General features: G+C 42.6%; 1 protein-coding gene across 1 annotated transcript; it reads right to left on the reverse strand.

Moving 5' to 3' along the window:
• Positions 1 to 1,855: 1,855 nt before the first annotated feature.
• Positions 1,856 to 50,040, reverse strand: GUCY1A1 (guanylate cyclase 1 soluble subunit alpha 1). The gene is made up of 9 exons (XM_074991887.1): positions 49,939 to 50,040; positions 20,925 to 21,346; positions 17,084 to 17,145; positions 15,195 to 15,253; positions 12,152 to 12,861; positions 9,145 to 9,630; positions 8,432 to 8,575; positions 6,111 to 6,265; positions 1,856 to 2,821 (listed from the first exon to the last, which is right to left on the reverse strand). The coding sequence occupies exons 2-9, from the start codon at positions 21,177 to 21,179 to the stop codon at positions 2,620 to 2,622; spliced, it is 2,073 nt and encodes a 690-aa protein (XP_074847988.1). The 5' UTR covers positions 21,180 to 21,346; positions 49,939 to 50,040; the 3' UTR covers positions 1,856 to 2,619.
• Positions 50,041 to 72,089: the final 22,049 nt, after the last annotated feature.

Consider the following 72,089-nt stretch of genomic DNA (forward strand, 5'->3'; position numbering starts at 1 on the left):
AAAAAAAACAGAAAACTTACATGCTGAGGTTCCCTCTATGGGATCAGAGACCTCAGCCCAAATCAGGGTTGGTTGTTACAGAGCAAAAACTGAGCTTGATTCTACCTGGCTGACATCATGGTCTTGAGTTCTAAACAGATCCTGGCTTTCTGGGGAGAAGTCTTTACTGGTCCCCTCATGTTCCTCCCTGAATGAGTTTTACTGGTCATCCTGGGGCTGTGGAGCAGCCAATAGGCTTCACAAGCTGCCTAGGTTGGATGGTCTTGTAGTTAAAATAAAATCCTTCTCAGGTCCTCAAAAGGTTACATGCCATTTGCTGGAGTTTCTCAGTTCTCCCTCATTTCAGCAGAGGAGCTCCCAAGTGATTTGCTTTATATCTGATACCATTCCACATCCTGGTCAAAGACCATCATGGAGAGCTGCCTAGTAAGGTCCATGCAAAGGTCGTTATCCTAGCAGCTGTCAGAAGAACTCCCCGCTCTGATACCTCCCCAAACAGAGATGAGAGACTGAATATTGGTGCAGCTCCTCAAAACATAGTACAGGCTTTTGATGGTAAACTGGAATCCAGGAATGAATGGACAAATTTTAGCTATGTACCACTTTATAAATGGGAGAGAGGACATCTAGTTAACTTGACCTCAGAGCAGTAGAGATTACAAAGGTAAACAGGTCAGTAATGGTGACCCACCAAAGAGTGTGAGATAGCTTTTGTAAGCTGCCAAAATAGTTTGCAGGAGCAGCATTGTGTGTACATAAACCTATACGCCAGACTAACTTGCTTCAGAGCACAACTAGTTCACTTTGAATGAGGATTCCAAAGTTTGCAATGAATTCAGAGTTGATGTGCTAAAATGATTTACATCATGCATACGCAGGCATTTTCAAAGCAAAGTAGCTCAAAAATTTGTGGCTTAAACTTTCTCCTTTCCTCCCCCATGTGATCATATTCTTAATATTACTTTTAAAACCAGCAGGACAGTACAGCTGCAGAATCTTAACAGTGTTCCTTAGTATACACATATGGCCCCAGAGATACCAACACACAACTCCTTCAAAAAATGAGAAGGGAAGTTTGGAAAGTAGGATATCTACTAACACCCTGGATAGCTCTGCAATGATTAACCATGCCTTTTTCTTTTAATGGGTTTCAGTGGCAAGATTTCTAGGGTGCAGGCTGCCTAGGTATTTTCTGTTAGATCAGTCCTAGAGGAGAACTGAAATGCTTTTAAATCAATAAGTAAATACAAATGCATGTTTGAGAGTTCAGATATCAACGTCTCTCTTGCCAGGAACTGATGTTATCGCAAATACCCTCAGTCAGTGTAAAGCATGCAAGTCACAATCTTCTATAGGGGCCAAGTTGTGTGTCTCAGGAGGTGACTGTGCAGGTTATTAACTTGCAGTAGCAATGGAATCCTGAACTCAAGTCTCAAAAGTTAAAGAACCTTCTGGTTTACCTGTAAAATGCGTGTGTTAGCAATATTAAGGCAGCAGGTTTCTACTCATAGATTTTACAGCAGTTGTCTTCTACCTTTAGCTATCAGTATTACATTTTATAGTGAGTGACCTGTACATATTTCAGATTCCATCCAGCCTATACATCATTTCTAACTGAAGTCTAAGCTCATGTGTTCAAAGTGCTATGTTTTTGTCTTACATACTATATACTCTGGTTGGAATTTCCTTTCTGTGTAAACACTCTATATTATGTACTGCTGCTACACCTCTTTTAAAACAGTTTAAAATTAAATGCCAACTAAAAGAACATATTTATTGCTATGATACACAGTATCAGGGGAAAAAATTTAAAATACCATTTAAAAACTCCAAGAACTCAAATCTTGTTTGATTACAGAGGCTTTAGTGTGTGCTTATAAAATATTTGAATATCATATAAATATTATTTTCTGAACAAAGAAAACAAAGTGCAGGCAACAGTAAGCAGCATACTCTGCTTACATAATATATATATATATATATATATAAGGTGGTTGTAGTTAATGCCAGTATGTGTACACACACACACACACACACACACACACACACACACAGAGGCATTAACTACAACAACCTGATCCATCCAGGTGCTGTGTGCCTTCAACTCCCACTAGGAGGTGGGCAAAGCCTTATTGGACTGGGCCCAAAGATGCACTGAAACAATGGAAGGAGTTGTTATAGTAATGTCTATTTACTTTTTCTTATTGAGCGACTAAGAAAACTGCATTTTAATACCCATTGGTATGCACCAGCACACCACACTGTATGTGAGAGCATCACTGATACACAACATTTTTGATACATTTTCACATACAACATGTTTAGAATTTTCAGTAAGAGAGAGTTGAAATGGTTATGTAGCACAGATTACCACAGGGGAAAAATACTCAAACAGCCTTTTAAACAGTAAAGTTGAAATATAACTTTAGTGACTATATATCTTGCGGAAAGTAAAAATAAAAAACAGTATCTGACATACTTCCTGAAATTATAATACTGGCTTTCAGATATTAACAATCTAAAGTGCTTTCATCTTTCATACATGTTTAAACAACTCTCAATTTGTACAAAAATTAAAATATTTATAAAAATTATTTTGTAAATGTACAACTGTACATTTTAGTCTACTCCTGTTGCCTTGCCCAAGAAATTTGCATTTCCATCTTCAAAATCTCTCTTTTGAAACCAGGGCTTTGACTTCATTCCTTGAAGATAAGCATCGAGGAAGTAACAAATACCAGGAATGTCACTGGGAAAGTTGGGAGGAAGTTCTTCCCTTGAACGAGGGGTGAACACAAAATCTGGATATTCTTTTAGCAGCCTACAAGACAATTAAAATGATTTGGTTAAATATGAAATCAAACAGTACTACTGCTAGTGACAGCATTCTAGCACTTTTACATGTCTTGTAAATTAGAGCAGAATTTATTCCAGTATTTATCTATTATTTTAAAACAGGATAGATTGTCTTGCATATTTGGCATCCTCTTTGCTCACTGACTGACATACTGGTACCTGAGATGCTCAGGGACATAGTTTCTCCCTTTTTCAGCCATACAGGGTGTGTTTGTATTTCTCCTTGTTCTGAATGTACATGACAGATTTCTTATTAACATTTCAAGATAATATTTAGCATTAAGTAATACATGAAATTATTGCATATACCTGACACTAGATATTGAAGGGTTTGTCAAGTGAAATATGTAGATCTAATACTAAATAAAATCTTTACCTTATTTACACAAACTTCCCCTATGACACCTGAATTACAAACTGAAAGTGTATTTTGACATTTTAGAGATAATTGCTGACAGTGAATATGTGAAATTCAAAACACTTAATAGCAATCCCATTACAAGGGATATGTAGATATGGGGCTGCTCTGGTGCACTGGCCACACATGGTTTGTCAGAGTCAGCCACTGGCAGGTCTCCAGATAGGATGTTTACCTGAGCACCCACTGGAAAAGTCCCTGCAGCTCCCAGTGGTCACAGTTCACTGTTCCTGACCAATGAGAGATGCAGGAAGTGGTGGCCTAGCCTATGCCAGGAACAGCGAACTGCAGCCTCTGGGAGCTACAGGGAGTGTCAGTGGATGTGCTGGTAAACAAACCATGTGGTGGCCTGCCAGTAGCTAACCCTGATGAATTTCATGCAGCCTGTAAACCAGAGTTCCCTCAGCCCTGAGATACAAGTTTATGTTGCTTTAATGCCATAAATGCATCCTTAAAACAGCTTTCATGGGAAAAACTCACTTCAGAATCTGAAGAAGTGGGTCTTTCCCATGAAAGCTCATTAACTAATAAATAAAATTGTTAGTTTTTAAGGTGTTACTGGACTGCTTGCTTTGTTTTGTGAAGATACAGGCTGACACAACTACACGTCTGAGATCCCTCAAAACAGACATGTCATATTTCCATATGAAACATCTTGAAATACTGTTGAGCAAGCAACTCCTAACACGTCAGGAAGAAACGCAACTGATAGTAGTAGTAGTAATACTTAGATTCAACAACACTACATACTTCTCTGTGAGGTATAAATCAAGGAACTATCAGCTTAAACATTCTAGCTGATCTCAACTACCAGATAAAAACATGACAAAAAATGTAGATTTGGTTTCCCAGGGTCCACCTCATAAAGGAATCTATAGATCAAAACAGGCACTTTGAATTGAACACAGAAATGAAATGGAAGCGAAGCACAGGCTCCAAAGCACAAGTGAAATACAGTCTGTGTATAAAAGCCACTGCTAGGAAAGCAAGAAGATGTAATCTGCACGACCAAAGTTTCCAGTGGTCTTCAGGTTTCAGACTATGTCAAGTATATAATGCAATACTCTGACCTACTAGTGACAAAGACATGAATAATGGTATTGAGGACTACGTCTGCTATGTAACTACATCCTCACAACTTCTATACCATATATTTACAGGGAGAAAAAAGCATTCTTGGTCACCAAAGTTATGCTGACACTGAAGAAACTGTGGATTGAATAGATCTCTACAGGAGAAAAACAAGGCAGGATATCACCCTCATAGAAGGAATAAATATCACTTCTCACCAGGCTCTGATTTCCTCCCCACCCAACAACATCCCCTCCATTTTCATCTGAGTTAATTTTTTCAACCAGCACACTCTTATCCAAGCCACGATCTTGGCCAGATTCCGGAGAAGCCAAGAGATTATATCAACCGGAGGATGTGCAAAAGAGACACAGCTGTGTATCACCAACAAATTCAAACAAATCTTATCATCTCCCCTCATGGCCTCACACATACATTCAATGGGAAGGGTGACAGAATAGAACTCTCCTGTATCTCACAAGGGAAAACCCTCTATCTGGCTGACTGAACAATCTCCTATAACCCTTCTCCTGGGTCCTCTCTGGCAGAAAACAGCAGAGCAACATTAAGTGCAACTTGGTGTTTCGTCAGCAACGCCCACTGAACTGTCAACAATACTTAGGGGTCAATGGTATCAAGGACTACTGGCAGACCTAAATTAGTATGGGCACCTCATATTTGTCCATTACTAGAAGATCACTAAGAGGAATTGAATAGTCTAGGTTTCATACTAAGGTCGAAAATTAGATTGAACTGGGGCCAAGAATATTTGAATATACCACATCACTAGAATTCCTTTGCTACAATCTTCTGTTATCTGCCTTAATAAAGGAAATTTCAAGACTTGATACCCTACCAAATGTTCACTTGTTATTTTCAAAGGCGCCTATATGAGTTAGGTTCTTAGCTCCACTGAAAATCACAGGGGGTCCCCATGTACGGCTGTTGTGGATCACAGTGGCATGCTTCCTGGTGCTAGCACTTTGGGCAATCGGGAAGAAGGGCCAGGACATGAGGGTCCAGGAGTAGGGCCCCAGGCACATGCATGTGGGGCAATGCAGTTGCTGGGAGGGTGACAGTGGGGCAGTGAATGCAAGAACCCATTTGCCTGCTGTTGGCTGGGGGCCCACACAGCAGGGCAGTCTCCTCAGTGTGTCCAGAGCTGGCACAGCTCCCAGGAGCATGGACCAGCAGCAGCTGCAGGAAGGGACAGGCTGCCTCAGCCATCCCCATGCCCTCTGTGGCAGCCCAGCATATCTGAGCAGCCCTGAATGCAGGCCCCACAACTCAGAGGTGCGTGGTTCCCTTGGAGGAGCCACTCGTATTTGCTCTCCTGGCTGCCGCTTGCCTGAGACCTGCCCTTCTGCCCCAGCGGCCCCCAAGGCTGACAGATACAAACTCTTTCTGTGTCCCTGTGTCCCTTCACGCTGTGCATGGGTGCAGCCAGCAGGCTCCTCTGCGCTCCCACCCAGCGTGAGTCCTCTCGATTATCCAGAATATCTGCTTATCCAGCAACCTCCTGGTCCCGTATATGCCAGAGACCAAAGAGTTTACTGTAGGTACTCAGCCTCACTCCAAGACTTGCTGCTGTCCAGCTGTTGACTACCAATAATCAAGGTACAATTGTGAGGAGTAAGGTCAATGGATAAAATAGGAAAGCAAGTAATATGTTGGGAAAAAATGAAAGAAACTATTATGAAATTATTAAAGAAACAGTCACTGGTTTTAGATTTTTTTTTAAAGTATAAGTTGTAAATTACTGTACCTGTAAGTTGTTGGACTGACGTTTATTTTCCTAGGTATGCTGCAAGACTCAAACTTGTTGGCAAGGGTTACATTGTTTCCAAAGAGACAATAACGTGGCATTTTAACCCCAACAACTCCAGCAAAGACAGACCCAGAATGGAGGCCAATACGCATCTTTAAATAAAATATACAAGAGTAATTGTTAGCTAAAATAGTTTAATGTACTAAATTAATTCACTTTATTGGCTCATCCTTAATTTGAATGAATGATTAGAAGGTATGAATTTGGTGGTGGTCATTTCTTTTAGATACGTGCATTCAATTTTCATTAGTGAGAAGTAAATCTGCTAAGGGTCAGATTAAACTGCTTAATTTTACTGCCCATAAATATTACACAGACATTCATAACTGTGATTCAGTTGGTCTCTACTACCCTAAGTTAATCTGGAAAGGACAAAAGGAGTCACCATAGCTCTGTTTACCTTCTAGGGTGTTTGCAGGGAAGGGGAGTTATATAGCGGAAAGATGGACTAGTGACATGATTAAATAAATGTCAGAAGCATTGGAGTTTGTCTTGAGGTTAGAGGCGGAGCTCTAAAGAAGGAAACAACACATGCATGACATCATTCCAGGGGTAGAGATGGGCTTACCTAGAACAGAGGCTGGTTCTAAAGTATGGTTGTTGAATAAATGATTAAACAAGCAGGCTATTGAGTGCAAAGATTTTCTGGAGTATGAAGGAGTCTCTTCTGTGATTAGGATTAGGGTTTGTATATTTTGCTTATCTGATGTTGCTTATTGTGTTCCTTCTGTTTTATTTGTTCTCCCTTTAAAGCACTCGTGTGAACTATTCTCTCACACTAAAGATAAGATCTCTCCAAAACAGTGATGTTTGCCTCTGTTTGAGGGCATGGGAGCAAATGCAGTTGTATCTTTGGGTTTGGCTGTATCGTGGCTGTCATAGGGTCTCTCATCCTAAACTCTGACAGCAGCAATTGTGAAGAGAATTTAACACTTCTTCATGAGATATTGTCAAGTTGCCAGCATCTTCCTAATTATGTTTTAATTTCTTTATATATTGTGACTATAAGAAACAATGGGTTATGTTTCTAATAACACAGCATTCTCTCCGATAAAATGTGCAGCATGTAACCATCTCAAAATACTGACTGAATTTGAAAACAAACAAATAAGAAGCAAGGAAATATATTCAAAAAAATTGATAGAGGTCTTGGAGGCTTATAGGCATCATAAAAACAGGATCCAATCCAAAGCCCATAGAATTCAACAGAAAGACTTCCACTGACATATCTATTTTGGATTACTGCTACATTAAGTGCGTCTTGATGAAACCAGTAAAATATTTACTTGACAGGACCGTTTAATGCAAACATGAGCAGGAGTAAATTTGTTCACATGCTTGCCATTTTAAAAAAGATATAAACCCACTCCTAAAATTAAGTACATGCTTTGTTGCATCAGGGCCTCATGTTGTAAACACACCATAAATCAGGGATGTGCGAAGTGGTTGGGGGCAGGCTCTCTCAGGTGGAGCAGCATGAGTGGCTGCTGGGTCTCAGGCTCATCCACCTCATTAAAATGTTGAAATATGTTGCTGTTTTTACATCTGCATACTCACATTTATATACTGATTAATTAAGTTTTTACATTCTACAGGCATATTTTCTTACACGTGCCAAAAGGCTTGGTTTTTTTTTCCACGTGAACATAACTGAAATTTCCATTAGTTTGGGTTGCACTGGACAGGTTGCATGAGCCCACCTAATTGGGAGGACAAAAAGTGGGGCCTGATTTTGCTCACTCATGCTATAGATGACTGAAGTTTGGCTCAAGCAGATTTTAATGGTTTAACAGAAAACCAGGATGGAAAAATCTATCACATTTTATATATTCTTGTGATCAGAATTACTGCTGTCCAGACCATTCCAAAAGTAATTTTTTCTGCCTCCATTTGAAAGAAAGAGAGGCTTAGTGCCCTAACTAAAGTAACACAGCAGAATATTGCACATCCCTGGCAGCTACGTTGATGCTGAAATACTGAAAAACAAGATAGTAAAGTTCTGCAACTGATTTCAGGAAAGTTCAATACTCCTAACGGAGTTTTAGCTTTTTGGTTTCCTCTTTCTTCCTTACAGAACCCTAATGCCCAGAAGCATGAAACACCAGTCCTCTTGCCAGATCATTCTCACAGTCTTCTTGTTTACTCCTGATTATTAAACATTATGCACACAGTGCAGTTCATCCATAAAAAACAATACACCTTTCCACCCCAGAAATAAAAATCTATACATGAGTATATTTCTAATATATTTGCCTGACCTTGATAGGCTCTCCATGGGGAGACATCACCTCATCTGACAGTTCCATCATCTTCAGGGCCATCAGTGCTATTTGAACAGCATGTGTCTCACTTTCTTTGTGTAAACCCCCAGCCACGCAATAAGCATCTCCAATTGTCTCCACCTAAACATACACATCAGTCTCTCTTACTGTCTATGCAGTCTGAGATTAAAAACAAACAAGCAAACAAATGTGGCATGGTTTTAACTGCTCTCAGTGGGCCCTGTCCTGCAGTTCTTACTCAGAAAAAACTCCCACTGGATGCAAATGGAATTGTATCTGAGGAAAGACTGAGTCCTGAAAAGGTAATTGGGTCAAGTCCTGAAAAGAGCAATTGCAAAGACTGCCTTGCACTGGTGATGGCAATTGCTTTTATGATGCCACAGTACTTCTCTCTTCCTGTGGGGCTCAGGCACAGACTTTGATCAAACGCTTGCCTCAGATTCACACCAGTGTACCTGAGAGCAGAAATGTAGCCTATCGCCTCAAACTTTCAGCAAGTTTCCCACATGGTTGCACAATCAGCTGACGGTTTCATTCGGTGACCTGTCAAACTATTGTAGTTAAGGTCTGTGTCAAAATAATTTTTTCAACTCCTATTATTCTCTAAGCCAGGTTAGTCTCCTTTTCCCTTACACCTCCCTCCTCCTCCGACCCCCAAGACTGCCACAGAAATGCAATAAATTCTCTACCTTGTAGACATCTAGCTCTCCGCACTGGTAATCAAAGCGAGTATAGAGCTCATTAAGCATGGTGATAACCTGCATAGGTGAACACTGGGCACAGATGGCAGTGAATCCTACAATGTCAGAGAAAAGCATTGTGACATTACTAAATTTCTTGGCTTGAACAACTTGTCCCTGCCACAGCTGCTGAGCAACCTCACCAGGAAAAATTGAGCACAAAAGATCTACTGTCTTCTTCTTCTCCTCTTCCAGAGCTTGGTGGGCTTGCTCAAGGGTAGCTTTAAGCTTTCCTAATCTCTTCTTTAGTCCATCTTGAGCTCTGGCTTGTTCTCCTATCAAAACAACATCCCTCAGTGCATTATGAATTGGAATATCAGAAAGATATAATCCACGTCCTGTAAAATCTTCTAATCGATCCACACAAGGAGATCCCAGGAACAAGACAGCACCAGATTCTAAAATATAGATCATTTGGCCTTTAAGATCCATTACCTGAAACAATAAAAGACAGACGAGTCATCCATAGCTTTGACAATATTTAAAGAAAAGGAAGAATCAGAGCAGACGTGCTGTATCACACAAGAAACAGTTTTGTCCTGTGGCCTTGCATTTTTTAAAACTAATTAAAAGGGAAACATAGGATGCTGTGCTATAGCCCCCTTAAAGCCATACAGTGGACCCAATCAATTACCAAACCTACTGTTGGACTCCTAGTTGCCAGAGTAAAACCAATACCTGTGGGATCAATGCCTATTTGTTATGTGGTATCAAGTTATACTGGGGAGAAAACAATAGCCAACAGCATAATTCTGTGCATTTTTTGGTCTGCATTTGTTGATCAGTAATCTATAAATTTGCGACAACAACTATATTATCTGTTTCAATGCACCAACTTATTTATGTTTGTCTGAAGGAAGATGAGAGGGAATTCACTGCTCTTTCAACAGCAGAACTTCACAAACTAGCACAGTTTTAAAATAAATAGGCATAAGTAACACGTGCATTATGTTTTAATTATCCACTAAAGAAAGGAAAATGTTTTGCATTAATTATTTATTTTGTTTACTTTCTCACTTAATATGCAAAGATACTGCATAGCTCTCATTAACGTTGTTTTTATAGGCCAAATTTTCAAGGAGCAGTCAACCTATGCTCCTTGTAAATGGATGCTTGCACGTGTATGACCTGCAAAGGCAAATGTAACTTTTTTCAGGCACAAATGAATACACACACTTGAAATCTGTCATCTCTTAAAAACTTCTCGATTGGAGTGCCCAATACATTCACCACTCACCAGACGTGGAGAATAGGACACTGCACTGTGGCGAATATGGGGGTGGTCAATCAATGGCTCTCAAGCTGGATGAATTTCTTGGAGCCTTTAAATGTGGCTCCTCCTGAGAGCGGCTCACAGGGACTGCTGTCTGCCTGCTCTGCACACATGACACATCGCTTGGAAGGAAAAGCATGTGGCGGCAGTCCTGGTGAGTTGCCAGCATTGAATTAGAATGGCAGGGGAGCCAGGCTTGGTGGGAGGAGAAGGGCATTTATTTAGAGCAGAGGAGTGGGTTAAAACATTTACAAACATTCACAGAACTGGAGAGACCCTGGGAGGTCAGCAAGTCCAGTCCCCTGCCCTCTTGGCAAGACTAAGCACCCTCCCTGATGGATTTTTTTAAAACCTATTTGCCCCAGAACCCTAAATGCGCCCCTCAAGGATTAGGCTCACAACCCTAGGTTTAGCAGGCCAATGCTCAAACCACTGAGCCATCCCTCCCCTCTCAGTGTTGGGAGTGCCTAGCTCTATAAAATTATGTACAATATAATGTGGCAAATATGGGAAGATGACAACCACAAAGCTGTGGCCACACTAGCCCGTCCTTTTGGAAGTGCTATGGTAATGTGGCAGGTTGGAATATGCTAATGAGGTGCTGTCATGAATGGGAAGAAGTGGCTTTCAAAATCATGGGGCTGTTTTGAAAGGCCCCTGACTACAGGGGAGGCGTGCATTTCGAAACCGGCAGTTTTGAAGCGTGCGCAGCTGCCATTATGTTAATGAAGCATTGCATATTCATGGCAGTGCCACATTAGCATAGCCCTTATGAAAGGAGAGGCTATGTGGCCATGGCCAAGTGTGGCAATCTTAGAAAGCCTATTGGACATCACTGTTTAAGATTCTCTCTATTGCTGCACTTCAGCAATCAGTAAGAGAAATGGAATTTAGACTAACTAAAGCAGCACTCTCATCTTCCCCATTTTAAGATAAGCATTGACTAAAACATTTAATATAAGCTTCTTGGAGGGTGAGGCTGAATGATTAATGGGGTTTGAACTGAGCAGAAGCCAATGATGATCAAAAGCTACTATCTGAGTAACAGTGCCTCAGCCTGTTTGCCGGCAACCCATTGTCCATGGAACTAAAAAAATCAATTAATCAACAGATGGAACTAACTGGCATCCATGACGGCACTGTCAGAAGCTGACTGAATCTGAAGAGCAAACTATTCTCTCATACCCTCCAGATCAGGGATCAGGCAGATTTGCAGAGCACTATGGTAAAGTCTGCACTGTCACTGCCTCTGTTCTGCAGATGCGCTGTCACTAAGCTAATGTGTCTGTCTCCAAAGGGACAGTGCTTCCTTGGCTTTACTCTTCATCTCAACAAGCAACCGATACATTTTCTTAACAAAAACAGAGAACCGACTGTTTCAGCCCTTACTCAGATGACACGCCCAGGGAAGTCAAAGAGTTTTGAACAAATAAAAGCTCTGGGATTCAGCACACATTTTGTTACACAACCTTCTGCATGTAAGTAGAGGTGAAAGTCTAGTTCCCTGTTTTGTGGAGAAAATCAAGGCTAGAAAACCATTATTTTGTTGTATTTGCATTGGAAGGTAGAAAAATCTAAGATTACAGGCGATATCTTCATTATAGTGGCTATTAATTTATAACCTTACCCCTTATAATGAAAAGCAAATCAAATAAATGCTTCACAGAAATAATCAGTTCTTACCCTTGATGACTTCTTAACAGCATTGTCCCACCTCCTCACTCGTACAGTAAACTGCATATTGAGCATTGTCATGATTCCACTAAATGTGCTGTTTATTCTAGGCCTAAGAATTTCAAAGTACTCCTCAAAGTTAGGATTTGCTAGAAAGTCTCTCCTGTTCAAAAGTCTCCTTATCCCATTGCCAACTTGAAGAACGGCCATCTCCTTGTCGAACATGACGTGAAATGGGAAAGTCTTACAGAACAGATTGGCAGAAATCACAACAGAGGACTGTGGTTTACATGGAGATAAGCAAGGTCTTGTGCTTTTGACTAGTACGGAGTACAACAAATATGGCTGGTTAATAAATTCTGTGCAGTCATTACGAAAGCAGGGGGGCATCAGCATCACTTCCACTTCAGTATCATACAAAACATGAGCTGCTGCTTTAATAATGCCAGGCAGAATGAAACTAGTTATTTTCTTGGGAAAGAAATAATACACGTTTAAGTAGTCTTGATCTTTTTCCAGGCATAATATGGAGGCTTCCTCAAGTCTGCCCTTTTTGTCTGCTTCTTGGCAATGGCCACTCTGTTTCAGAAGGGTACTGAAACTGTTCAAGAAGTCCTTAAGGGTTCCTCCAACAACTCGCAAGATGTGTTCATCCTCTTCATAACATATTTTGAATAGCTCTTCACCAAGAGATTCCTTTACAGTATCAACTGGAACACCTACAAATGTAGAACCATATTTCAATCAAATGACTAAGTTTCTACCCAATTTTCCCCACAACACTAACCCACACACCTCTAGCATTCCAGCCAATGCAGCCCTCAAAAGCCATTCTAGGTTAGAAGTAACTTAATTAAGTCATAATGTTCTGTGACTGGCAAGCAGAGTGGGGATAAAACTTTCAAAGCAACTTCTTGTTTTCTCTTGGTATAACTTCCATTGCTGAACAAGGGTTTGGTCTTAAAACATCTTCTGTCCAAAGGCTGTGGTGGTATAAACAAAGGCTCCTCAAAACTTTGCCAATGTAATTCCTAATAAATTAGTAGGGCTTGCTATTGAAAGATACAAGACACCATCTTCCCTCCAGAGATGTAGGAAGAGACAATTTTGACTGGTGCATTCTTGGCTTGAAGAACTAAAACATATTTTGGCACAGGACTTTCCTCTAGGTCAAAATGCTAGTGCCATATGACACAGCTTAAAATAAGACATGGACTGTTCAAGTTAGCAAAGAGATGAGAAAAGGGAATATGGCAGAGATCTATATAATCAGGAATGGTGTAGACAAAGTAAATATGGGAGTGTTATTTACCACTCAACATAACACAAGTAACAGAGGTCACCCAATGAAATTAACACTCTGGCAAATAAACAGAAGTACTTCTTCACACAACCCATAGTCAAGCTGCAGACCTCATTGCCAAGAGATGCCAAAAGTACATCTGGGTTAAAAAAAGAATTAGATAAGTTCAGGGCGGATAGGTCCACTAATGGCCATTAGCCAAGATGGTCAGAGAAGCAAACCAATGCTCTGAGTATTCATAAATCTGTGACTGCTAGAAGCTGGAATGGGATGACAGGAGACAGATCACTTGACTGAATTACCCTGTTTTGTTTGCTCCCTCAGAAGCATCTGACACTGGCCAGTATTGAAGGATTAGTCTGAGGCAATATACCAGGAAGGTCACCTCATTCTGGTAAAACAGGGGTTAAACCTAGCCCTGGGAGAGGGCCAGTCAAGTTTGGGCAGGTAGCAGCCAATCAGGGCCCAGATGCACTGATATAAAGGGCTGCTAAATTCAGGGAGGCACTTATGTTCCAGCTGTGGAGCAGGAAGAATCTGGCTGCCTGGGAAGCTAGAGAAGGTACCAGAGACAGAGCAGTGCTGGAGAAGGGCAGGCAGAGCTGGGGAGCTCTGGCCAGGCAAACTCCCAGTCTGAGGCCTTGCTTCCAAGGCCTAAGGAGTACTAGGGCTGCAGAGAGACTGCCAGGACAAAAGAAGACTGCAGGTCCACACCACCTTGCCAACAATGGGTGGCTATTTCATGTTGTATGTTGCCCCTGAGGCAAGGACTCGATGATGATGATTGGCAATGGGCCACTCAGGAAAGGCAGCTATAAAAGGATGGGGTTTCCTGGGAAGGGAAGACCTGAGACTGTGTGGGAACTGTCATGGGCCAGTACCACGAAGAAGAGGCACCGAGGGTTGGGAGGGCCAATGGGCTTGAAATGGTGGCGAAGACAAGTAACTGAGGGTGAGACGCTGGCCTAAATGGGGACCTAAAGGGCTGGAAGAGCTAATTCCTGGATAGACCAGCAAGGGACACCATGCCAGTGAGTACTCAAACAGCTGCACGCAATATAACCACTCTTATGAGTTTCATATTTTAGAACAAACTTGATCCGTTCTCCCCAAACTACAGCAGGCTGGTAGTTTGTTAGAGCAGAGGCGAAAACAAATCTGGATTTCATATCTGTAACCCATGAGTGAGTATGTGTAACATGTTCCACTCTATATAGTCTGTAACAGCACTACACACAGAGCTCCCTCTCTCTTATCTCAAGTTGCACCTGCTCATGCTTTTAGATTTTTAGCACCACGACGTCTGATACTCTCTCCATTTGCCACATGTGGTGAACTGGACAGCACAGTGTGGTGAAGTGGCTTGTCAGAGCCGAACACGTGGAGCACTCTCTGCCCCTCCATGCATGTGACCCACCATTTGATGGGACAAGTGCATGTCAGAAGTGCTGGAAGTGGATCTTCCTGTGGCTTGAAGCAGCACAGCTCAGGGCAGTGTGGCTTGTGGGAGCTCAGGGCGGCAGGGTTCACGACTCCAGTGAGTCACCAGCAGTCTGTACAGGAGAGAGATGCCTGGCTAGGCGTGCGGGAGAGGTAGGGTGCCTGGCTCGCTAGCTGGGGTGGGGGTGCTGTGGTAATTGCTAAATTTTGTTTTGGACACCACTGTTTTAGCATTTAGTCCCCAGTTCAAGCCTTGGTGTGTAAGCCAATACTAGTGAATACTCTGCTATTTAATGGCGTTCATATTACCTGTTGCGTTTGCGTGATCGGTGACTATTTTTTCAAAATCTTCTCTCTCCCCATATTTCCTACAAAGTGCATAAAAATGCATGTTTTAAAAAAAATCTGTAAAATCAACAGTAATACTTAATGACGATCACATTTTAAGGAAAAAAATACTAGGAAACTAACATAAAATATGTTTCCCATGCTTGCTGTGCAATGATTGGCTCTGTTGAGAAATATGCACTTTTTCACTTAATAAGAATTGGGCCTTGGTACAATATGGCATTACCCTGTAAACTTGTGATAAATTACCATTGTAGGTGGTCTCATAAAAATATAGGTCAAATGCTATGGATTGACATTTTCATTGGCCAAGTATACATGGCGTGCTGCTGCCAGCAGGGTCATTTTTATCAGGAATAAGAGGCTGTCACCAAGGGGGGTTTTGGTTGACAGAACCCCATCTACATGTTTTGGGGTGACCAAAGCCTCTGCTGGGACAGCAATCACATGCAAGTATGCAAATGAGACACATGACTTGTAAATCAGTGCCTCATTTGGATTGTCGATTGCCCTCATTTGCATGACCCTGCCAGCAACAGCCTGCCATGTAGACGTGGCCATTGACTTCAGCATCTGCGCTTATATTTGACTTACTTGTATTCCATACTTCATAACATAATCAGGCATTTATTGAAATTATGCAGTTCTCTGAATTAATTTAGATTACAAATGCTTGTCAGAAAATTTTACTGGTAAATACCAGGAGTAATGCTGCGGATCTCAAAATTAGTTGGTTCATTCAAATCACTCCAGATTTGCAGAAGATGCGAGAATTAGACTCAATGAATTCTCCTAAAGTAATTATGATTCACCGACTAGAGAGGTAAATAATTACAAACTTTGGGATAAACTAAGGAATATCCTTACCTTGACATAACCAATACTTCTTGAAAACACTGTATATATACTGTTCCTTATTCTGATTTTTTTTACCTGAAATGTCTGCAAATATGTATCACTCTAGTAACGGTGTCTACATTTTTTAATCATCATCTGGATTATGAATAATTTTTATTTTCTTCTTTCCAACAAATATTCTAAATGGAATATAGAGTTAAAGATAAAAAAAACAACCAATGCCCATTGATGACCCTGGGAGCAGCAGCAACTAACTTATACTATCCGATGAGTTAAGTTTGGACCAGACAATATTTGCAAAGCTTTTACATTTTAAAATATTACTTATGTGCTACATAATAATTGTATATTATTGGCAGTAACATTTTTTGCCTAACTCAGTATTGTTTTCCCCTGCACATACAAACAGCACATAGCTAGGCTAACATTTTCAAAAATATCCACTGCTTCAGGGGTCTTCGCGTTTTGAATACTCAACTTGAGATACGTTGAGGTGCTTCATCTTTCAGAGATGCTGAGCATGGTTAGGTCCCATCGACTAACGAAACGCGTATCTACTCTGCAGTTAAACTGACTTGTGCCAGCTGAGCTGAACTAGGGGCTGTTTAACTGCAGTATAGACATTTAGGCTCAAGCTAGAGCCCAAGTTCTGCTACCCTCTGACTTCAGCCAGAACCCAAACATCTGCACCCCACTGACATTACATATCTTCTGCAGTCTTTGCTAGTTGGGCTCCTATAAAAACTCCTCCATACCCTACTTGTCTCTGAACCAATGATAAATTATCTCATTAGCTAATTAAATCACAACACTTCTGCAAGTATTTGTAAATTGCTGCACAGAGAAATTAAGTGACATGAAGAAGGCCAGACATCTAGTCAGTAGTGGAACTAAAAAACAGATCTCAGGAATCCTCATTCCCAGCCACCTTCACTAACCACTCCTTTCTGCTGTCCTTTACCAAGCATCATTTTCACACACATTAATCATACCTGCTTTCTTTTATGTTGTTGTTTGCTAATATTCTCTGAAGTGCAAGATGTAACTTTTCAAACTGAAAATGAAAAAAAGATAAGTTAATGAAAATATCAGTTGCTTAAAACTGTAGCTGTGGCCTGGCCTGAGTAATTAACGCCTTGGGTGAGGTTTCATTTCTTGGATGCCAGAATAAGGGAGATAAACAAATCATAATGTTAAAAACAGAATGTCTGAGGTAGCTAAGACAAGAGGGAGAATGCCCAGGGAACTATTCACTAGGAATGTAGACACAAGGTAAAGAATAAGTTGAACATGTACAAGGGCAGGGACAGAACATTATTCATTGGTAATGCTTCCTGCAAAATAATCAAGCCATTCCAAAACTGTGTCATGTGATCCATAGTAAACTTAATGACGTGTATGTGAAGGGACAGTGTTTTTGTGCAACTTTGGTGTTGTGATTTACCCTGCATACGCTCCTCATACCCCATGTTTGAGTCAGATCAACTCTGCATATTGTTCCTATACTTGCTATTATGCCAAATATAGGAACCTCAGCGACAAAATCTGGAGCTGAACTGAGTATTTTGGGTCCCAGAGCAATGGATTAAGTGTACTGGATAGGCTGAGAAGAGAAGGTCTCGTCTCATAGGGGATCCCAACAAAAATGTAATGAAAAGAATTATGTCATAAAGAGGGCTTCATTTGTTTTTAAGAATTAATAACCTCCTTTCAAAGAATGCAAATAATTAGAAAAGCATAAAATATAAATCTTCTGAACTTAGTTTATGTTGGTATGTTGAGTTTCAATAACTCTAACTAAATTCTCTGCAAGTGTGACCCTATGGTCCTGTATTCTAAATATGTTGATGTGCCTTTATTTCCATGTTGCTAGATGCTAATAAGGAAAACACTGCTTCTAAAATGTAGTTTTTGACATAATCAGCTCAATTTTCTATTGCTGTAAATTAAAAATGAACAGACTAAACACCACAGATCAAAACTGCTCTAACAAGTGAGGCTATCCTTACAAGAAAATAATGCTTTCATATTGCATTAAACTTCTCCTAAAAACCTGATTATACACCCCACACGGGACAAAAAAATAATGCTTTTTGTAAAGCAGTGGCATTTCCACGGCTGTCAGGTGCTGTGGTGGTTTTCCTGGCAATTTTAGGATGCAACTCTGATGGGGTCAAGGTGAAAAAAATATAGTTTCCAAAATAACCACCAACCAGTGCCTCAAATAACCTCTCCACCCATTTTTGTGATGATAAAAATATGTTCCTGAGGAAACAATAGTTTTGAATACAGGAATTCCCATAAACCCAACATGACTGCCCATTTACAAAAAAAAAAAGAAAAAAAGCATCCTAAAAGTGACAGGCTGGTTACTTAAAGTGCCAGGTAAAAAGACTTGGTGAAATAGCCAGATAGGGTGCCCAGAGGAGAGAGTCTCTCCAGTCCACACATGCATATCCACTCTTCAGTTCCTACTCCAGCCTGGAACACAGGCCACAGCTCTCGCACACATGCATTTTATATGGCGCTGGACCAGCGAATCTGCCTTGTGACTGGATCTATTGGCCATGCCTGAGCACTGCTCAGAACCCACACACCTCTGTGGTCCAGCACCAAAAATTGTCAGGGAGAATGCTATACTCTCACGGTCCCTGTGACCAGACTCTCTGTGGTCTAGCCTGTCCAGCCCCTTGGAAAATGTATTAGTTACACTGTAGTTTCCATGTTGTTTGCGTCCAGGAAAGAAGGATACGCTGCCAGAAAAAACAAATATAAAGAAAACAGTTTGGTTTTCAAATAAAACCAGAAGTGAACAACAGTTCTACCTCACTTAATCAAGATGTAATTCACATGAGTGTATCACCAGGAAGAGGCCCACTGACAGGGAGCAAAGGGAGCAACTGCCCTAAGGCTGACAACTCAAAAGGGCAGCAGCAGTGGTGGTAGCCAGAGCCTCAGGCCTTTCGCTGCTAGAGCACAGCGCTGCACCCTCCAGACAACACTAATGGCTGAGGTGGGCTGACTTGGTGTGCTCCAGGTGGCACTGAGAGCTGGCTGCCTTTGGCCCCTCCCCTTCCAGGAACAAGGAGCCACCCCCTTCCTTCATCTTGTCCAGGGACGTGGAGAAGCTGTCAGCTCTCCTGAGCATGAACAGATTGAGGAGGGCCATCCAACTCCACACTCAACTCCAAGCAATGTGTTCCATCACCCAAAAATCCAAACAAGGAAGCAAACAGAAAACCCACCCACATGCCCTTGTACCTTGCACCTAATGAAAAGTTACTTGGGGCCACATTGTGCCCTGGATTCCTACTCATAAATGTCACTGACCTCAATGGAAGTGACATGCTCTGATCAGGGACACAATCTGGCATTTCGTTTTGATGTTTTCAATTTGGAAAAGGGTGACCTACGTCAGGGTCAGGCAGGGCAGCACAAGGTAATCTAATAAAAAAATATGCTTTCAAGCAAACTGATCCATAGGTTGGGAATCCCTGCTCCACATACATATACTACATACTATTTCTTGTGCCAAACTATTCAAATACATCAGAAAAGTACCTAAACTTAACTGGTTTATGTCAAGTTACAAGCACTTGGAACGAACTGGAGACTTTTACATGTATTTTAATGGGAATTTAGTGTCACTCATGAGTTTTTGCCTATGAGCAGAAATTTGGGAACCAATTGTGCTTGTACAGTGAGTGATAAGTGTAAAATTAGCCAAGCAAAAAGTGCTTGGGTCAGACAATATTTCAGCATATGGGTGTCGAGGGACCACTGGGAGAAGGCACCATGGCCAATGTATTTGCCTGCAAGTATTTAACGTCCTCTGAATTTACAATCGACTTTTACATGATGGATGTCTGTCTTATTACTGTAGCTGGCAGAAACTGAAAGAGAACCTATTGAAATTGACAGGCAGAGTACAAGAATGGGAAGAGCTGTGAAAACAGACATGCAAGTAGAATGAACACCACTCCATCATGTGCAGCAATGTGCGCTGATGTCACCAGTCAAGTTAACACAAATACTCTGCACATTAACAATTGAAAACTTACTTCTTCCCACTTAGATTTCATGACAGCAAACTTGATGACTGACCATTCATCCCCATCCAGGACCAAGTCCCAACAAGCACTATGCTCATGACATCACCTTTACCATGGAACGCAGCTGAAGCCAGATACTCGGACTATGTTTTCACTGCAGTGAGAAGCATGCCTCCCAGCTTGCGTAAACAGGTATGTGCTAGCTCTGCTTCAGCTAGCATGCCAATTACAGCACTATGAGGACTGCAGAATGTGGGTGGTGATTCAGTCTAGCCACTTGAGTCCATGCCTACCCATCCTCTGAATCCAAAGTCAGGTGACTAGTCCAAGCTTCCACCTATGGTGCAAGACTCACACTGCTAGTTTCAACAAGCTAGCATGAGTGTCTGTGTGGGCTGGCAGTCTCACTCCCACCTGCAGTGCACCTATCGGCTTGCAGGTCAAGGAAGTGCGTTCTAACGTTTGTTTGGTGCTGGTTCACATAGCTTATTCTGGCTTTAGAAGAGTACTGCGTATCACTGAAGAAGGGATGAGGTGAAAAAGGCACAAAGGTTCAAAATGGATTGTGGCACAATTGCATCCAGCAACCATGGGAAAATAAAGAAATGAGAGCAGAGATGTAGGCAAAGACAGAGCCAGGCAAGGCACTAGCATGAACAAGAAGCTCAAATTTGATTCAAAGACTTACATATACTTGAGTGTTTATTTAAAATGCACTCCTTGAATGTTTGTCTCCAATGCATTAGTAAACTATCATTATTGGTACCCGGTCATCATTTACCTCAGGAAAGAGCAGTTTGCAGATGCTTTCAGCTAACGTGTGCAGATACACTCTGCTTCTGCTGGTTTTCCTCTGTGGAAGGTCCCCACGAGTGTCTTTTTCATGAACTTCTTTGCAGATGGGTAAAGCTGCTGTAGAACTATTTGGCTGTTCTGCACATTCCTCCTCATGTTCATCAGAAACATGACTTTGGGTTAGCAAAGAAAAAGGACATTCCCCAGTGATCTTCAGATCTTTTAGTTTGGTACAGAACATGCTGTACACTGTCTCTGTCTATGGAGATTAAGAGTACTTTGCTTTGTGTTTAATTCTCTTCTGCTGACTAACAGTAGAAGAAGCTGGAACAGTAGATGAAGGCAATTGCTTGTGGAATATTATTTGTCGTTATAACTCACTGCAGGAACTGATGCAGCTTTATAGCCCTACGAAACAAAAGTGGAAAAAAAATACATTCAAACTATGAATGGTTGTGTATGCTAATTTATTTTTCCTTACGGTGAGGAGAATGTCAAGTTACAGTAATGTTGGTCTTACGATAACACATAGGCTATGACCCAAAAGACAGACTTCAGTACATTCATAACTATAGGTGCATGATTAGTCTTATTATCTTCAATTGTTTAAACAGTGCTTAAAGTTATGCACATGTTGTATTGGGACCCTGGTAGCTAATGCAGAAACGTGTTTTGTCTGAACTAAACCCATGATCATGTTGAAGGCTCAGGCCTCTGTTGAAATAAAACAAAGACACACTGACAACTGCCATCAGAAAGCATTGCACTCTTATTCCAGAAAGCTACCTCAAACGGTACAGCGGAATTTGTTTCTACTAACATTGGAATTTATCCCTCAGTGCTCTTGACACCCACAGTACCACATTCACAACCTATGCAGAAACAACTGGGTTGGTTGCACTTGCCCTTCTGGGATGTAAAACCATGGATGCCAAGATCCAGCCCCTCACCTCAGTGCTGCTGTCCTGGCCATGAAGAAAGAAAGATGTGGTTTAATTAGGCTGCAAATATATTCACTTAACACATCTGGGGATATGAAACAATAAATTATACATAGCTAGTCACCTTCCTGTCCTTGATGATGAGTCAGAATAATATAACAACTTAAGCATTTTATCTAGACACCGTATCAAATAGATTAGGATTTAAGAAAGAAAAACATTTTTTGAAAGTTTTTTGAAAACAATGTAGCATTGAAACAGAGGGACCCCTTGGAAAGTAGCTCGAATGAAATTCTTCAGTTACAAGCCATGCCTCTTATTAGAAATTAACAGTATGAAAATGTCAGATTCTCAGCTGTGAAGAATTAATGGTTCATCTGATCCTAGTAGCATTTGAACCAATGGATTCAGTAAATTCTATTTAGTCCAATCATCATCTTGATCTTCTTACAATTGAGGTCGATATAAAAAATTTAACTGATTTTCAAGTGAGAAAAATTAGGGCACTGATGACTACAATACTTGCTGGGGGACATTATCACAAACTACTTTTACATTCCCCAAATACAAACAAAACAAATCTTAGAAGCCTGACTTCTGTTGAAGAAAATATGGACAAGCGGGATGTCACACACTTCTGACTGTGTTAGAAGGCAAACTGTAAACATAAGAACATGAAAAACTACATTATATATTTAGCACTCAGTTTTGTAAAAGCAAGGAAATGATGTTTATTATGTTATAGAAGACACGTTCCTGATTCAAACAATACAGAGTTATAGCTGTTAATATCATCAGTTACTATAAGCCTAAAAAGGTATGTATTATAAATATCCAGCACACATTACAGCCTGACTCAAACAGCCCTAATCATTGTCTCCTGTAAGTTCTGTGCCTGTGCAGCCACTTGAGAGTTAAATGCCACCCAAATGATTAGCAGGGTGCTCACAGCTAGTTTTACTTTTCTACTGGTGGTACTGGTGGTACACACTTACACATGCCTCAGTGCACATAAATTTATTCCACACATAGATGGAAAAAATCTCCACATGCATGGAAGAGATTATCAGGAACATTGGCCATGATACTAGTATGAAAAATAACGGTTGCTCATAATACCTGAAGACCAGTGCTTTCTGGAAGCTAAGTGCTTGGGTGATGGCCCAAGAGAAATTCAGGTGCCACCTAGCTAAATAGCAGAGCACCCACATCCACCCTTGACTGGTAGTATGTAGGATAGTGACAGATGTGTTTCTATTGGTGGTACACATCCACAAACGCCATGGTGCACATAAAATTTGTTCCAGAAAAAATTAGAGGAAACACTGCTAAGACACCCACTGACAACAAGTAACAATTCAAAGACATGAGGAAACTTAGAAAGTTTCTAAGGCTGTCCTCACTGCTCAAGGCAATGCTCTACAGTAGCGATGAGCAACCAAAGCTAGTGAGTGGGCGGGGCCATTCCAAAGGGGGCAGCCAGTGCTCTGGGCACATGGCCCAGGGCAGCCCTCCTGCCACAGGCCCTACCCCACTTCCAATCCCCAAAGCCCACCACCTCCACAAGCAACGCAGCCTGGGGCACTGCCGCAGTGGCAGCAACAGGGGCTACCCCTTCCTCCTCCTACAGTCACCATGCGGGCAGGCTGCTGTGCTGCCCTCCCAGCCTGCTGCACCTCACTTCTCAGTGGTGGCAGGAAGTGGAGCACTCTGGGATGGGGTATTCTGCTTCCCACCATTGCTGAGAGGCCATGTGCAGAGGGCCAGGAAGACGGCAGATCAGAACTGGCTTCTGGGTCATGCCATCTCCTATTGCCTGCATGGTTAGTGCAGGAGGAGAAGGGTGACTCCCTGCTGCTGTCACTGCACCAGGCCCCATATTACTCCAGTTCCCTCCCATCCATGGGGCCTGCAAAAGCACAGGGCCTAGGGTCTGGTGTCTATATGAGTGTCCCTCCTTCATCTCAGTGCGCCACCAGATTGTCGTTAACCAAAACGATCTCCTGGGATAGGGCAATTTTACTAACTGCACTTGCATACCTAGAGTTTATGAGATGTGCCAACTGAATCACAGCAGCACTCTGCTTGGATACAGAGGGCGTGCCCGGGTCTCATAGACAACGTTGTGTGCAATCCCAGTACACCTTACCTCACGTGCATGTCACTTTAGTAATACCAGTAGGAAAAAAACATCTGGACAGAAACCAACCCAATCTGGCAACAATGCTCATGGGCAATGGTAAACAAAACCTCTTATGGGTCACACAGGTCGCCCATCACTAACTTACAGAGTCCATCCGAAGGACAGCTTCTCATGTTAATTCATGTCCCTCTGTTGTATATTAACTGTCATCCAAGTTTAAAACTAAAAAAATCACCTCAACCATTGCATTGTTCAAAACTGTTTATTTTTAATACTTCTCAGTATACTTCCTTTTATATTTTCCTGTATATCAGGTAGGCTGTGTCTACACGTGCCCCAAACTTCGAAATGGCCATGCAAATGGCCATTTCGAAGTTTACTAATGAAGCGCTGAAATGCATATTCAGCGCTTCATTAGCATGCGGGCGGCAGCGGCGCTTCGAAATTGACGAGCCTTGCCGCCGTGCGGCGCGTCCAGACGGGGCTCCTTTTCGAAAGGACACCACCCATGAGCTCATGGGAATAAGGGGACTTCGAAGTAGGCGGGGCCCTTTCGAAAAGGAGCCCCGTCTGGATGCGCCGCGCGGTGGCAAGGCTCGTCAATTTCGAAGCGCCGCTGCCGCCCGCATGCTAATGAAGCGCTGAATATGCATTTCAGCGCTTCATTAGTAAACTTCGAAATGGCCATTTGCATGGCCATTTCGAAGTTTGGGGCACATGTAGACACAGCCGTAAAGTGCCTTCCTGTATTTAACAGTGAAGTCAACCGTACCAAACAGACAAATAAACAAATAGGCTAATAGTAAAATTTCCATTAAGAGCAGATCCATGGCTCCTTTTTAACTAGAGTTTAATAAGTACGGTTTATTAATCTTATTTCATGCAAACAGGAGAAAAACCAGAAACAAACTAGCTTACAAAACTAAAACATCTTAACAGTGCTTCTGCTAAAATACACACAGAGATGATCCCCCGAACCGTTTATCTTTTAAGAACTTAAAAGTATTTCTTTAGACTCATTTTGCCTTATTAAACCAAGTATGTATAAAAAGCTAACTGTCTTTCTTCATCTGCTTTGTTGGTAAGTTACTTGACAAAACAGATGCAGATTCCACATATCAGGGAAACAGTCGTTTGTTTTGGTGTGGCTGCTTTGTAGTGCACGGCACCTCAACAAATGGAGGATATGTTCATATGTGCACACAGGAGCCTCAGTGTTATAAGAATCAGAGAGGCGGCCGTGTTAGTCTGCAGCTTCGAGAACAACAAGAAGTCTTGCGGCATCTTATAGACTAACAGATATTTTGGAGCATAAGCTTTCGTGGGCAAAGGCCCGCTTCATCAGATGCATGCGTGGGAGGGTGGGTTCAGGGGGGTATTTAAAAAATGGGGTCCCAGTAAGAGGGAGGGCCAGAGCTGACAAGGTCTATTCAGCTAGGTGGAAGTGGCCCAGTATGAACAGTAAGGCTGCTGACCCCTGATCTGGAAATAATGAAATAAAGAAAAAGATAAGCCAGCTCTCCACCAGTCCCCACTGGCTCCCCATCAGTCCTCACTGGCTACCCTCCAGGTCCCTGCCAGTCTCCACTGGCTCCCCGACAGTTCTCTACCAGCTCTCCAAAGTCTCCGGCCAGCTGCCTACCACCTCCCTGCAGGCTCCCCACCAGCAACCCACAGCTTGCCAGCTCCCTGCCTGTCCCCATGTCTCCCTGCTGGCACCCACCTATTCCCACGGCTCCCCACCATTCCCCACCTGTCCCTGCTGGCTCCCCACAAGCTTCCCACCTGGCCCTGCAGCTCCCTACCGGCTCCCCACCACTTGCTGGCTACTTGCCAGCTCCCCCCCCAGTTCCTCCTGGATCCCCGCAGCTCCCACTTCAGGGCTCACTTCCAGGGCCCCTGCACTACCGTGCCTGCCGCCCAGCCACCACAAAGCTCCAGTATATTCCTGGCTTGTGGTCCCACAGCTCCTAAATGATGTGAGTGAGGATCAGTGTGACTTATAATAAATCTGCTTCCTGAATTTATTAATGACATCTAAGCGAAACAAAATCATAGCAAAACGACCTATAACGAGGACCCCCGTAGTTTCTTTTTTATTTTTTTTTAAATGTACTATACATATTCTGTTCTCAGCTTTAACTTTAAGACTGGTTGGTTCAGGATCCAGAAGTTATTATTAATTACTTGCACATTCCTCCCCAGCTGTAACCAGGCAAAAACTGAGAAACTGTCCTTTATTGTCCCCATTCCTTGCACAGATCTCTTGCTGGAATCATAGAATCCTATGGCTGGAAGGGACCTCAGGAGGTCATCGAGTTCAGTCCCCTGCCCAAAGCAGGATCAACCCAACTAAATCATCCCTGCCAGGACTTTGTCAAGAAGGGACTTAAAAACCTCTAGGAATGGAAATTCCAGCACCTCTCTCAGTAACACATTCCAGTGCTTCACCACTCTCCTGGTGAAATGGAGATTTCCTAGTATCCAACCTACACCTTCCCCCCCGTAACTTGCAATCATTGCCCCTTGTTCGGCCATCAGTCACTACTGAGAACAGCCTCTCTCCATCCTCTTTAGAGCTTCCCTTCAGGAAGTTGAAGGCTGGTATCAAATTGCCCTTTACTCTTCTTTTCTGCAAACTAAATAAGCCCAGACCCCTCAGCCTCTTCTCATAGGTCATGTGCTCCAGCCCCCAAATCATTTTTGTTGCCCTCTGTTGGTTCTGCTCCAATGCATCCACATCCTTTCTATACTGGGGGGGTCCAGAACTGGGCCCCTCACAAGTGGTGAATAGAGGGGAATAATAACTTCTTTAGATCTGCTGGAAATGCTCCTCCTAATGCACCCCAATAAGCCACTAGCCTTCTTGGCTACAAGGGCACACTGTTGACTCATATCCAGCCTCTCATCCACTGTAATCCCCAGGTCCTTTTCCGCTGCATTGCTACTTAACCACTTGGTTCCCAGCCTGTAACAATGCTTGGGATTCTTCCATCCCAAGTGCAAGACTATGCCCTTGTCCTTGCTGAACCTCATCAGATTTCTTTTGGCCCAATCCTCCAATTTATCTACTTCATGCTAGACCCTCTCCCTACCCTCTAACATATCTACCTGTCCCCTTAGCTTAGTGTCATCTGCAAGTTTGCTGAGCCCTCTCTCTGATGTCAACTGCACAACCAGGCATTTACTTCCACAATTCAACATTCTCACAGGGAGGATGAATGAGGACACCACTTGTGCGCCATACTCCTTGATCTTTCTTCACAAAGTTACATAATCTGTGGTGATCTGCTGAAGGTCGTTCTTTGCTGTGTCACTGGTTTCCACATGGAGAAGTAGGAAGGGGTAATAATCCTCAGTTCTAATGATTTTTGGAAGACTCTGTTACATCCTTGATTCTAGCTCCTCTTAAGCAGCAAACTTCCCAAGATTCTAGGTTCGGATGGCAGATGGATGACTCTGTCCCTCTTAGGAGGGAGTCCCCGACCACCACGAGCTGTCTTCTTCTCTTAGGGGTGGTGGTTGTAGAACCTCCATCCATAGAACTATGTATCCCATGCCTTCCAATCAAGAAGAGTTTGGCAAACAGGCATTTAGTGTGTATATATAACATAATCATGATTCATAGATTAAGGGCAGAATACAGCCTTTAAGAAGGCTATATAACATTTATTCTATGCCATATAACAGACAAGGAAACAACAGGGGTAGATTCTGGTGAGCTTCCACATAAACTGGCACAGTACTGTACAAGGACTGCGATTACAATGAATGAACATACAATTGTTTTATTATATATAAAGACGTATAATGAATACGCTAAACAGTAAATTGTTGTCTCCCTCCTTGCTTCCCTATGACACGCCAGGATGAACACATGGTCCCCTGTCCTGACCAATATGAGGTGAGACAAAAATCTCTATAAAAACTCAGACCCAAGAAGTAACCTCTTTTTCAAGGAAGGAACTATCTACATGGTGAGGCAGGAGCAAAATAAAGGTGCTGACTACACGAAGAAGTTGCAGAGGATCCACATGGCAAGCAGGCTGTAGGAGAAGCTGGAGAACCAAGTGACTATGATGAGCAGATTCTGCTATGAGATTCAGGGCTATGTAGAATGGGGAAAGCAGAGACTAGTTATGGGACCTGCAGCCAGATAACTGAGCTCAGAGGGAGCCTGGTGGCTATCTCAGGCTCTTACATGCACAAGCTCCCCAAAAATACTATTACAAAGTGTCTTAAACACTGGCAATTAGTCTGGGAAGTACTCTGTGTTCTGTGACCAGGTCCTGGGTATACCTACTGTGTAAAGAACAATGGCATTAAGCCAGAAAATAGGCATGGGAGGTGCACAGCCTACTTGCCTCTGCGTTGGAGCGTCCCCCTATCAGTAGGTGTGCAGAAAATGCTGCTGTGGTAGCTGGGGACAACGTAGAGGTATCCCCAAAAAGACACACCATGGACTGATTTTATCCAGGAAGCCGACAAGTTTTTTACCTGCACTGGCCTGGAGAGATCATCCCAGGTACTAAGCCTGAGCCTCCCAACATTCTACTGTATTTGTAACCTTGCAAGTGGTAATAAAATAGCCCTTGACATTTCTTGCTTGATAAGATATGCTAAAACATGTTAGCCATGTTTCTGAGCAGTTATTGGGACCTACTGGGGCCTAGCAACTATAGCTTCTAACAGCTGAAGCCCTTTCAGGGCTTGCCTCCAAGGCATGGTACCATCTGGTGCTACTGAGTACTTTCAGAGGTTCAGTGTGCAAAGTACAAAGCAGTCATAATTGCTGCAATATCACATTGATTACAAATATTTCAAAACGTGATTAGTGAAATTTAACATTCATGGGGGTCACCATTACTTTAAAACATCTTAATGACTCGCTGAAATAATGAAAGCATTTTATAAAATCTAAATTAAATACTGATGTGCATCCCAGTTACTCTCCTGATTGCTATCTTGCTCTGAGGCACATGAAAGACTCTCTCAGTCTAATGTGGTAATTCCTCCTAATTCTTCACAGCTGAGTCTTAAAAAAAAAAAAAAGAAAAAAAGAAAAAAGATCACTTCAGAGAAAACTGTTATGTATGTTCTGTTAGTCTATAAGGTGCCACAGGAACCTTCGTTGCTGTTTCAGAGAAAACAAGATCCTTAATAGTTTATGCTCTGCTACTATAGAATTAGCCAGCTCTCCTCCAAGAGATATAATATATAGGGAAGAAAAAATAATGGGGGGCAGGGGTAATGGGGAAATCGGGGACAGGAAGTTTTAAAAAAATCCCAAGTACTTTCCTATATCAGATTCTTCCACTCGTGCCGAGTAGTATCTGAGCTGACAGTAGTTCCATTGCAATCAATGGGGAATGAGAGCTTCAGCAAATACCTGAATAAGCTTTAAATCACAAATGCAGACACTTTAAATATAAAACAAAGGGCTTTTCACCTAACGTGATTCATGTTCCTGTTCCTTGCACAGCTGATTAAGACCTATATAAGAGAACATAACTGCTTGTCAGTAATCTCAGAATATTCCCAACCTGAATCTAAGTTTCAAAACATCACTGAACTTTGGTTTCGGGAACAAGGGGCTTTCGAAATGTGAGGTGTCCTTTTGAAAGGCCCCTGTTTACACAAGCAGCATGCATTTTGAAAGTGGCACTTTCAAAACGCATGTAGTCATTATGCTAATGAGGCACTGCATATTTATGGCAGTGCCTCATGAGCATCTGCTGAAGTGGCTCATTAGTATCCCCCTTTTGAAAGGCGGTGGCTAGTGTAGCCACAGCCTGAGGGTATGTCTACACTTACCAGGTCAAAGGGTCGCTCTCCAGAAGTATGTCATGTATCTGGTAAAGACTTGCAAAATTGATCTCCCTGGGTCCACAGATGACCCCCCCGTACTCCTTCTCTCATGAGGACAGACTTTAAAGTTGACTGCAGATATGTCAATTCTAGCTACGTAATTGCCAGAGCTAGAATTGCGTATCTGCAGTCAACTGTAAGGTCTAGTGTAGGTGAAACTGGAGCCTCTGAAGTTGCTGCTGTGGGGACAGGTTAGCCCGTTAATTAGTCTGGACCTTAAACAGCTTCCTTTATTTGACCAAGCATTTCAGCTCTCTCTCTCTCTCTCTTTTTTGTTTTGTTTTGTTTTTGTTTTTTTTAAACACTTGCTGCTAGGGCTGTGCCAACATCATTGATGACACTGTAAGTGACTGGGTGCAAAAATAATCAAAACAAAGAAGCTAAAGCAGTGAAAACAGAATAACAACATAACCAAAATGGGAGGGAAATTGTACTTTCATGCTGCTAAGTCAAATACATAGATTTATACATATTTTCTTTTCTGGGTTTGCAATCTGTCAAAATACAATAAGAGTTTCAGCTGAGTAATTTTAATGCATAATAGTGGGAAGTCACAGAAATAAATCTATGACTAGATCCTTTCCAGAATCCTTTTCTTGATCTTGTAGGGCTAAACAGGTAACCAATGGGAGTTGCACGCATATTACTTAGAATCGAATTTTGTTCATAGTTCAAACAATGTAAGTTGGAATCAACAAATGAAAAAAGATTACAGGTCCAAATACATGAACTCATTACAAAGAGAACCAGGACACACAAGTGTTATGTTTCTTGGCTCCCTCCAGTTGCATACTTACAGCCTAATCCCACAAACTTAAAACACACCCAAGTAACTTTACTTCAGTGGCACAACTCTCCCTTGAAACCCTTTTTCATGTCAGTAAAGTTAAATGTGTGTTTGCCATACTGAGACACAAGCTTACACACGTACAGTACTTGCTATAGTTTCAGCTAAGACTCTGGGCCACTGCATTGTAGTATAAAACACTGATTGCATTGGTTAATTATATCATGGTTCACTGTTTTAGACTATAATGAACAAAAATTTAAAAAACAATTGCATGCCAAAAATCGTTTTCCCTGAAATCTAAATAGCCTACATATTTATTTGCAAACCATGTCCTTATGAGGCAAATAGTGTTTTATAAACGAATTCTAGCTGCAGATTCTTCTGACTCAGTCTTTGCCCCCTGTAACAATCCTGAGTCTTTTGCACAAAAAACACTAGGAGTAAACATGAAAGGGAGTTAAATGCCCAAGCCAACTCCCACTGAAGTCAACAACACGACTCTTGACATTCTGGCATTTTTGCTGGCAGACAGAATAGCAGCAATGGAACCAAGTATTATAAGATCCTTGAGTGCTATTAAGAGGTAGGCTGTATGGGAGGCTATGTCAGAGTCAGAACTCTAATTATGGAATTAGTTTGTCAGGTGGATGGGGAGGTCAGATACACAGGCTCTCTCTGGGCTGGGGAAAAACTAAAACAGCATTTGAAACACTCTAGCTGGGTCTCAAAACTGCTGCTTTTGAAGAACCTGAGGCAGGAAAGCAATGCTAAAGAGGAGGGAGCAGCCCTTTCCTATCTGTTTCCTTCCACCGGGAGTATAGGGCTGAACCGACAGGCCCTAGAAAGGCACTTGTTCACTCTTTTTGCACAGTTCTGAATGGTTTTTGGAGTACCATGTTGTTAAAAATAAACAGTTTATATTATAACTTGGTGATATTTTGTTTCTATGACCAGACTGAGTTTTCAAGTATTGTGCCGTGATGCAACCCTGACATTGCTGATAGAATGGCAACTTAGTCCATGAGCTACAGTCTTTGTACACCTCAAACTCCTGTTCGTGCCAAAAGGAATGTGGAGGAATGCGAGATCAGAGCCTATATTTGTAATCAAAGACACAAAGTGCATCACCACACATACCAAAATGGCACTGTTAAATACCTTAAAATGACATTTCATAGTTTGCCTTGTCACTTTATCGCATTTTCAATGCTCTTCTGGAAAAAATCAAGGAGACACTTATTTTAAGCAGACAATAATGCTAAGAGTTTAATAATTAAATGCACTTATATTATACGTAAAAAAAGGCCAAAATGTTTTTTTATTCTTTTACTGAATTTATGGGGCAAACAGAAAATGAAGCATTTTTGTGCAAGTGAGACTGGATCAAATTTATCACAGAAACACAGGGCTGAAAGGGATTTTCTGAGGTGTTTTAGACCACCCCGAGCACCTATTTATCAAATCCTGCTTTTAAAAACCTTCTAAAGACAGGGATTCCACAATCTCTCAGACACCTGTTCTACTTCTTAACTACCCTTATGCTTAGAAAGATTATTTCTGTTATCCAACCCAAATCTCTCTCCCTTGCAGCAAATTAAGTGCACTGCTTCTTGTCTTACCTTCCATGAACATGAAGCTTCTGTAGCAGCCTTTAGCTTATTTGAGAACTGTTATCCAGTCCCTCCTCAATCTTCTTATCCCAAGACTAAATATGCCAGGTTTTCTATACCTTTCACTTTTGCTGCTCTGCTCCATACTCTCTCTTCAATTAGTCCATTTCCTTTGCCAAGTGTGGTTCTCAGACCTGGGCACAGCATTCCTGCTCAGTTCTCACCAGTGCCAATTAGAAAACAACTACTTCCAGTGTTTTGTATGGCGCTCCCATTAGCATCATTTTTTTTCTTTTTTTGCAACTGCCTCTTCAATTTGCGATACACTGTCATCCCCAGGCCTTACTAGCTGTGCTACCATCTAGCCAGCTAGTCCCCATTTTATAGCTGTGCATTTCATTCTCCCTTCCTACATATAATATTTTGCACTTCTCCTTATTAACCTCATCTAATTTTCAGACCAACTCTCCAGCTTGTCTCCGCTCCTTTGAATTCTAATACTCTCCTCCAAATGGCTGGCAACGGCTCCAGCTTGGTTGAACAAAAGCACAGTCTTCACTCCACTATCCAAGTAATAAATGAACACATTTTTAGTACTGGACTCAGGACAGACCCTCATCCCATGAGGCCTCAGTCACTATGCTTCTTCCATCCCTCAGTCTGACTGCCAATCAGTGATAACCACCATTCCTCAACAATGATTTTTCACCCAGTTGTCTACCACCTTCTAGTTATTTCACCTCGACCACATTTCCTTTGTTTGTCTATAAAAATATCCCATGGGACAGTCACAAGCCCTACTAAAACCATGATTTATCACCTCTTCTGCTTCCACCATCTACTGGTCCAGTAGCTCTGCCAAGGAGAGAAATTAGGTTGGTTTGGCCTGGTCTTGACAAATTCAGTCTTGCCAGAATTTATATCCTTATTGTCATCTAGGTGCTGAAAAACTGATTGTTTGATCATTTGTCCTGATGTCTTTCCAGGTACATATATATAATCCCTCAGGTCTTACTTGTCTTCCTTTTTTAAAGGTAGGCATTATGTTTCCCCTTTTGCAGTTCCCTAGGACCTCACCCACTTAACATCTTGCACACATAATGTGAAGAGAGAACAGCACGGTTGGTTGACTGCAATAAATGAACAAACACTTTTGTTGTCAGCCTTTGTACTAGATGTATGCAAAAAAGTCTTTTCTAAACCTGAACAACAAATTGGAAAATTCAATAAATCAGAAGGTAATTCTTGGTATTTTTAAAGATTCAATCTCTGCCATGTCAGCCATTGTTTTCAGTGGAAGTGCTGCAGGTATCTCAGCTGCTCTTCTGTTAGACCCTGCCATTCCAAATATTATGCTCACTCATCTCTGTGTAAAGGAAGAACTATCAACAAATAGCACAGTATGCTTCTGGAATGGCTTCTGCTATGGAAAAGCCCGCATGCGCACAGGACAGCAACAGGCAGCAGACAAGCAAAATGATCTCAGTGCTAAATACCGCGTTCTCCCCCCTTTGATATTTGCAGCTTTCCTTAACATCAGTAGGAGTTCTGTGAAAAACTGTGATGAGCATCTGAAAAGAATGTGCTAATACTAATTCATGTGTGACAACTGTATTTAAAATAATCTGTAAACAGCTTGCAGTAGAAACACAGGTCATCTCAGTCTAAAAATTTAAGATGTTATATCATAACTAACAAAGTTATGTTGAAAACCTGGTTGCTGAAAATCAGTCAGAAGATAGATGTATATATTACTTTGAACTTTCAGAACTCTGTCATATTTTCCAAAGGATAGCCAAATGAGTAACTGAAAGAGCCAAGGGCAGTGTCTACACTTGCATTCCTCTTTCGAAAGAGGAATGCAAATGAGGGAAATAAAAATGCAAATGAGGTGCAGATTTACATAGCTGGCACCTCATTTGCAGATTCTTCTTTCAAAAGATGATCTTTCGAAAGGAGAATATGCAAATAAGGTACCAGATATGTAAATATGTACCTCATTTGTATTTCTGATTTCCCTCATTTGCATGCCTCTTTCGAAAGAGGAATGCAAGTGTAGACACAGCCAAGATGGGTGAGGTAATAGCTTTTATTGAACCATCTTCTTTTGGTGAAAGGGACAAGCTTTGAAGTCACACAGTACTCTTTTTCAGGTCTTGAAGAACATTGAATATTTTGCTACAAACATTGTCAAATGCTGATTAGCATGATGGATTTATTTCAGGATTAAAATAAGCTAAAATATTAAAGAAACTGAGTCAAGGCCTTCATGTTTCTTCTCTTTCCTTCAAAAAATGGTTCTCTCAGACAATTTCCCAGAAGATATTATATTAGTGAAATTATTAGCTGTAGAAGACAAACACCAATCCAGAACTCTAATGTTGGCCGGTAAAGGGAGAAGGATATTAATTCCTACTCTTTTGTTTTCAGCTGTATTTATTTGCTATTTGTTACTGATTTCAGATTGAATACTTTTCATATTTAAGAATATTTCATTTCTCTTCTATGAAATGCCCACAGATCATCCGATTCCTTTTCTCGTCCTCTCTTTTTTCTTCTCTGCATTTCCATTTTCCACTGGCACTGGGATGATATTTACTTCTACAAACTTATTTGAAATCCTGGAAAGGAAACACCGAATATGGGATTTCCTTAAATATTCTATTACGTCCATTGAGAGGATATCTGACACTTGCACACTCCTGCATGGTAGTCAAAAGTCAGCAATACATATTGTAATTGCACTGCATCATGCAATACACATTTCACACCTCAGTTCCACAGGACACTACAAGGACCAGCTTCTACCACTTTTTCTCACCTTGTGTAGAACCTCTGGCTAGTGCTATACTCAGGCCTAGTGCCGGCAGCTTGATGCAAACAAGCAGTCTTGAAAATGCAAAATGGTTGCTCATTTGCATATTTAAGCAGCTTGTTTGTGTATTCATGGACAAAAGCAAGTAGCAAGGATGTGGTTCTGCTGGCAAAAAAAATACCCTTTATCACCAGCCACTTATCCCTGGAAAAAAAAATCAGGCATAAGGGACTACCAACAAAGGGAGTCTTTGCCAGCAGAAACAACTTCTGCACGGCTTGTTTTCTACCGTGAGTATGCAAATGAATGGTTTGAATATGCAAATAAGGGTCCAACAACCCCCCTTTTGGCATATCTAGTGTTGGTGGCAGTATTCTGAATCTCATTGGCTACGTCTACACTATAGCGATTTGTCAACAGAAGTCGTTGTCAGAAGAGGCCTTCGGACAAACTTCTGTTGACAGAGCGCAGCCACACACAAAGGCAGATTGAAAAGCAGTCCACTTTGTTGACAGAGAGTGACCAGACTGCCTCTCCCAACAGAGTGGCTGACCAGAAGCACAGCAGACAGAGCTACCTGGCGACCTGGAAGCTCTGTCTGTCAAGAGTTGCCCCCCCCCCCCCCCCCCCCCCCCCGGAGCACCTACGCAGCTTTTTTTGTTGACAGATTCTGCCAACAAAGGCATTTTGCCTCATGGGGAAGAGGCAGAAGGCTGTTGGCAAAAGTGCCAAGTTTTGTCAACAGACTGTTGACAAAATGCATTGTGTGTGTGTGGACGCCCTGCGAGTTTTATCTACAAAACTCTCCAGTGTAGACATAGGCACTGTGTTTATGGTCTAGGATTGACTGTCCCCTTGCGGGTACATAATACAGGAAAGAAAGAAGTCTTCAGCATCCTTTTCTCACCCACAAAGGCAGAGCCAGAACTGGAACACTGTTATTTCTTTGTTTTGAGCCCAGATCAGACAGGAATTTTTATAATTATGTCTAAAATATGCACATGAAGAAACCTTCATTGTGACAAAATATCTAATTTCCAACGGTGTCTTAGGGCAACAGAGAAATGAGGCAGGGGTGCTTAACCACAGCGTTACTACTACAGTAAAACTCCCAATTATCCACCCCCTGGTTATCCAACACTCCATTTTATCTGACACCGCCTAGGGCAGTGTGGGACAAAATGGAATATTCAATAACCAGGGTTTGGATAATCACCTCCAACCCCATGTAGCCAGCAGCCGAGCACAGGGCCAGCAGTGGCTGCCCACTGGAGCTAGCTAAGGCTCCAAGTTGGCTGCTCAGGCTCCCCACCTGGTGTGACTGGGGTTTTGCACCCTGCATCAGCGGCAGTGGGGATGGCTGCCCACCCAGGGTCAGCAGGGGCTGCCCACATGAGGATACCAGGTAGATGCCCCATGGCACCCAGCAGCCCACCTGTGGACCAGCTGAGGCTCCATGCCTCCGAGGCCAGCTGGAGCTCCACAGCCTCGGACCAGTGGCAGCTCCAACCCTGGGGCCAGCTGGGGCTGCCCTCCCAAGGCTGGGGTGCAGCTGCCCGCCTGGGCAACCAGCCACAGGGTAGCTGCCAGCCCACCCCTTGTGGGCTGGGGTTCCATGCCCTGGCCACAAGAGCTCCCCAGAGCCCTGGCCACCAGCAGCCCACCCAGGGAAGAAGGCAAACAGCTCTGTGGCAGCTGGCAGCCACCCCACGTCAGCCCACAGCCCACACCAGGGAGCCCAGTGCCTGCCCTGCAGAAGAGGCCCAGGCAGGCCCCCTCCTTTTCTTCCCTCTGCGACACCCCACCCCCAGTTATCTGACATTTTAGGTTATCCTACCATTGGTCAGTCCCAATAATGTCAGATAATCTGGATTTTACTGTATCTTTTTTTAACACATTGATATTATAAATCTTTGCAGAGAGTTTTGAACTCTGTTTATAACAGAGGATTAAGTCCTGCACTGCTAGTAATACATCAAACTGACAACAGGAGCGAATTCCAAAGTAATGCAGCTCTGTAGCTAAAAGCCAAACCTAAGTTTAGCTTTGAGGCTCTGAAAGCAGTTGTTAATATTTGACTTAAGATTATGAATGTTTTCCGTGATTGTACAGTTACTGTTGAAATAAAAGAGTAGAGATATGGTCTATAAGAACTTGAATAAGAGCTTTGCCTATCAGAATTTTCTTCTAACCTCAGATATGCCCACCAGTCCCAGAACATACAGTACAACCATCACCATAAAATCCTGAATGTATCATGTTAAAACAGTATTGATTTTTAAAGCCATGCCTCATATTTGAAGTACTAAGCCAGTCACATAGCTCAACATTCTTGCTCAGTTAAGAATTTGAAGGCTCATCCTGCTCCTCTGAAGAGCCACTTGGTGACTGTCAGGAGCAGTGGTAAATCCTATACATTGGGAGAAATACTGACTTTCAGTACCATCTTTAATCAGAGATGGGTGTGTTTGTAGATTTGGCATTGAACAAGCTTAGGTAAGGGAGAGATGTATTTCCCATGTATATTATGCAAACTGTACGAGTCCCAAACCTGTATACTATAAAGCAAATAGTAAAGAGATACAGCCTACATCAGTATGTGTGCAGATTTCTTTTAATTTATGTTTTATTGTTTTGGAAGATTTTATCTTTCAATCTGGTAGGTTTAACTTTTTGCATTTGACCGATGTTTTTCTCCAACTATTAAAGATAAAATCTACTTCAGTGCCTACACCTATCTCTTCTCATCTAGAGCACTAACGCAGCCTTTTCCTTCACTCCCCAAAAAGTCCGTTCCCAGTGTATGCAAAACACTTCTTTCGGCTTCCTCCCATGTACAAAGAAAAAGTCACAGCATCCTTCAGATTTAAACAACTCTGCACAGTTTTCTGCAGCCTCCTACATGAAGCTTGTTCCTCCTTGCAGTGTTCTCATTTCCTCATCTTGTCTAGATCCATTTTATTTTGTTCTTAACTAAAATCCAGCCACAAATGGAAAAAAAAAAATCTTCATTTTTAGTTCCTGCTGTTTATAAACAGCAATCCAATATATCTGTCTGCCTCTACTGACTCACCATCTCTTTAAATACTGTCTGAAAGGACACTTTTTATTGCTGCCCTTTAATCTTTTAAGTCCTCCCTTATCTATTTTCATAAAACCATAATTGTATTATTTAACACTGCAAAACACTCAGAAAAGGTTAGTGGAAAATCATGTTTCACTGTACTGTAGTGACTAATACTAAAGCTACACAGACATTTTTAATACTTGTCTGCTCTCCTAACAGAATGAGGTCTACTATGTTAATCTGCTACAGTCAGACGGTGTCTACACGAACCCCTTCTTCAAAGAGGGCATGGTAATAAGCCTGAGCAGAGAATACTAATGAAGTGCTGCAATGAATATGCAGCACCTCTTTACTAATGAAGTTGCTGCAGGTAGAATTAGCCTATTCTCTGCTCAGATTGATTACCATGCCCCCCACCCCCGTTCAAAGAAGGGGGCTAGTGTAGACACAGCCCCTGTAGAATATCTGTAGCTTTGAGAAAGATGATTTAATTAGTTTTCTCCAAGCAATCTATGGCTATCTCTACACTACAGTGATCTGTCAACAGAAGTCACTGTACAAAGAGATCTTCGGACAATATTTCTGTTGAGAGATCATTTTCACATACAAAAATGGATCAAAAAAGTTATCTGCTCTGCTGTCAGAGAGTGGCCAAACTGCCCAGCCCTCTCAACAGAATGGCCAACCAGAAGCACAGCAGACTAGGTTGCCTGGTTGACAGAGGAATCGCTAGAGCAGCCACACAGCTTTTTTGTTGACAGATTCTGTCAAGAAAGGTGTTCTGCCTCAGGGAGGAGAGGCAGAAGGCTTTGACAAAAATGCTGAGTTCTGTCAACAGTATGTTGATTGAATGTATTTTTAGTGTGGATGTTCCCCAGGTTTTGTCGACAAAACGCCTGTTTTGTTGAAAACATTTTAGTGTAGACATTGCCAATGTGTTTTTTATTGCTCAGCAAAAGCAAACTTTTCTTGCTTTTACTAAACCAGAAGTGCTATTGATTACCCTAATGTCTGGCAACAGCTATGCTTCTCTGGATGAGAAAGTGTACCAAAGTTACCAAGTTAATGTTACTGCTTTGTGTGCCTCTGCCCCCAATTGTATTATTTATTTGTATTAGTACTCAGGAGGCCCTGAATGAGATCTGAGCCCAGTACAAGTATATAGTTTAAAGACAATAATTTTCCTGAAAACAAAACAGATAAATAGCAGGAAAAAGGGATTATCCCATTTTAGAGATGGGAAAGTGAAGCATAGAGGAACATGCCCAAGGTACATAAGAAATCTGTGGCAGAGCCAAGAATTGACTCCATCTTTCCTAAGCAGTTTAGCCACATGGCTATTCTTTCTTTCAGACCATTCTTCCTTTATGGGAAAAAAATCAATATGATATCTTGAAAACCGAATTGTAGAGGTCAATAATGCTTGTGATTTCTCTTGACTGAGTCTTACATCAGTGTTGGTACCAAACATTAAACAGGATTTCATTCTACCACATTTCAATTATTGCAGCTCTGACAGAACAAAAATCGAGTGATTCTGTACTTTCAGCAAACTACACAGACAAAAGGGGAAATAATTTAGAGAAAATGGGAGCAGATAAAAGTTGGGTTGACAGTTAAATTCTCCAAATACATGGAAATATGGCCATTCTTTGGCAGTGGGAGCTAAAGAAAAAAATTTAGACTTTGGGGGTTCAGGAAATGATGAATAGGGTACTGCATAACAGTTAGTGAAATCACGCAACAAACCCCTTCCCATAACCAAGAAGGAAAAACATGACTTATTTTTTTAATTATGGAAACAATTACACAAAAATGCAGAACTAGCCATTTTCCCATGTGAGAAGCTGAAAATCTTTGAGGTATTCTGTATTGAGTCAGTTTTTCTCAAAAGTTTATCCACATGTAAATAGTTGTTCTGCATTTGATGCAGAGAGAAATCAGCTTTCCCTGAACAAAATTTGTCAGTGTCCATTGGCATCAAACAATCCAAAGTGAACTACAAGGCTAAAATGACAACTAAATTAAGTGAGTCTGTGCTCACGAAAGCTCATGCTCAAAACTTCTGTTAGTCTATAAGGTGCCACAGGACCCTTCATTGCTGTTACAGATCCAGACTAACGCGGCTACCCCTCCGAAACTAAATTAAACATACTTTTGCCTTGGTCACTATTATATCATTCCTCACCCCCACACAATATACCCCTACACTGCAGTTGATTCCTGTCCCTGGTACCTCAATAACCATTATTTTATAAGTTTTGGTATATGCTGACTTTTTAGTAGCAGCCTCTGATTCACTGACGTTTCACTGTAATCTTTGCAGTCTGTGACACCACCATGTGACGTCACTGAAATAAACAGACAATATCTATGAGAGGAAAACATAAATCGTGAAAAATTAGTTATTTGTGTGCTGAACTGCTCCCATATTCTGGATGGTAGAGACATCCATTCATAAATGTTCATTTAATTCAATTTACACTTCAGCTTTACACCTAGACCCAGCTGCAGAGGGGAAATAACCAGAGGTTTGATTTCAAACCTTTTTCTCACATTGACCAGTTTTTACTTCCATTGAATTTACTGGACTATGGGCATGAGCTGCTATACATGAGAAGAAGCTGTTCAAATGATTCTGTAAGGGCCAGATTTTGCCACTTTTAATCAAATCTTTGGAACTGGCTTCCACCTGAAAGACAGCATATATACCCTGTTTGCTGGGTCCCTATGTACTCAGCGAAAGCAGTCTCCCCAAGTTCATCCACTACAGGGTTGACACATTTTCAGCCTGCCAACGCACACAACTGAGAGCGATGCATAGATGATACAGCCCTAAGGGGAGCACAGGGAACCACTGTGCCTTAAAGAGACTCTTTTGCGGCACAGTTCTTCAGGTGTTGCTCCCATTTTACTGATAGGGAGGGAGAAAGCTGCCGCATAAAATATGCGGTAGAGAAACCTCATGCACCCTGAATAGGCACAGTCTATTCAAGATGGAGCCAAACCCCTTACAAAGAAAATGCCCTCCATGAAATAATACATAAGACCACTATCCTCTCCTCAGTCATACCCCGGCCAAGGGTCTCCTCTGCTGTGAGATCTACAGAAATCAGCCCAGTAGCATTGGCTAGAATGAAGAACAGAGATTCCTGATCTATTAATTAATTTAAAAACATCCTTCAGATGAAGCACAGATATCAAGTGAGTCCTGTCTCTTGACTACATAACTGGGTGAATGGAATTCTGCTACCCTTATTCTCTTTACGCCCACTTGCACTTTGTTTTAAGTTAGACTGTGAACTCCCCTTGGCAAGTACTGAGTCTTCATAAGGCGTATGCATTTGAAGAGCATTCAGCATGATGGCGTGTTGACGTTGGATTGAGACCTTTGGATATTACTGCACCACAAATACACAACAGCAGTAACAGAGCCCTAAACTGGCTAACATAAAAAACTGAACTGAGGTGTTTTTGTTTTTGTTTAAAAAAAAAAAACAGACCTGTAAACAAGTATAAAAATGATCAATAGAGCCTTGCCTAGATACCAAATTGATATGCACATCCACAGCTGCAAAAATGATCTGTGGATATTTGCATCCACGTGTGCAGGTGCAGATAGGAGGCAGATAGCCACAAATTTGGAGGGTTCTCAATACAAAATTTGTATCCATATCTGCCTCCATATCTGCAAAAATGAACTGTGGATATCCACATGCACATTCCCAGATATAGATGTCTGCAGTTATTAAGACGATATCCCCAGATTTGTGGAGCTGTGAAGATCAATGTCCCTATACAAAAGCAAGAAGTTTGAAAACAAAAACAGGTGAACTAGAATGGTCCACACTGGAGAAAGATATTGAAGTAATAGGCATTATGGCGACTTCTGGGAAATGAGAAAAGTCACTGGGATTACTGTAAAATCTAGTTATAAACTACAAGAAACAGACTCAGATAAAAGAACTGGGAAATAGTTGTATGTAAAAATTCCACAGAATCCAATGAGATAACGCTTGTGATTGGGAAGACCACACAGTTGAATCTATATGGAGAAAAAAACCTAAGCTGTAAGAAATGTAAATACATTAGTAAGACTATTATTCCGGCCTTCAGATCAAGTAAAAGCAATTGGGTACTATCGTGGAGAGAGATCAAAGAGGCAGCAAAATCTAACCAAGTGTTCATAATGATAAACACACGAATAACTGGCCTAATGGCACAAGACAAGGTTCACAGAAACAATTTAATGACTCTTTGGGCTTCTCTACACTTGCCCCCAACTTCGAAGGGAGCATGTTAATCAGGGCAATGGGAGATCACTAATGAAGTGCTGCGGTGAATATGCAGCACTTCATTAGGCCAATTCTCCCCTGCAGCAACTTCAATGTGTCAAACTTCGAAGTGCTGGCATGCGTGTAGCTGCGGGCACTTTGAAATGCCCACGGTACTTCACAGTGCCTTTACTCCCCAAAGTTTGGAGGACGGCATGTTCACTGCAGCACTTCATTAGTAATCTCCCATCACCCTGATTAACATGCCCCCTTCGAAGTTGGGAGCAAGTGTAGACCCAGCCTTTAAGTGGTTGCTTTTGAAACAGATATAGAGCACACACAATAAAAGATCCTAATTTTGACTCACAGTGTTATTCTTAAGCAACACAGAGAAGCTCATTCAGGAAGTGACAGTAGCTGAGTCACTAACAGAGCTCACAAATAGGTTCACTATCCAATGGTCAGGTAAGGTCCAAAAAGTAACAGGATACAGCTAAACTTTAGAAAGGGAGACTTCCAATAAAATGAGATTGTCAAAAAGGCTTTGTGAGACAGTGGGAGCAGCCCAGATCTGTGTAACACTTTGTAAGCATTTCACATGGGCCAAACTGTGAGATAACTGATTAGGACTGAGTAATAAGCCGTTTAATAAGGGGATTTACCTCATCAGTTATGGACTGTTAAATAAGAGACAAAAAGGAGAAGGGCAGGTTAAAAAAAGACTATGATCTTAGGGAACTAAATTCCCTTTGTCCCCGTCCCACTACCTAGGGAATAGGTAGAAGCCAGAGGAAATGTTTTTGCTGTAGACACACAAAAGCATATAAAGATTTTAAGCACACAGTGGTGAACTTCCTCAGGAGTGCATGAAGGCTGCTTGCAAAGTGAGATGCAGAGTGGGGGGTAGCACACCCTGTGACAGAACCTAGAGGGAAAAGTAAAATAAAGTTTAGAGGTGGCATGAGTGCTACTTTAAATAAAACAAAGGTCATACCATAATATTAAAGAAAAAATAACAAGTGCAACTGCTGGCAGGCTCAGAGGTTATATAAAATCTCCTACCTCTTAAAATCCACATTTTAGCCCATGAAATTCATCAGAGGGTGAGACGTGGTGCAAGACCCTAATCATTTTAAAGCCTCAGTCATCGTAGGGAGCTGATATGCTGTACTGAACCTTGTGTGGGCCCTCTACCCTGAGATGAAATGTTCTCTCAGAGAACAGTAGTGTTCTGACTCCACAGTAAAGGAAAAAAAAATCACATTGCATCACACACTGCTGGATGTCAGGTCTATCTACCATCACTGTTAGGAGGACATTCAAATTCAAAACAAAAGCTCTTCCAAACTTTACATATAGAAGAATGAACACATGTGTGTTGCATATGCATTACACACTTGGAGCCCTAACCGCATGCAAGCCAGGACATGGTGCTGCCTGGCAGCATGGTCAGCATCAAACAGCAGGCACATCCTTTTCTTAGGTTGAGGGCTTCCCATGTGATGTGGCTGAGAGAGAGAAAGACCCTCATTGCATGGCACCTGTGGGGGAGGGAGGGGACTTTGTGCACAAATGTAAACCACTGAGAAGTTTCTGGGCATCTTATGCAAGCACGACCCCCACAACAGCCTTGTTACCACATGTTGTGGTGAGGCAGTGGCTGGTACCAGGCAGCATAAAAAAAAAAACAACAAGTGCAGATACAGAACCATGAACTCCCTGTAATGGGCAGATGCACTCACAGCACTAATAGCAAAGAAAAAAAGACGTTTCTCAAGCTCTCGTACAAACATGAGTCCACAGGCTTCCTGGTCCCAATTTGAAATTCACAGTCTTCCTGTTACCTAATTCCTGTGGACCCAGAGAGCAGCGGCCAGAAGGAGCACTGAGGGGCATTGTGGGTTACGTGCGGGACACCTCTGGAGGTTAATACATTCAATTTTAAGATGTGGCGCTTCCACACTGGTCTTTAATTGAGCTTTTGAATTCGAGCTTGACGCTACACCTGTCTGGTACTGACAATATCGTAATCTCAATATTAGTGCTCCCTAAATCGAGCAAATGGTATTTTCAGTGAAGACAGTCACATGGTACTATTGAGCTAACTGCCTTAAATTAAAATGTATCTTGTAGTGTAGATGCAGTCTATGTGAAATAAATGAGCTAAGAATTTCTAAAGAAAACTAGATGTATATCTCAGAATGACAACATTGTATAACAGCACAGTATTTAATCAGTATTAATCAGTAGCCATTCAGCATGTGTAAAAGGCTTCATCAGAGATGAAAGGACAGTCTCTTCAATTGCTTCATAACAGCAAACCAAAAAACAAGAACTTTAATTAATACTACAAACTGTTGTATTCAGCAAATTCTGGAGTCCTGATTAAGAAAAACAATCAATGCCCCGAGGGCTTAGGTTCTGCTACAGAAAAGCATAAATGCGAGTGCTTAAATCCACCACACCTGCTTGTTTTTAAGGAGGTGCTTAAATTCCAATAGTGTTTCAAAGCTGAGTGTGCATTTAAGGTCTGTACTCAAGTGGAGTGCATGCTTTCCTGAACTGAGATGGTAGCTCTAAACATTATTCTAAGGTTGCATGTTTATCTACATATGATTCCATACCAGTGGTACACATAGCCCATTTAAAACGCTACATTTTATCACCATGTCAGATTACTGAATATCTGCTAGAAGACATCTTCAAACATCACATCTAATGGCTCATTTTTTGTCCATTAAATTTTATTTGAGGCAAAGCTTCAATATAATGCTTAAATGATTGAATAAATGTAATACTGTCATAAATATGGAGACAAAATTGTTTGACAAGCGATGGTAGAATTTAACATCTGAGTAGTAAAGAAAGAAGTGCTAGCATTTCACAACACAGTTTTGAGCTGTTAAAATACGCAATATGGCACCTAAATATTTCTAGATATCAACATTGCAAAATTACGTAAAACCTATTTGACATTAGTTTCCAATGAAACTTTCTACTAAAACATTTAGTAATATATATTAAAGGCTTGTATTTTTCATCTGAAGCTGTTTTAAGAAAAAAAAGCTGAGTGTGTTCTCTGAACACAGACTCTCTGTATCTCCAGAAAAGCTGCAAAATCCTGTCCAAATATATGTGCCTTATGAACATAAATGCATTTCTTTTACTCCTTCCTTTACACCTAATTTAGAACAGCATTTTGTTTCCTGCAGTTTCCAAAATCTCTGTGATACTTAATATTTTATAGAATAATTTTCAAAATTATAAAAGACTTCACATCCATTTTTTTAATAAAAGAAAAAAAATTACAGCTTTCATACCAAAAACTAAACCATTCATTCACCTCTGGTGAGTTGGATTTTATAGTTTTTACAATCATACGTCAAGTACTTGGCATGTGTATGCATAATGCCTGTGACATTACACGTTCTATTCCACTACATAATGTTTAAATTACCTTCCAATGTCTTAATATTATTTAGTTCTGTGTTTGATCCCATAATTTTTTTTTCCATCAACACAGCACTGTCCACATCAGGGGCTAGATTAGCTTTGCATCTCTCAGAGGTACGTGGACAAACAATTATCCAAACATTTCTAAAACAGATATTTATGGACTTTTTCCTTGATGTACTTCCTACTTTTATGCTCTTCATTCTTTCTTGTCGGAAAACTTTCCTCGGTATTTGAAACGCATATGCTGACATAGATAAGTCAACGGTTAAAAAAAAGAGATGAGGGGCCATTTTATCAACAATATCAAAGAGAGTCATAAAGCAATGACTGCACAACATCCTGACATTCTGCGACAGTATCTGTGATGGAATTTTCTTTGTGGCATTGCAGAACCACAATCATTGCAGACTGATACCATGTCATGAGACAAATATAAAAAAATCTCTCTCTCCCCTTCCTCCTCCTTTTCCCTAGTTGCCTGTAGATCAGAGGAATTTCAATAACTGCTTTGCTGTCCTTACATATGGGATCTTGATGGCCCACATATAACTGGCCCAGTTGATCAATACAGCACATGCTACCTCATATTTATCTAGTGGCTCATTTTATGCTCCTACAATTGGTAAAGAGAATGCCAATCAGAGCTACACAATCCAAAGTTACATCTACATTGCTGATGAACTAGAGGCTTACTTAAGTATTTCAATACAATAAACTGAATTTTCCAATACATGCATTTATATCACTTTTGAGGGGCACAACCTAGAATATTTACCTAGTTTTTCAGTTGGTTCCAGGGAGAGAAGATTCCATTACTGAAATCCACATTTGTACTGTACTATCACAATTGCTGGAATAATGAAAAGTAGCACCTTTTGCTTAGTTTAATTTACACGTTCCCTCAATTTTATTTGCTGTAATTTGGGAGGTGATCCATTATTCTTCTGAATTACTTCTGCCCCACTGAGGATTGTTGGATTAGGTTGTTTAAAATTACTAAAAGCCCACACTATTCATTGCCTAATGAACGAATAAGCAAACACCAGCCTGTTAATTCCTCATTTAAATTATTCTGCAATTACAGAATGGAAAGTCTTTGTCAGCAAATATTTTCTCGAAAAACACAGTATCAGGCAAAATTCTTATTAATTCTGACAACACTAACACAAATGCAATATCGAGTAACAAGTGCAACACACAAGCCAACATCCTATGGTAGAGACCAGTTATGCATGCCTTAAAATTCATTTTATTAATGTTGCATCTCTACTTCAGATTTTTTTGGGGGTTTTTTTTTTTCGCATTAATTCAGCCATAGAACACAGAAAGGCATCTCAGGCCATACTCAGATGAAAGAGCCACCTCTGAAAACACAACCATTTTAGGAGCAGCAATGGATCAGCTTGACAGAATACATAAGACGCATAAAACTACTACTTGGTATCTGAGAGAAGCTTTTTCAAGTGTTTATACACTCAACTCATTTTTAAAAGTTAACTACTAAACCCTGTGTTAGTCCAGAATTAGTGCCACTGAAGCTGAAAGAACTCCATCCACCCAACAAAGAAACCATAAGCATATACTACTCATAAACAAAAACAATTTTGCATTCAAAATAGTGCAACTCAGGAAATTTTCAGAAAAAAGCAAACTGTTTGTAATGATTATTATAAAGCAAAAACACCAAGAAGTCCTGTGACACCTTATAGACTACCTGATATATTGGAGCATAAGTTTTCGTGGTCAAAGACCCACTTCCTCAGATGCATTCATCTGACAAAGTGGGTCTTTGCATTCATCTGAGGAAGTGGGTCTGTGCCCACAAAAGCTTATGCTCCGATACATCTGTTAGTATGTAAGATGCCACAGGACTTCTCTTTTTTATTTATTTTCATTTTTTTTGTGGATAAAGACTAACACAGCTACCTCTCTGATGATTATAAAACAGTTCTTGGGTTCCATTTCTTCACAGAAAATATGCAATAAAAGGTAAAAAAGAAATAATATAAAAATTAGATACAATATAAAAATTTATGTTGACTAAATCCAGCTTTTGTACATTCTATTTTATATATACATTGAGGCTATGATTACACTACAGCACTCTGCCAGGAGAAGTCACTGTTGGGAGAGTTCTCTCACACACAAAACTCAAAGAGGAAAGCACTCTGCTCTGTCAACAGAGCAGCCAGACTGACCAGCTGCTCTCTGGACAAAACAAGCACTGGGAAGAACAGCAGACGGGGGGCCCACTCTTGTGGATGCTCTGTCTGTCCAGAGAAGGGCCCCAACAGCAGCCACACAGCTTTTACGTTGATTAAAGCTGTCAATGGCGGTGTCAAAGGTTTAAGGCAGAATGATGCTGGCAAAAGTGTTGAGTTTTGTCCAACACTGTCGACAAAATGCATTTTGTGTGCGCAAGCACCACAAGTTTTGCTCACAAAACAGGGGTTTTGCTGGCAAAATTTGCTACTGTAACCATAGTCTTCAGAAAAATATCCAGGAAACCATCCCTAAGGCTGACATAGTTACCTAGTTTGATCTCACTAACTTCATCATCATCATCATCATCAATAACCGCGGGCTCAGCGCCCGTTGGTGTCTGATGCCTCTCTCCCTATTTCCTTCCATCTTTCCCTGTCCAGTGCAGAGTGGCTAAATTTCCGTCAACTAGCTCTGCACCAACCAACTACATCATCTATCCATTGTCTGTGGGTCTGCCTCTCGTATTTGAACCATCCATTATGCCGAATACTAGGGTCTTGATTTTTCATTTGTCATTTATTCTGCAAATATGTCCAAATAGTTGTAGCTTCCCTTTTATAACCTTCTGCAGCAGGTTCTCTTTCGGCTGTATCTTCCTATACAATTCCTCATTGGTGACCTTCTGCATCCATCCTATTCTCAGAATCTTTCTATAACAATCTCACTAACTTGGCATCTACTATATCAATTGGTGAGGTCTTCTAAAAAGGCTCAAGGTACAAATTCCAGTTAATGCAAATTCTAGTTTGAAATTCCAGTTTAAGGATTATTTCAAATATTAAGTTGAAATACACATAACTCATATGATAGGTAGGCTCCAGTTGGATTTCCTGTCCACTTATCAGTAGATAGTCATGGGCCTAGGTTAAGCTAACCTAGTTTTCCACGCCCAGGACATATTCCCAGCCTTAGGTTAAGTGTTACACACAATGCACCCTAAGCCGCACGATATGAGTGCAGCAATGATGTTTGTCCTGCCCGTCCCTGCACACAGCCCCACTCCGAGGCCGCTAGGCGCAGGGGGCCGCGAGCCAGGATGCGCTGCAGCCCCGGGACTCTCCCTCGGGAGCTCAGCTGGGATCAGCGCCGGAGGCTGCGAGCGGCGCGTTTGCCCCATTCCCACGACGAGCCCCTGAGCCCGGCCCGCTGCGGAGGCTCAGGCTGCGACACCGACCTCGCTCCGCTCTGCTCCGTCCTTCCCACGAACCCGAGCGCCGCTGCCCAGCGAGCCGCGAGCTGCCTCCCGCCCGCAGCCCCCGCCCGGCTCGGGAGCGTGGGAACCAGCCGCGGCTGCCCTGGCTCAGGCTGCAGCCGCGCGGGCCCGCTCGCGGGGAGCCTGCGGGGCCACGGAGCCACACGGGGACGCGGCAGCCGCTGATGGGGGGCGCAGCGGGGTGGGGGTGGCTCCCGGACAGAGCGAGCGGGGGGCGGGGGGCGGGGGGCGGGGCGGGGGCACTTACTTGATGTCCTCCCAGACCTCCGTGCCGTAATTCCGGATCACCAGCAGCTCCAGGGCGTGATTGACGAACCCGTACTGCGGACGAGGGGCGGGGGGGGGGGGGATCAGCCCGCACCAGGCCGGGGAGAGAGGGAGGCGGAGCCCCCTCCTCGCGCAGCTCTGGGTCCCCGCTGCTCCCCGCGCCGAAGGGTCACGCCGACACCTGTTTCCCTCCCCTGCTGGTGCTGCCCGAGAACTACCCCGCGGGACTCCCCCCGTCCTCCCTGCGGTGCTACCTACTGGAGTGAGCCCGTCCCGCGTGCCCCGGCTCACCACAGCGCACGCGCTGCCCCTGCTGGTTGCCCGCGGCTGCTGGCCACCCGGGTTGGAAACGTGGACTCTGCCAGCCGAGCTGCGGGCGGCAGCCGCTCTTCCGCTCCCGCCTCAGCCACGCAGTCCGCGGCAGGTGGGGCCTCCCCCCGCCCAATCAGAGCTGGGCTAAGCAAGGCTGCCGGGGAGGGGGCTGCGGGGAAGGCCCAGACGAAGAGGAGTGCTGGGAAATAGACTCAGAAGAAGGTCTAGGAGCAATTTTCTAAGGGTCCCAGTGGGCTCTTCATCTCTGGCACTGTTTGGAGGGCGGGGGCGTTTTCCGTAGAGATGCTCCAGGAGTCACTTTGGGGCTGTGTTGGGCTGGGGTGTCCCTAGATCAGAGGTCGGCAACCCAACTAGCGGGAAGAGACATTATTTTCAAACTCGCTAAAAAAACTCTCAGTGATTGGAGAGCCACAGGCACATGAATACAAGACGGTCCTGAATGAATAAGGTCAAACCATACTCTTTGTAACCTCCGTTGTAGGAACAGCACACACAATGATCTGTGTGATACACGCTTGCTGCAGGACATTCACAAACTTTGTGCATATTCTGTTTCCTCGTACTTTACCTGCGTGCGTTTGGACCACTACCCGCCTGAGTTTCACTCCTGAGCCTATTTTAATTGTGCCAGTTTTACTTAACGTTTAATTTCAGTTTTCTTTCTTCAGATGTGTGTTGCCCTTTCCAGCAGGAATACCACAAACTTCCTTTTCCTTTTCAAAATCAAGACTTTATTAGCAACAAGATCAAAACACTGATACAATATCATATTCCACAATGCACTGCACATATTAAAGGGGGAGTTATCCAACGTTTCGAGATCACATATTGTTTGCTATTTAGATATCAGTTGTTCACTTTTGGACTTTTAGATGTTCACCTTTTATCAAATATTTGGTAGGATTTTTTTAACTTTGCAATTCTAGCACTGGGGCTACGTCTACACTAGCCCCAAACTTCAAAATGGCCACGCAAATGGCCATTTCAAAGTTTACTAATGAAGCGATGAAATGCATATTCAGCGCTTCATTAGCATGCGGGCGGCCGCAGCGCTTCAAAATTGACGTGGCTCGTGCCGACGGGGCTCCTTTTCGAAAGGATCCCACCTACTTTGAAGTCCCCTTATTCCCATCTGTTCATGGGAATAAGGGGACTTCGAAGTAGGCAGGGTCCTTTCGAAAAGGAGCCCCTTCGGGACAAGCCGTGCGGCGGCGAGCCACGTCAATTTCTAAGTGTCGCGGCCACCCGCATGCTAATGAAGCGCTGAATATGCATTTCAGCGCTTCATTAGTAAACTTCGAAATGGCCATTTGTGTGGCCATTTCGAAGTTTGGGGCTAGTGTAGACATGGCCTGGGAGCCACAAAGAAGTCCTTAAAGAGCCGCATGCCACAGGTTGCAGACCCCTGTACTAGATGATCCCTTTGCATCTTGGGTCCAGGCTAGGTCTGTGCTGATCAAAGGTTCTACAAATGTATTCAGATAAGCTGGCTGAGCCCTGAAATCTGATTTCAACTCATGATACTCATATTAAATTTAATTTATTATAGGGGGAGCTGACAGGGCCATCTGTATTAGTTCCCATGATAAGACTCTGTTTTCAGTTACTATTAACATCTAACTTTAACTTGAAATTTCCCATACCAAGTGTGTGTCTATTCCCAAGAGTAAAATCAGAACAAAAATAATACATTGTGTTGCCCATGTGAAAAAACAAACAAACAAAAAGAAAACCACAACTAGTTTGTTCAGATGTTCTTGCACCTTCCGATTTTTGCAGCAGGAAGTTGGAATCTGCCATTTCCTGTCTCTATAAAAATGCATACAAATTTGGCCAAGTTACAAGTCTTTGAAAAATTTTGGTTCACAGTGTTTAGTAAAGATGTTAGAGTTTGGCAGCTAAATTATCCAGTCATTCCATCTGCACTACGAAATACTCTATTCCAGAGTTTCAGGTACTGCACAGGACTTTCCCTGCAACTGGTCCCAGCTGCTGTGACACCAGACACCAGAACTGTGAGTGGAAAGATGCAAAAACTTAATTCCTGCATTTCCTATCTTTTGAATGCATGGCTTTGCAATCTTAATATTTTTTCATGTATTGTTGAGCATCATTATTATTTATACATCTAAGTGTTTGTGGCACATTATGGGCAAAGAAAATGGCAGATGCCTGCACCAAGAAGCTTACAATTAAAATTAAGCTTTACAATGTTAAGCCAGGAGAGAGAATAACAAATGGAGTGAGAAGGAAGTACAAGAGGCTACAGAAGTGACAGCAGACTGCATTTTCGGAGATCACTTTAAGCCTATCTTAAGAGCCAAAAGATAAGTTGCAAAGCTGAGGTTAATTCCACTTTAAAATACATACTGGCTACGTCTACACGTGCACCCAACTTCGAAATAGCTTATTTCGATGTTGCGACATCGAAATAGGCTATTTCGATGAATAACGTCTACACGTCCTCCAGGGCTGGCAACGTCGATGTTCAACTTCGACGTTGCTCAGCCCAACATCGAAATAGGCATAGCGAGGGAACGTCTACACGCCAAAGTAGCACACATCGAAATAAGGGAGCCAGGCACAGCTGCAGACAGGGTCACGGGGCGGACTCAACAGCAAGTCGCTCCCTTAAAGGGCCCCTCCCAGACACACTTTCATTAAACAGTGCAAGATACACAGAGCCAACAACTAGTTGCAGACCCTGTATATGCAGCACGGACCCCCAGCTGCAGCAGCAGCAGCCAGAAGCCCTGGGCTAAGGGCTGCTGCCCACGGTGACCACAGAGCCCCGCAAGGGCTGGAGAGAGAGTATCTGTCAACCCCCCAGCTGATGGCCGCCATGGAGGACCCCGCTATTTCGATGTTGCGGGACGCGGATCGTCTACACGTCCCTACTTCGATGTTGAACGTCGAAGTAGGGCGCTATTCCCATCCCCTCATGGGGTTAGCGACTTCGACGTCTCGCCGCCTAACGTCGATTTCAACTTCGAAATAGCGCCCAACACGTGTAGACGTGACGGGCGCTATTTCGAAGTTACTGCCGCTACTTCGAAGTAGCGTGCACGTGTAGACGCAGCCACTAACTTTCTTCTCATCCCGGGTACGTTATTACTTTGTCTTTTACATAGCAAACTGGAAGCACTGTGGTAAATAGACTTCCACTGGTGTATCTGATGTCTTATATGAAAATTATTTCAAATTCAGAAGATGTTGAGGTGGTTTACATGTCTCCAGTTGAATTTGCCCACATTTTGAGTACTGTTAAGTCATGTTTGCCAGAGCTCGAGGCTCGGAAATACATTTCTAAAGACCACATTTATTGCCGTGGATGGGTTTCACTACATTTCAAAATAGTAGATTTTTAACAGTGATTTACTTCTCACTTTCTTTGGTAAGGTTTTCACTCCTAGGCTGTGGCCACACTAAACCCCTCCTCTCGGAGAGGGCATGTTAATGAGGGATTTTGGAAGATGCTAATGAGGCGCTGACGTGAATGTGCACTGCCTCATTAGCATAATGGCAGACACACGTGATTTGCAAGTGATGCTTTTGAAATGCACGCCAAAGGGACCCTCTGATTTCAAAAGACTCTTCTTCCTATTTGTTTTTAGGAAGAAGGGGTTTTTGAAATCAGAGGGTCCTTTGGAAAGTCCCGCAGCTACACAGGTGGCATGCGTTCCGAAAGTGGCACTTTTGAATCATGTGCGGCTGCCATTATGCTAATATTCATGTCAGCACCTTATTAGCATCTTCCGAAATCCCTCGTTAACATGGCCCTTCTGAAAGAAAGGGGCTTGTGTGGCCACAGCCCTATTGATATATTTGAATTATACAAGACTATGCTCTCGGTTTAGTCAGTGGGCTTGATTCACCACTGTGTTACTCCAGTTTTATGCTGGTATGGGTATAATGCAGAAATAAATCAGTCTTAGTATAGGTTTTAGGAACAACGCCTAAATATTTCATTAAAATACAACTTTTGCAAAGCAAATCTCCCCCCTCTTCATTAAGGCTATTGAAGAGAATTTTTGTTTAAATGGGAGACAAATGTCTAAACTACCCATTCCTTCAGACAGTTTATTTACAAACAAGCACATTATTGGGGCGTATGGTTTATTAGAATTAAAGGAAAAGGTTGGTTTTTTGCAGGAATTCCTTGTTAAAATATTGGCCATGGAGGGTTATCTAGAATTACTTTCTTCCCTCTGAAGTTAGCTCTACATAGTCTGCTGAAATGTTTTTAAGTCTTGCAGCAATATACCTCAATGAATCATGGGTGATATTCCAGAAACTCTAACAAAAACCGAAACCGCGTATATACAGGCCTAGTCCCCCTTTAACAGTGGAGGAAGTATGGTTGTTTTATCCAGATGTTTCCTGCTAATTTACTTCTGCCAGAATCTCCTTCTAAAATTTTGATTGCCCTGTGTGGGACTGGACCACACCCTCAGCAAGTTTGTGGATGACACCAAGCTAGCAGAAGAGGTAGATACGCTGGAGGTTAGAGATAGGATCCAGAGTGGTCCGGATAAATTGGAGGATTGGGCCAAAAGAAATCTGATGTAGTTCAACAAGGAGAAGTGTAGAGTCCTGCAGTTGGGACGGAAGAATCCCAAGCATTGTTGTAGGCTGGGGACTGACTAGCTAAGCAGCAGTACAGCAGAAAGGGACCTAGGGATTATGGTGGATGAAAGTCTGGATATGAGTAAACATTAGGCCCTTGGAGTCAAGAAGGCTAACGGGATATTAGGGTGCATTAGGAGGAGCATTTGGAGCAGATCTAGAGACGTTGTTGTTCCCCTCTGTTTGGTCCTGGTGAGGACACATCTGGAATATTGTGTACAGTTTTGGGCCCTCCAGTATAGAAAGGATGTGAATGTGCTGGAGCAGGTTCAGCAGAGGGCAACAAAAATGGTTAAGGGGCTGGAGCACATGACTTACGAGGAGAGGCTGAGGGATTTGGGCTTATTTAGTTTGCAGAAGAGAAGACTGAAGGGTGATTTAATGGCAGTCTTCAACTTCCAGAAGGGGTGCTCTAAAAAGGACAGAGAGAAACTGTTCTCAGTGGAGACAGCTGGAAGAAAAAGGAGCAGTGATCTGAAGTTAGGGAAGGAGAGGAGTAGATTGGATATCAGGAAAAACTACTTCACCAGGAGGGTGGTGAAGCACTGGAATGCATTGCCTAGAGAGGTGGTGGAATCTCCATTCCTAGAGGTTTTTAAGTCCTGGCTTGACAAACTCCTGGCTGGGATGACTTGGATGACTTAGTTGGGATTGATCCTGCTTTGGGCAGGGGCTGGACTCCATGACAGCCCTAGGATTGTATGATTCTGTGATACTCCCCCTCATTTTAATCCAGCAAGTAGGCCCCAGTCCTGGAGCATTTTCTGTCACTGTTCCTACTGCTGAGAAAGTTCAAAAGTCGTCCTGTAATTTCAGTTGCTATGCCATTCTTCATTTCTTGCGCCATGTTGTTTTTCTAAGAGAGGGTGACCAGATATCTTGATATTATCTGGATCATCTTGATACTGGGAGCTTTATCTTATATATTCAGCTACACATTTCCTGTCTGTCCATCCCCACCCTCCACTAGGGAAAAAGTGTCCTGATTTTCTATGCTTGCAATATGCGTACCCTACTCTCGTAATTGTAATGAGTAGTGTTGATTACTAGATGCACAATCAGATCTATTTGGAGGAAAATGTATATATGTGCAAGATCACATTATATTCAGAGGAAAAAAACACAATAATATAAAACACTGGAGGGAAAACTGGCATTTAGGCAGCATGGCCCTTCCATAGTTATTTCTACAGTTTATTGACTTTTAACTTATATTGAAAGAATTAATTTACTTCTGTGTCCCCCAGTATTCGAAAAGATATATCACAATACACTGCTAGGCTAATACTTTTCTTATAAAATTCCTCAGCATCACTTTAATAGAATCCACTTGTAGTGGGGTGGGATGGCCACATCAGTACTCAGAAGGGGAGGGCCCCTTCTGGCAGCCATTTTGTATAGTGCCTAGCCCCTCCTAGTCACCTGACTGGAAGTCAGGAGGTGGGGCCAGGCCTATAAAAGCCCAGGCTGAGGACTCAGTTGGGGCTGAGCGTCCAGAGGGTGGCTTGGTGCTCCCTGCCTGGCAGGCTGAGGACTCTGCTAAGAGCTGAGCTGCCAGAGGGTGGCTCTGGGCTCCTAGTCTGGGAGGTGGAGAATGAGTGGAGTGAGGCTGAGACCTGGATTGGGTTGCCTGCGCCCCTGTCCATTGTGACAACATGAAACTGTCCTGGAGAATACCAACTGGGCCTGGGAAACTGACCAGAGGTGGTGGGAGAATTGGCCCTAGCCTGCACCCTGAGGCAGTGAACGGAGTGGCCATACAAGCCTGGATTGGGCCACCTATATCCCAGCCCGACTTGATACCCTGTGAGTCCTGAGACATTGTGGACTTTGGGTATGTGCTGGGGAGACTCGGAGTAGCCCAGGGATAGAGTGGACTGGTAAAGGTCGCTGGGCAGCGTGTTGGTGTGTAGATTCCCCACTGACCCACACAGCAAGTGCTATTGTTGCAACCTGGGCCCCTGGGCTAGGATGCAGTGGAGCGGGTGGGCCCACATCCCCCCTGCCTCTCACTTTCCGGGTGGCAGTCTCCCCCCTCTCTGCCAGAGTGTGTTGTTTGCTGCCCTGTCCTGAGCTAGGGCCTGGGCAGCCTGTGAGACTGATATTGTTGCCCCACCTTGCTCCAGGGCTTGGGCTCCTTTTGTTTGTTGCCCCACCCTGAGCTAGGGCCAGGGCCACTTAAAGACTGTTTGCAGCACTGCCCTGCTCCAGGGCTCGGCCTCTTCTGTGTGTTTGTTGCCCCACCTTGCTCCAGGGCTTGGGCTTTCCTGGGCTTGCTGCCCCAACCTGAGCTAGGGCCGGGGGCCACCAAGGACTGCGGACTTGCTGTTGCCCAGACCTTGGGCTAGGCCCTGATCTGAGCTAATGGCCCCCAGAACCTGCCTGAGGTAGGGTAGGGGGCTTGAACTATTGCCTCTCACCCACCTGAGGCAAGGTGGGAACCCATCCCCTGAACGAGTAACATCGTGGCAGTGGGGCGGGACGGCCTCCTACTGACCTGGAAGTGAGGAGCCTTTCCAGGAGCCTGAACTGACTATACTACTTATGAAATCTGGTTTTGGGCTAAAGAAATTGCATACATATGACATTTGTATCTTAGTTGCTCAACTTATCTGTGAGTCTAGAATAACTGAAAATTGGAAATTGCTGCAAAGATAGTCCACAATATATTTTGGATGTCTAATATTTCAGCTTGCCAATCTTCTAGTTTAAGTAAAACCTCATCTTAACAAATTTCATTTTCCCTTTGCTGTAAATACCCTGCCTAGTACAATGGGAATGCAATTCTTTTTCAAGCCAAATAAATAGTAAAAATAAGATCCAACTTCCTACATGCACAATCTCTCAATTTCTTGCTAATGCAACCACTCATGAAAACATTCTTGGACAATGTCAAGACAATTCTCCTTTGGACACTGTTTTATAAACATCTGGATCCCTTCTTCATTGTGTGGGAAAATGTTACGAGTGGTTAAATGGACTCTATTCCAAAAATATCTCTACGCCAAAAGAAAATGGAACACAAAACTAAACTTTTCCATTCAGAAAACTACAACATTATTTGGAAAGAAATTAGATTGATTTCAATTTTGCAAGCACTTTGATTTATAAAAATAAGGGCTCTACTCCTGCTCCTATTAAAATCACAGAATCATAGGGCTGGAAGGGACCTCAGGAGGTCATCTAGTCCAGCCCCCTGCTTCAAGCAGGATCAACCCCTACTAAGTCATCCCAGCCAGGACCTTGTCCAGCCAGGACTTAAAAACCTCAAGGGATGGAGAATCCACCACCACTCTAGGCAACTCATTCCAATGCTTCCCCACCAGCCTGATGAAGAAGTTTTTCCTAATATCTGACCTACACCTTTCCCTCTTCAACTTCTGACCATTACTCCTTGTTCTGCCATCTGACACCACTGAGAATGGTTTCTCACCCTCCTCTTTAGAGCTCCCCTTCAGGAAGTTGAAGGCTGCTATTAAATCACCTCTAAGTCTTCTCTTCTGTAAACTAAACAAGCCCAAATCCCTCAGCCTATCCTCATAGGTCTTGTGCTCCAGCCCCTTAATCATTTTGTTGCCCTTTGCTGAACCTGCTCTAGCAAATCCACATCCTTTTTATACTGGGGGGCCCAAAACTGGACACAATATTCCAGATATGGCCTCACCAGTGCCGAATAAAGAAGAATAACTACTTCCCTAGATCTGCTTGAAATGCTCCTCCTGATGCACCCCAGTATGCCATTAGCTTTCTTGGCTACAAGGGCACACTGTTTACTCATATCCAGCCTTTCATCCACCATAACCCCTAGGGCCCTTTCCATTGTACTGCTGCTGAGTAAGTCGGTCCCCAGCCTGTAACAATGTTTGGTGTTCTTCCACCCCAGGTGCAGGACTCTACACTTCTCTTTATTGAACCACATCAGATTTTTTTTGGCCCAGTCCTCCAATTTATCCATGTCCCTCTGGATTCTCTCTCTACCCTCCAACGTATCTACCTCTCCCCCTAGTTTTGTGTCATCTGCAAACTTGCCGAGGGTGCAACCCAGTCCCTCGTCCAGTTCATTAATACAGATGTTGAATAACACCAGCCCCAGAACTGAACCTAGCGGCACCCCGCTCAAAACAGACCGCCATCCAGATATTGAGCCATTGACCACTACCCGTTGGGCCTGACCATCAAGCCAGCTTTCTATCCATCTTATAGTCCAAGGATCCAATCCACATTTCCTTAACTTATGGACAAGAATGTTGTGGGAGACCATATCAAAAGCCTTGCGGAAGTCAAGGTATATCACATCCACTGACTTCCTCATGTCCACAGAGCTTGTTACGTCGTCATAAAAGCTGACCAGATTGGTGAGGCAGGACTTGCCCCTGGTGAATCCATGTTGGCTACTTTTGATCACTTTCCTCTCTTCCAAGTGCTTCAAAATGGATTCCTTGAGGATTTCCTCCATTATTTTCCCAGGGATTGAGGTAAGGCTGACGGGTCTATAGTTCCCTGGATTGTCCTTCTTTCCTTTTTTAAAGATGGGCACTCCATTTGCCTTCTTCCAGTCATCCGGTATCTCCCCCGATTTCCAAGAGCCTTCAAGGATAATGGCCAAAGGTTTGGTAATGACCTCTGCCAATTCCCTCAGTACCCTGGGGTGCATTAAATCCAGACCCATGGACTTGTGCACATCTAGTTTTTCTAGATAGCTCAGAACTTGTTCCTTCCCCACAGATGGCTGCCTTCCACCTTCCCATACTGCATCATCTAGGACCATCATTGGGAAGTTAACTTTGTCTGTGAAGACTGAGACAAAAAAAGCATTGAGTACTTCAGGTTTTCCTGCATCATCTGTCACTAGGTTACCTCCCTCATCCAGTAATGGCCCCACACCTTCTGTGATAACCCGTTTATTGTTCACATGACTGTAGAAACCCTTCTTGTTACTCTTCACATCCCTTGCCAGCTGCAGTTCCAACTGTGCTTTCACTTTCCTGATTACTGCCCGGCATTCTCCAGCCGTATGTTTATACTCCTCCTGAGTCAACTGTCCTCGTTTCCATTTCTTGTATGCATCCTTTTTGAATTTAAGCTGACTAAGGATCTCCCTGTTAAGCCAAGCTGGTTGCCTACCATATTTGCATTTATTACTACACAGCGGGATTGTTTGTTCCTGTGCCTTCAGTAAGACTTCTTAAAAATACTTCCAGTTCTCCAACTCTTTTCCCTCTTCATCTTCGTTTCCTAAGGGATCCTGCTCATCCAGTCTCTTAGGGAGTCATAGTCTGCTCTTCTGAAATCAAGGGTCTATATGTCACTGCTCATCCTTCTTCCTTTTTTCCGGATCCTGAAATCTACGCTCTCATGGTCGCTGCAGCCCAGGTTCCCCTCCACTTCTATTTCTCCTACTAGTTCTTCCCTGTTTGCGAGCAACAGGTCAAGTTGTGCATGGGCCCTGGTCGGTTCCTTCAGCACTTGTACCAAGAAGTTATCCCCAGTAGTTTCCAAAAACTTCCTGGATTGTCTGTGTGCTGCTGTATTGGTCTCCCAACAAATGTCTGGATGATTAAAGTCTCCCATGAGAACCAGGGCCTGTGATTTGGAAGCTTCACTAAGCTGCCTGAAGAAATCCTCATCTTTCTCCTCTCCCTGATCTGGCGGCCTATAACAGACACCAACTACAACATCACTTCTGTTACTTCCACTTCTAAGCTTAACCCAAAGACACTCAACTGGATTTTCTCCTTTCTCATACTGGAGCTCTGAGCAATCATACTGCTCCCTCACATAGAGCGCAACTCCTCCTCCTTTTCTCCCCTCTCTGTCCTTCCTAAACAATTTATAACTGTCCATGACCGTGCTCCAGTTGTGCAAATCGTCCCACCAAGTCTCTGTTGTTCCAACCACCTCATACTTGTGTGACTGTGCCAGGGCCTCAATTCTTCCTGTTTGTTCCCCAGGCTTCTGGCATTAGTGTACAAGTATCTTAGAGAAGGGGATGATTGGCCCACTTTCTCCTCTTCACCCAGGAAACCCACTTGATTGTTCCCTCCTCCTTCCCCACTTACCTCCAGGCTTGTGTCACCTTCTCCCGACAAACCTAGTTTAAAGCCCTCCTCATTAGGTTTGCAAGCCTGCCTGCAAAGATGCTCTTTCCTCTTTTAGTGAGGTGGATCCCGTCTCTTCTCAGCAATCCCTGTTCATGAAACAGAATCCCATGGTCAAAGAAACCAAATCCTTCCCTGCTACACCACCTATGCAACCACGCATTTACCTCTGTGATTTGGCGATCCCTCTGCGGACCCCTTCCTTCCACAGGGAGGATAGATGAGAAGATCACCTGTGCTCCGTATTCCTTAATCTTTCTCCCAAGGGTTGTGTCGTCTGCCGTGATCTCATCAAAGTTGTTCTTGGCTGTATCATTGGTTCCTACATGAAGTAGGAGGAAGGGGTAATAATCTACCAGTTGAAGAATTTTTGGCAGCGACTCTGTAATATCCTGAATTCTAGCTCCAGGCAAGCAGCTAACTTGCCGGGATTCTAGGTCCAGGCAGCAGATGGATGCCTCCGTCCCTCTAAGGAGGAAGTCCCCGACTACCACCACTCGTCTTTTTCTCTTAGGGGTGGTGGTCATAGAACTCCCATCCCTAGGACTGCGCATCCCATGCCTTCTAAACTGTGGGGACTCTTTCAGATACAATCCCTGCGAGGTATCAGCCCCAATTATCTCTGCTGTATCACCTGTGGAGAGAGGCTCAAAGCGGTTACTTAACTCCACTGGAATTGGAACGACTGGAACTGGTTTTCTCCTCCTGGAGGTAACACGCTTCCAGTTCTCCTCCTTGTTTTGGGTAGCCTGCTGTTCCTGCAGTATCATCTGTTGCCTTCCATGCAGAAAGTCTTCACCCTCTCTGATGGACCTGAGGCTTGATATTTGTGCCTCAAGTCCTTTAACCTTCTCTTCTAAAATGGCTACCAGCTTACACTTGGTCAAGAGAAAATCCTCCTTTCTATCGTTCAGAAGAAAGACAAACATGGCACATGACATTGACATTGACATTGACAAGACATTGAGTCTGTTCTGGTCTGGCTATGGTCTGAAGAAGTGGGTCTGTCCCACGAAAGCTCACCTAATAAACTATTTTGCTAGTCTTTAAAGTGCTACTTGACTGCTTTTTGTTTTGATGGCACATGACATGCAGGTCACAACAACAGACCTCTCAACAGCCATGTCACTCTCCATTTTTTCCTTTTTCAGAGATCCCTTATTTGTTTCTAGTGCCACCTTGAGGGGCACAACAGAAACACCATATAAGAAAGGTGAAAACAGGTATGGGGCTCCTCCCAAAGGTGAACTCCCAGGCAAACTCGCTGTTAGCTGCTCCTGTTCACTGCTCACAGGGTTCACTGGGGCTGCCTTCTTATAGAGCTGCTAGCTGGTTAGGCCTGGCTCAGAGCCTTTGCCTCCAATCTAATCAGCCCTTGAAGGCCCACCTAGAAGGAAGGTCTCCCAATTCACACCTTTAGCAAATTTCCTTTAACAGCACAGTCAGGAGGACTGGGTCTTATATCCTCAACATTTGCAGTTCTGTTCTTTGGTTGCTGATATCCTGGTTTATGTTGCAGTAAGGTCACTGGGGTGCTTGTGGACTAAAACGCGTCTTAATGTGAGCAAAGGAATTATCATTAGCAGAGCGTGGCCCTTTATAGATACTCGTGAATGCTGGAAACGGCTGAATACAACAGCCACTCATATTTACTGCAGCACTACAAGGAAGTGATTCATTTTTTGGCTTAGAAACTGAGCAGATATACCACAAAGCCTTTGATCAAAGTGTATAGTTTAGTTTTAATCATTAAGAAGTACATGATAACTCTAATTTGAGCTATGTTAACACACGTCTTTGGCTGCAAAAGCTTATGCTGCAAAATATTTCTTAGTCTATAAGGTGCCACAGGACTTCTTGTTGATATTAATTTAAGTAATCTCACTTGTGTAGTCAGAAAAGCAATAATCAAATACTGAAAAACCCATCTCAGTGTCTGCTGTTGTGGAAAAACTAGTGATTATTTACTATAGGTCTTTTATATGATTCTTATGAGGAAAAAATACAAGAAACTGAAATCAAATCTTTCCTCACAAGACTAGTTCCTACAAATGCAGGAAGTCTTGTATTCTTCATTGCAACTTCTCATGCAGATGATGGCTATTCTCATGAGGAGCAATGGTCTCAAGTTATAGTGCAGGAGTACTAGCTGGATATTGGGGAAAAAACTATTTCAGTAGGCTGGTGGTGAAGCACTGAAATGTGTCACCTAGAGAGGTGATGGAATCTCCATCCCTAGAGGTTAAGTCCTGGCTTGACAAAGCTCTGACTGAGATGATTTAGTTGGGACTGGTTTTGCTTTGGGCAGGGGACTTGACTTGCTGACCCTCTGAGGTCTCTTCCAGCCCTAGGATTCTGAGTGCTTGCAGCATCTGCCTTTTCTGAACTTATTTTTACTTCTAAAGGCTAATCTATTTCTACTTTTTTCATCATAGACCCCCTTTTCTTTCTGTTCTCACTCCTTCTTTTCCTTTTGGTTTGTCCATCTGTCTTTTTCTCATCTCTTTTCTTAGTATTGATTCACTCATCTTTTTCCTCCCTCCTTGCTTTTCTTCAATATTAAGGTCAGCTGAACCTCTTTCTTCTTGCACTATCTCCTGGAACCACTCTTCTCCTGACACATTACATACAATACAGAAGTGGAGGAGCCAGGAAATCACAAAGAAATCATCTCAGTGCTCTGCAGCAACAGTGCATGTGGCAGTGAAAAATAAGCCCCTAGGGTCTGCTGTTTGAATCGTCATACATCAGATCAGAGTATTGGACCCCTATATCTTGGCCCCTTTTCATCTCAAGAGATGGTGGTTAGCAGCAGCGGTGAGGATCTATGGGCGCTGCTTGAGTCTGCAGCTAATCTTATGGCTTATCCATCCAATACTGGATTTGCACGGTTGATTGCAATAACCCCATGTCAGTCTATTTCCGAACTCTTGAGTCAGAGTTTTTCCTTCTAAGACAAAGTTCTTTTGTGTGACTTGCACATATACTATCGAAGGATGATGTGCCCTTTCATAGCAATTGTTGCCAGGTATTTTGAGTTTAGCTCAATGTTGAGTTTTTTTTATGGTGGTTTTTGCATATATCCTTGAATCTTAGCTTTGGTCTTCCTCTTGTTCTTGCCCCACATAAGAATTCACCAAAGAGGATTTCTTTGGGAAGACACTCATCATCCATTCTTCTCACATGACCGAGCCATCATAGTCTTCTGCTATTGAGGATCACTATGAGGCTGGGTGTGCCAGAACTTGGCAGGACATGTGCATTTGAAACTTTATCTTGCCAGTTGATAGTAATAATTTTGCAAAGGCAGTGAAGATGGAAGCCATTCAATTTTTTTTCCCTTGGTTCGAGAGATACCTTGAGTGAATACAACAGATTTCTTCAGACTTATGTCAAGGGAAAACAACTTGTAGGTTCTGGACAGAGAATCCATCAGTGACTGTAGTGTGTCTTGAATTATGAGTGACGAGAGCTGCATCATCTGCGAAGGGGAGTTCCCTAATGAGGACTTTTTTGACCTTTAGCTTTGGCCCTGAGTCTCTCTAGGTTGTAGAGAGCCATCTAATCTTGTGTGGAGAAATACATCACTGTATGAGTTTTGAAAGGTGCAATTTAGTAGAACTGAGAAGAATATGCCAAAGAGGATAAGCGCAAGAACACATCCTTGTTTGACTCCTCTGTTCATTGCAAACAGTTCTGATCTAAATACATCATATTGCACTTTTACTTTCATGCTTTCATGAAAGGATGTTATCAGCTTGAGTAGAGTCGATGAGCAGCCAATCTTGGTTAATACTCTGTATAGTCCTGATCTACTAATTGTGTCAAATGCTTTTAAGTCCACAAATGTTACGAATAATGGCTTTCCTTGTTTTCAGCATTTTTCCCGTAGTTTGTCGAAGAGAATCACATCCATTGTTGACCTACCAGCCCTGAAGCCACGTTGTATTTCTGGATAGACTAGATTTGTGACTTTTTTTGCAGGTGTTTGAGAATGACATGGGCAAATGCTCTTCCTGTGGTGATCAGTAAAGAGATGCCTCTGTAGTTGTTGCAGTCACCCTTGTCATCTGTTTTTATAGAAAGCAATGATGTTTACATCCTTCATGTCATGTGGGACATCTCCTGCACTCCAACATTTTAAGAGTAAGTCATAGAGGAAGGGGAAGAGCACAGCCTTGTTTGCTTTCAGGACTTCAGATGAGATTCTGTTTCCTGTCTCTTTTCCATTGGAGAGAGCATCATAAGCTTGAGAAAGTTCCTTCTCCATTGGCTCTCCATCTAGCTCTGACATTTCTGGAAGAGTTGGGATGAGATTGTCAAGTTCAGGTTGTGTTGTATGCTCATGAGAATAAAGACTTGAGTAGTGTTCCACCCATCTGGACATCTGCATCTTTTTGTCTGTGATCACCTGTCCATTTAAACATTTCAGTGAGACGAATTTGGTAATGTTTGGTCCGAGCGCTGTCTTCAACCCATCATAAATAGCTTTCAGGTTGCCATAATCAGATGTCTTCCAAATATTAGAACATAGATCGGCCCAATACTTATTCTCACACCACCTGGATTCCCTCTGAAGACCAGATCTTGCATGTCAAATTTGATCTCTTGTGCTTTGTGATGGGTTGTTATTTTGACGTGCCTCATGTTCTTCTTCAAGAAGAGGCCTACATGTCAGCATTTTCATTGATCCAGTCTTTGTTAGAGAATTTACATGTTCCAAAGGCAGATTTGGCACAGTCATATATTGCATCTCTCAGCGTGGACTATGTTTTATCAACATTTTGTTGGTGAGGTTTGTGTTGCATTTTGCAGATGAAATCATCTGCAAAGACAGCATTTCATTGCATCTCTGGTATTGAGGGTATTAATCTTTGGCTTTCTGCATTCCTTTGTCTTATAGTAACAGATAGCCATGTTAGTCTATAGTCTATCAAAACAAAGCAGTCCAGTAGCACCTTAAACACTAACAAAATAAGAAGTGGGTCTGTCCCATGAAAGCTCATCCCCTAAAATTGTTTTTTAGTCTTTAAAGTACTACTGGACTGCTTCTTTGTCTTACAGAGTTTCTTTGGGACAATTTTTTCACTCTGCTGATCACAGAAGCTACGTCTACACGTGCAGCCAAAATCGAAATAGCTTATTTCGATGTTGCGACATTGAAATAGTCTATTTCGATGAATAATGTCTACACGTCCTCCAGGGCCGGCAACGTCGATGTTCAACTTCGACGTTGCTCAGCCCAACATCGAAATAGGCGCAGCGAGGGAACGTCTACACGTCAAAGTAACACACATCGAAATAGGGATGCCAGGCACAGCTGCAGACAGGGTCACAGGGCGGACTCAACAGCCAGCCGCTCCCTTAAAGGGCCCCTCCCAGACACAGTTGCACTAAACAACACAAGATACACAGAGCTGACAACTGGTTGCAGACCCTGTGCCTGCAGCATAGATCCCCAGCTGCCGCAGAAGCAGCCAGAAGCCCTGGGCTAAGGGCTGCTGCCCACGGTAACCATAGAGCCCCGCAGGGGCTGGAGAGAGAGCATCTCTCAACCCCCCAGCTGATGGCCGCCATGGAGGACCCAGCAATTTCGACGTTGCGGGACGCGGATCGTCTACACTGTCCCTACTTCGACGTTGAACGTCGAAGTAGGGCGCTATTCCTATCTCCTCATGAGGTTAGCGGCTTTGACGTCTCGCCGCCTAATGTCGAAGTTAACTTCGAAATAGCGCCCGACGCGTGTAGACGTGACGGGCGCTATTTCGAAGTTGGTGCCGCTACTTCGAAGTAGCGTGCATGTGTAGACGCAGCCAGAGTGATCAGTGTCACAGCGTGTGCTGTGGTATGTGCATGTAAATTTGACAGCATTGAGATGTTTCCTGCATACCAGTACAAGGTCAAGTTGATGCCAGTAACCGGATCTGCGGTGCCACCATTAAACCATGTGACACTCTTTTAAATTAAAGAAAGTATTAGTGATACAGAATTGATTCTGAGAGTTGAATTCGAGAAGCCTTTAACCATTTTCTTTCTTTTTCCCAATACCATGGTGACCAAGGCAGATGGGCCAGGGCTGATGGTCACATCCGATTCTTGCGCTGAAGTTGCCAAGGATGTACAGTTCACCAGTTGGAAGGGAGTTGATAACTTTCTGAAAATTACAATAAAAGTGGTCCTTTTATTTGGTGCACAATGCCAATGTGGGTGCATAAGTACTGATGATGATGACATATCCTGACTTGGTGCAGAACTTCAAGGATATAATGCATTCTGATCCAGCTGTGGGTGTATTGATTGTTCCAAACAGCAGATCCAACTCTGTAGAGGCAGTGTTTCTCTGAAGTCAAGCCCTTCCAGAAGAAAGTGTAGTTGGTTTCTTTCACTGACCCAGCATCTGTGAGCCTGATTTCCTGGACAGCAGCAATGTCAACATTCAGTTTGTGCAGGTTTTGGTCTGACTTCTGTCTTGCATATTGAGTCCATGTTCGTAAGGTCATTGGCAGATTCAAGTCCCAGACAGATAGGCCATACTTTCCAGCTACCAAGCCAGAGGCAAGTTGGTTTATTATTTTGTTTCATGGTGGGTACATAGTTTAAATCTACTTTTTGATTTTTTTGGTCTATCTCCACGCACCAGATGAGGAAGGCAGATGTGGCCAGTCAGCACCTTACTGACTCTGGGCTGCCCAGCTTGAGGTGGGCAGGCAGTAGCTGACCAGTGGAGCACAATGACTCCTCCCACCAATGAAAGTGACCCATGGCGTCCTTCTCTTCGCCAATCGAGGAGGGCTTATAACCCATAACTGCCACTTTCCAGGTCGTTTGCATCACATCAGCAAGGATGGAGTGTCCTCTCCATTTGGCTTCCTTTTACGCACTGCATTGCGTGGGCTACAGTTTGGAACAAGTGCGTTGTCCAAGCAGCAGTATCCTCCTTTTGGTCAGCCCAACTGAATCCAAAGGAAAGACAGAAGTCAATAAGTTTGGAACTGAGGTGACCTCAAGGAGATGCTGGAAAGCAGGTTGGACAAATCCTCCCTGCTAACCATCTTAGGGTCTCCCCTCTGGATTTTCTGTCTGGGTTTACTCCATAGCCTTTGGATCTCCCAAACCTCCCCACAAGTCAGTGCCGAGTCACTAACTGATAGTGTATATGTGTAAGATGGATCCCCCCCAAAAACACATGTTTAATTGGTCTAAAACTGAAGATGGCTGAGGGAAATTTGTAAGTTTTCTGGCTTATGTGAAGTTAATTAACCCATGGTTTTCTGTAAAGTGTGCGGGTAGCTATTTGTACTTATGTCGCCTATTCTAAAAAAACCATTTTTTAGAAATGTCATACCAATGCCAGAATACTTTCATTTGTCATTTTTCAGGAACATTTGTCATGTTCCCTTTACTTTATAATTGCCTTTAATCACAAAGAACTCATTTTAGCAGCATGTATTGTCCCATAATGAGTCTGACATCCCCTTTGTTCTACAGACTTTTCTATTCTAATCCCTGAATTCACCTATGATCATAATCTTTAAATGAAATGAGTACAAAGCACTATTATACTGTCTCTATTAAATACAGTAGAGTCTGAATTTTGAATTTTTAGATGTGATATTTAGGAGACAAACAGGGATCCTGGAAGGGGGTTAAAATAATGACTAGAGTCAGAATAATTAAGATAGAAGAAGTGAGTTCTTAACAATTGGGACTAAAAAAGGAAATGTATGACAGTAAGAAGTGAGTATAGCAGAATGAATCATAGTAAGAAAATGCCGATGAACAGTAAGAAGAGAGCAATCATATCATTCGGTTGGTGTCATTCTTTCACCATTAAGGCCTTGTCTCCATGCTGGCTTTTTGTAAGTGAGTTGCTTGTGCTGTAGTGTTATTGGTATGCAGATGGTACACATAGGTATGTCATTTTCATTGGACCCAGACCTTAATTCTAATTTCCTTGACTGACCTTGGATTTTGATTGAAGAAAGACTTCACCATTTGTAGCGACTAAATAGATGTTGCAGTATGATTCTCTCTAAAACACACAGGAGCCAGACAAGTACTCAAATGTAGTCATAGGGACTCCTCTACAGCAAGGCAGATGACAGAAGAGAGCATCCTGATGAGCAAAGTGAGCTCTCGCTACTAATCTCTTCAGGTGGAGGGGTCCAAAGAGAATAAAATGCCTTTGTGAGATTTTTTTAAATATTATTTTTTGGCAGCAGTGTCAAAGGTAAGTTTGTAGAGTTTAGACAGTAACAATAACCCCTGAGTTGCTATGGAGATATAGGGAAATAAATACTGGTCATGTCTGGTTCTTTGGGATGGTGACCGACAGGAAAGTTTCAGCCAATGAAAACAAAACTTTTCACAATAACTAGCCTTCAACAAATATCTGAGGGGAGAAAACAAAGCAGCCCAAGAACTATATCATACGAATAGCTTCAATTAAATCAAAGGGAGAAATGTAAAAATAAAAACCAGAGGTTGAGATGAAATTCACAGCAATCATCAAGAGCTCAGTACTCAAAGCACTCAAAAAGATGAAAAAGTGGACACCTATCATTCCAATTAAACAGATGAGAGAATAACTGCTTTTGTACTTGACATTGCTATTGAGGTCTTAAATCCCACTGCTTTCTCATATTGAAGGGTTAAAATAGACTGAACAATTGAATTAGGGAAATACAGAATCAACAAGTAACAGAGGGAGCTGTGCTAGTCTATGTACTATCAAAACAAAAAGCAGTCCAGTAGCACTTTAAAGACTAGCAAAATAATTTATTAGGTGAGCTTTCATGGGACAGTATTGAGTCTGTTCTGGTATGGCTATGGTTTGAAGAAGTGGGTCTGTCCCACGAAAGCTCACCTAATTATTTTGCTAGTCTTTAAAGTGCTACTGGACTGCTTTCTGTTTTGATAGAATTAACAAGTTTCTGAAGCTTCTGTTGGTACTGTTAAGCTGATTAGCATTTGCTTTGGGATGAAAGGTCCTGGCAGGGCTATTACACAAATTTTGCATCATTGGACCATGCATCTTTAAAGGTGAGAAGTTATCTTCAACCTCTAAATATCACAAGGAACAAGATTCCTACCTGAACAGTACATAACCACCTGCAAACCCCTCAGTCTGCTGCTTCACTACCACTCTCCTGTGCAAGGTGCCATGGTAATGAGGCAATGCAAAGCAGGCTAATGAGGCACTAGCATGCATATTTGGCACCTCATTAGCATAATGGCAGCCACATGCATTTTGAAATGCAGACTGTGAATTGCAGACTGACAGTGAAGACGGGGGACAGCTTTGAAATAAGCGCCCCACTTTGACATTCCCTTACTCCGCTCTAATTCTGTGGCAGTAAGGGAATGTTGAAGTGGGGTGCTTATTTGGAAGCTGCCCCCATCTTCACTGTCGATCTGCAATTCAAAGTCTGTTTGTGCATCTGCTATTATGCTAATGAGGCACTGAATATGCACATTAGGGTCTCATTACCCGGCTTCAAATTGCCTCATTATCATGGCTCCTCTGAAAGAGTGGTAGTGTAGCAGCAGCCTCAGTTGAGTCACCTCAGTGCCTTGCTGTTGAGTGCCTTTAGGCTTAATTTGGTTTCCTAGAAAGCATCCTAGTTAAGCAGCTTTCTAAGTTAAAGAAGGTGAAATGTAAGTATATATTGGTTTGTGTTAAAAAAGAAAACATTTTTTTTTGCTCACAAACAAGACACTGTAAATTGTCAACCAAAACATCTAGAAGCATGAACATAATGAACGAAGAAAAATATGCCATTTTATATTTCCCTACCTACTGTAAAATATATACACACACAGAGCCACTAGATACACAGGAGCAGCCTGTAACAGAGTCACAGACCCCTTCCATCAAGTTATTAAAAGGGTTCACTATTCCAATTAAAAGTTTTCACTGGAAAGATTCCTTTGTTCAGACTATACAAGGGAAGAAGGTGTTGAGGATTTGTGGACCTCAGCACTGGCCTATGGTACACAGATCTCTTCAAGCCATAATGGGTACTAGAGTCCTTCTTCTTCCGTTGAGGATTTGGTGTAAGTAAGGAGGAGTTGCACATCACTAACAGGCTAATCTTGCCACTGAAGAAAGCCCTGTGGTGCACAACCATGTAGGTGGCATTTTCAGAGCCTGAGCAACCCTGAACACGGGGGATTTTCTGGTGGGTGGAGTTCTGCATAGTTACAATTTGAACTTTATTTGTATTGTTTGGAGGTGGCACCCTTAATTATAAATTGCTTTCTAACATCAAATGTTTTTCATTAACCATTTTACTGTTTTGTCTACCCTTCTATATGGGGAAAAAACACTTGTAATACTTCTATTTTTTGATTGCTTTTGACTTGATTTCTTGGTCCACAGACTTATTAACAGACTTTTCCAGCACATAACCAAAATATGGAAACATCCTCCAGAAACCTGGAGAAATGGTTCAAAAATGTTTACCTGACAATTTGTTTAAAGAAAAGTGTGTTGGTCACTAGAATTAAGAAATAATTTTTGGAATGTAAATTGTATATGGGAGGTGTGGACTTGTCTCTTTGCATCTGATGCCTGCTCCTGGCCTAGTGACAATGTAAAATGTAGTTAGAATGGCTGGTCACAGACCCCAGGCCAAACATGCATAATACCTACCTTCTAAGCCAAGTTTATTAGCAGCGAAATAGTGATAGACCAATGCACCAAAACTTAAAAATTAAATCCAAAATTATAGAATATTAAAATAAACATAAATATACCTTTAAAAGATCACAGAGCCAATAACATACGTCAACACCATGGTACTTGTCTTGTCTTTATTTTAGCAGCTGACCATGCAAGTAATGCAACCACTCAGCACACAGATGTATTGTCAGTTCCTAATAAATAAATCCATTTTCTGAGCAGTCGTAGGAAAAGGCATCCAAGACAGAAACATGGAAAGCCCTTTTGTCCTCAAACAGCAATACAAATTACAATGTGATAGTGGGATGGGAGCCAGTGGACAGAGGCAGTTAAATTTCTCAGTGCCACTATATCAACCTTCTAAGTGAGCTGAGCCTGAAAATGGAGAGCAGAAAAGGCCCTCCATCACTTACTACTGGAGAAATTGTGTAAAGAACCAGCATACCCAAGAGCCGTTTTTTAACAAGAGGGAGCCAAGAAGACAGAGTTTTAACAGAAACAATAAAAACAAACTGCCATGTTTACTTGCTTATTAATATAATCTAAACTAAATTTGATTAGAGATTTCACATTTAAATTTAAATCTAATCATTTCCTATTCTGAGAGGCCTGGAAAATGCCAAGAATTCTGAATATCCTTTAGCCACAGATATTTACATATGTCAAGGATGTCCCCTACTCTGGCACTCAGAGTGCAGAAG

Source organism: Carettochelys insculpta, chromosome 4 (assembly GCF_033958435.1).
Source record: "Carettochelys insculpta isolate YL-2023 chromosome 4, ASM3395843v1, whole genome shotgun sequence".
NCBI classification, from domain to species: domain Eukaryota; kingdom Metazoa; phylum Chordata; order Testudines; family Carettochelyidae; genus Carettochelys; species Carettochelys insculpta.

Bases quoted from the DNA above. Each gene is read 5' to 3' on its own strand.
- GUCY1A1 (XM_074991887.1), bottom strand. From the start codon at position 21,179: ATGTTCTGTACCAAACTAAAAGATCTGAAGATCACTGGGGAATGTCCT. The intron at 17,146-20,924 runs GTAAATGATGAC...TTTCATTTTCAG, and splicing joins GCAAACTGCTCTTTCCTGAG to TTTGAAAAGTTACATCTTGC. The intron at 6,266-8,431 runs GTCAGGCAAATA...TTTTATTTAAAG, and splicing joins CCCATGGAGAGCCTATCAAG to ATGCGTATTGGCCTCCATTC.